This window comes from Onychomys torridus, chromosome 4 (assembly GCF_903995425.1).
Source record: "Onychomys torridus chromosome 4, mOncTor1.1, whole genome shotgun sequence".
Taxonomy (NCBI): Eukaryota; Metazoa; Chordata; class Mammalia; order Rodentia; family Cricetidae; genus Onychomys; species Onychomys torridus.
Window position 1 is genome coordinate 29,213,390 of NC_050446.1, and position 72,089 is coordinate 29,285,478.

The following is a 72,089-nucleotide window of genomic DNA, read 5'->3' on the forward strand; positions in this document are numbered from 1 at the left end:
GCATCAAAGTTCATTGTCTAACTCACGTCATCTTGTTGCTGTGAACTATGTACATGGATTAGGCTCCTTGAAGCAAAGCTCTTTCTTTTGCCCACATTACTATTCTTGTCATGAATCACAATGTGTTGACTTTGTAATTATTGAAAAATGAAGACATGAAGAAATGAAAGTATTTTCTCTTGTGCCTCTAGCATGGTGTTTGTTCTTTTCTTCTCTTCCTCAATGACCACTACAGCCATTAAACTTTGGAAAATACTGACTTCCTAAGTTGAGTTCTAGGTCCTAAGTGGTTTCATCGGCCCACCTGGACCCTGGAGGTGCTATTCAGAAGCCATTTGACATTTTTGATTCTTTATCTTTGCTTACTTAGTAAGGAGGCAGTAGTATTGTGATACAGAAGGGCACCAAATTCGAATTTAGAATTTGAATCTGGTCCTTCATGTAATGCCTGCATCCTATGAATAACTCCCTTTCTCACCCTAGTCTTCAGGTTTTTTCTTCATTTGTAAATAAAATGATTGAATTGTGCCCTTGAAAATAGATTTTTCTCTAGGGCAGGATCATTGGTTGGTTACACTTGACACACTAAGTGCAGGAGGTCTGTGAAGTTGCATCTAGGCTTTGTACCCACATGTACATAGCACTCCATCTGAATAGCATCTTCTGTGGAAGAGATAGGTGTGCATCACGAGTGTGCTGGCATATAAATGGGCAGTTCCTAATGTCTTCTCAACTTTCCAACTCTATGATCAGTATGCTTTCCTGTACAGATCACTTGCTTTTGTCGTGGTGATGGTGTTCATTAACTAAATTGTTTCCTAGTGTCATATGCAATCACTTAATTGAGATTAAAAAGTGGATAAAGTGATCTTGAAACACCCAGATCTACTCTGTGCTACTTACTATTATGTTAGTCAACTTCCATCATGGTGACCAAATACATGAGAAAATCAGCCTCAAAGGAGGAATGATTTGGCTCAGGGTCTTGGAGGTTGCAGTCCTCTCCTTGGCCCCATGGCTGTGGGTCTGTGCTAAAGCAGGGAGCACATGGTAGAGCCAAGTTGCTCCCTTCAGGGAAGCCAGTGTTGTGGGGTAGCCACCAGAGAAGAATGGTTGGACATGGACTTAAGCCAATAGAAAGACTTTATTAGCCAGTGACTACACTGAGTGTTTAGAATCCCAGTGTATCCCTGAGCCTTTCTCAGGGTGAACTTTTAAGCACAAAAACCATGTTCTGGATCGACATAGTTCAGATTACAAGAACAGTTGGCCAGAAGTAAAACTACAGAAGCCAAAAGCAAGGCTAGTACAGTTAGAGACCTTCCTAGAACTATGGACTTTGATGGACTGGGTCTCTGTTTCGCTTTGGCAGGTGGTGCTGTGTATGTGCTGACTTTTACAGTCTGAATGGCACTTCCATCACAGAGTCAGTTGTGCTAAGGTTGGGGCTCTGTTATACCAGGAAGAAAAGAGAATGAGAGAGGAAGGAGAGCGATCCTAGGATATATTTCAAGAGCATGCATCCCCTCCAGTGACCTCAATTCCTTCTACCCAAGGCCCACCTCATAAAGATCCTACCACTTCCCTATTGCACAAGGGCTGGCAAACATACTTTTAGCACACAGCTCTGGAGGACATGGACCAAAGTTCCCACCGAGATGCTGTACCTCCCACTGATCCTTCTGCAGTGCTGATGAGCTGACCAGAACTCAGGCGACTGTGGAGAGTTTCGTGTGTTAGAAGTCTAGACCCAAATTATCTTGGGCCATCTTTAGTCCTCCTAATAACCATTTATTATCTTCCTTTGTGTGTGAGCTTATGCCTTTGTGACCATTAGGTAAATCCTTTGGAATATATATCTATTGTATATTTATTGTATATCCAGGCAGGCAAAAGTTAAGGATGCTGTCAGACAGCATGTAAAACCTAAAGCTGAGGTTTTTCCCACTTTGATCTAAGCCCCTAATGTTTTCTTCAAGATATTTGAATGGTGACTTGATTTATGACTTTCTTTAGTCTGTTACTATAAAAATATCACTGAACTGTTACCATGCTGGAACATGGAATGTGGGTAACCTCGCTCCATATTCCCCAAGTTGTGGTCACTCATATTTAGCTCCAGAATAAACTATGTCTTAGCCCCTTTGAAATGGGAGCCATGTTTTTGCATCAACAGATCTGAATCATAAAACACACCACAATATTTATTTGTTAATTTAGAGCCAAAGTGCTGACCCGTGACACATGGGACAGATGATGATGATAATAATAATAAGGGATTCCCAGCTGCAAGGAAATCCAATAAAATAACTGAACAAAGGATACTGTGTTAGTTCTCAGAACTGCTGTTAATGATTTCTCACAAAGGATAGCTAAAACCACAGGAGTCTGTGTTCCCATCATCCTGGAGAACACCCATTCAGAATCTGGTGCCAGCCGCAATGATTCTGAGGAGTTCAGTCAATAGCCTCTATTTCTCTTTCTAGTGAGTAGAGTTGCCAGCGATCCTGGCCATTCCTCAGTTTATGCCATTCCAAATCTAGAGACCTTTCTATGGTTGCTTCACATTGCTTTGCTTTTGCAGACTGCAGCTCTAGCCCTGGACCTCATGTCTACGCAGTAAGGAGGGCCGCCACTGAGTGACACCGTCAGTCCTGCTATTCCAGTTTCTGTCTCCACAGTCACTCACTGTATGTCTCTGGCTCCTTACAAGAAAGACAAACCTATGTGTGCTGACTCAACCCAGCAATCCCAGCATTGAGGAGGCTAAGGCAGGGGGACTGCCATGAGTTCTACAGAATGGACTACAGAATGGCAACCAAGGCTAAGACTTAAACTTTCCTTTTGTGTGAACACAATACAATTCACAATATGTCATAGAATTTCTATACTTTCAAAAATAGTAAATTATTAAATCATGACAGATCATGTTTTATATTGTTTATCATGAAAATAAATATTAATTTACCTGAAGTGGTATCTGCAACCTGTTGATGAATACAATTATTAAGCTATCATATAATAGGAATTTGCTTATAGGATATTACATAAAATATCTTTATATGCATACATGCATTAAAAATATTTGGATAAATTATATTTTTTCTGCAAGGAAAGTAAAGCTTTATGATTATAAACTAGTCATAACATAATAATAACAGCACAAACAGCAAGATATTTTATGTTATTTATAACCTTTGTGTTTTTAAAATAAAAGAAAAAGTGAAAATAATATCATTTTAAAGGCATATTTTTAAATATCATTTAAAAAATAAAGGCAACTTTTGTTTCCATGTTTTGTCCTAATCCTTTTCAAATCTTTAGCTAGCCAAGGACCAAGGTCTGAAAGAGTTACTCTCTTTGGTGTAAGAGAAAATAATTCCTAAAAGAAGCCTGAAGTAGCTTCATCTACAGATTATTTTTTGTCTCCAATGTTACATAAGACTTGTCCCAATTCTGCTGTTTCTCACTAAATTATGGGAATAGCAAAGATGTCATCAGGTAAAAATCCAATAGAAAAATCAGAAAAATAATGTGAAGAAAGGCACCAAGCCAAACATGAGCCTGGGACTAAGAGAGACTTCCCACTCCACCCCACTCCCACACACACATGCTATGCTATGCTGTGCTGTTATGCTATGCTATGCATCACCATCCCTGACCCACCCCCCACACCCCACCCCACCACCCCACCACCACCACCACCCCACACACACGCTTTGCTATGCTGTGCTATGCTATGCTATACTATGCAATGCAATGCTATGCTATGCTCTACACCACCACCCCACCACCACCACCACTACCACACACATGCCCTGCTCTGTACCCCCCCACACACACATGCTTTGTTCTGCTATGCAACACACACACACACACACACACACACACACACACACACACACACACACTTCTCTGCAAAGCTGCAAGGACATCCTTGGCTGAGAACTGACTGAGCCCATGGTCAGTGGGGCAGGAAACCTCTATTCCACCTGTCTTTTAAGTTGTTATTGTTGCAAATTAAATAATTCAGTCAAACACTGAAATGCCAGCTAGACTGGCAGCAGGTCTCTGGACTCCAGCATGTAACTACTTAATTGAGTTCTCTTCCATCCAAAGTCAGAACATCACGGAGTTCAATGTCAAGCCTCCCAGAACCTACTTTGCCCTGTCTGAGAAGGGTGGGCATATAGAATCTGACCTTGCTGACTATATAACTGCACAGGTAGTTCCTTTAGAGCCTAAGAAAGCAAAGCCATCTGGTACTGCACAGCTGTGAAAATACAATCTAGTTATTTATGGTGAGCCTGTAATTTGCCCGTGGTATATATCCCAGAAGACTTTGGTAAAGCAGGGTTTTGTGGACAGTTCGGATCAATAGAGCACAAATTGTTATTGTGGTTAAAGATTTTTCTCATCAGGATGAAGAATGGAAAAATTCTGCTTCTGTCAGAAGCCAGAGAAGTGTCCCCTCACTCCTGTGGCAGTGTGGAGGAAGACAACCCAGGGAGCACTTTGGCCAAAGCCACTCCAACAACCATGCTACACCTTGGCCTTTTGACTCCATCTGTCAGAAGAAATGTCAAAAACAAAGAGTATCCAGGCAGCAGATCTGGTTTTCTGGTTTTTGCTTTTGCTGAAGAATTTTCCCTGTGTCAACAAACAGAACACTAAAATGGCTTTTTTAAGCTATAAAGGATGAAAGGCATTGGACAGACTGAAAAATTGGTGAGATTTTGAAAAATTAAACATTCCACAGGGAAAAAAACACAGAAAAGAACTTAACTCACCATGTTCCGTTCTGCCCCATGCCCCCTGCTAGCTCAGCAGCAGCAGGTTGGAGGCTGGGAAACCATCTAGAAGCTCTGGATGAGGATGTGAAAGCAGCAGAATTTCCAGCTCTCTTGAAAAGATTGAAGAAGTCATCAACTGTAGTTTGGGGTACACCAAGCTCTGTGGTTTGGATACATTCCCTCAGTGTATCCATGCATTAGAAATGTGTTCCAGTGTAACAGTATTGGAAGGCAGGGCCTAAAAGCACAAGGCAGTACAGCAGCATTTACGTCATAACAGCTCAATGCCAAGCACTTCCAGAAAACGGGTTTTATTAGGGTCGGTGAGATGGCTCAGTAAACAAAGGGGCTTGCTGCTAAGGCTGACAACCTGAGTTGAAGCCCCATGGTAGAAGCAGAGACCCCACTCCCTCAAGTTGTCCTCAGACTTCCATATGTACATGGTGGCATGTTGTAGCACGAATCTTAAAAGTTCTTATTAATAAAAACAAACCCGGAGCCAGGTATTGGGGTTAAAGCTGGAAGATCAGAGAAGTGGAACAGGCCACAGCTAACTTCACCTCACCAACTCCTCAGCTGATCTGTTTCCTCAAACTGTAAGCCTCTGTGTCCTCATCTGAATAGATCTCAGCTGAACTGTTGCTCAAAAAGCTCACAGGCTCTAGTTCCTGGTCCTCACGCCTTACACACCTTTCTGCTTCCTGCCATCACTTCCTGGGATTAAAGGTGTGTGTCACCATGCCTGGCTGTTTCCAGTGTGGCTTTGAACTCACAGACATCTGGATGGATCTCTGCCTCAGGAATGCTAGGATTAAAGGTGTGTGTGCCACCATTTTCTGGCCCCTATGTCTATCTAGCAGCTGTTCTGTCCTCTGACTGCAGATAAGTTGGATGCACAATATATTTGGGGACACAATGTATCACCACATCACACACACACACACACACACACACACACACACACGTACGTATCTGGGAAACAGAGTGAGAGGCACCTCTGCTGCTAACCTTGATTTTGGATTTGGCAGCCTCCAGAGAGGCTGAGAGAGAATACGTTTGTGGTCTCTGTAAATTATCTAGCCTGTGGTACTTCGTTTACCAAAGAGCAAAATATATTAGATCACCAAAGAAAAGGAGTCCTGATAACTAACCAGGACTTTCACTTAGGACTCCAAGAAGGCTACTGTGAGCCTTACAAATGAGGGGCAGAAATCAGAAATAGTGTTGAATCCACCCTCAAGAATACTGAGGCTAGCACTGATCGGGTCAGTTCAAAGGCTGGCTAGACTCTGGTAGCATTCTCCCACCACGTCCCTTTGAAACACAAGCAAATCCTCTCCCGAGAAGAATGGGGAGTGTTCAGAATCTTCGTATGTGGTATCTGGTATTAAATTCCTTCTTCTCCCACAACCCCACCATCACTAGGTCTTATGATGACTAATTCATACTTGCTCTCTTGGTTGTTTTCTTGCAGTGCGGAGAACCAAGCATGGAGCCTCACACACACTAAGCAGTGATCTGGTAATGAGCTACATACATCACAGCGCATGCTCATCCAGTAAGCACCTGAGGATACTGCTGAAGAAGAGGGAATACGCCCAGTCTTGACCAGGCTCATTAACATGTCTGAAGTCCAGATTTCACTCTTGCCCCTGTATAGAGCTCCTCCTTGAGAAAGTGTCCATCAAAAAAATCCCCTCAAAGAGCAGGCTTGCTGGCTTATTTTAAGTACTACATTCCTAGCGTTTGGGGCACCTTGTGGAGGGGAGGGGGTCATGGTAGCCTCTGGCCAGCTGCATACCTCTCTTTTTAGATCTCACATGGGATACACCTGCAGCTTTTTCAGCCTCTGTAGACCATTAGTTTCAAGAAAAACTTCGGAATATAGGAGAAAAAAAAAAAAAAAACTCCTTGAATGCTTAGGAACCTTCATTTGCCTGGGTCATCTGTTCCACACTCTGGCAGGGAAGATTTATAAATGCCATTTTTCTTAATGCCACATCAGAAAGTGTGCCCTTTCAACGTGCACATTTGTGCAATTTGGAACAATGGGGGGCCATCTTTAATGACTCTCCCTGACTACATTCAGGGGGACAAACGGCTCAGCATGATGGGTAAGTTCAGCAATGCATCTCCGTTTTTATAAAACACTGTTTCTGTTTTCTGTGCAGTTGTAATCTGGGGGTCAGAATAAATGACACAGAGACAGCTAGCTCACAGTTTCAGAACACAAAGGGACTTCCCATCACATTTACGGGCAGGAATCAAACCACAAAGCCTGAGAGGAATTAGACCTGAGAAAATGAGCACCTTTGGACGGCACAGAATTAATGGTGCCCTCTGAGTCAGGAAGCACTACAGAGAACTCAGCACCAAACAGAGGAACGGTTGTTCATTTTGCTACTACTAGATACAGAACCTTATCCTTCTAATGTTTTAAAATTAGTTGTTATCTAAAAATAGCCTCATTATTTGTGTTAGTGGTAACCTGGAGTTTGCCCTTTACCAAGACCCACGAGTGGGCAGAATCTATTTTTGTCTCCAAGTTCTGCACTCTATGGTGCCTCTCTTTTACCATCATCTTGCCATGCTAAATAGCTCACGAACCACCCGTGTGTGTGCCAGATGGAGGGGACCACGCTAGCTCTACGTGGTACCTGTCAGCAAGCCAGCACGCTAAAGGAGTCAAATTACCCCATCTGCTCTTCCAAATTGCCCCGAGACTTCCTCTCAAATGTTAATGTTTTTGTTTGTTAATAAATAATAAAAGGGCATTTTGTCAATGATACGAGTTGACTGATTCCAAATGTGTGTTTGCAAATGTCTGTCAATAATGAGTAACTCCACAGAGAAGCGTTGACTATGAACCCTGGTTCGTTTCCTCTACATTCCCAGCTGTAAGAGTCAGGAGAAAATATACCACTTAGGAGGAGATGACATACAGTCAGTAATTAATGGTTCAAGCAGAATTATTCATAATAGCTGCTGTAGGGTTATAAATTATGCAATAGTAACAAAGAAGACATTCAAGGACAATAAAAGAAAAGAAACTGGAAACTAGGAGATCAAAATAAAAAGTGAACAGAGTGTGTATTCAGTTGGGGGTACAGGTGGGGGAGGGTCACGTTTGTTTGGTTAACAAATGCTAAATAAATGCGGGTTCTGTGATGTAAAATGGAGAAAAAGAGAGTGGGATGGCATTCCCGCCTTCAGAGATGTGTCACTGTACCTAAGTAAGACAGAATTATAAATGCCTCCAATAAGACACAGTCAAAGTTTACCTCAGAGTTGTTCAGACTCACCTGAAATGGTAGAAGGTAAAGATGAAACTACAATAGTCAGCCTGGAGTTCCTTTGGCTAAATATGGAGTGATGCTTTAAGTCAAAATGATATGCAGGCCTTACTAACCTTCTCCTCCACCCTTTGACTTCAGGGCCCTCAGTCGCCCCTACAGGTCCTCACTTGCCATGTGTTAGGTGGGGATTAACTCTAAGATGGTCCAGAAGATGTTTTGTGAATGTTCCTTTGGCATAATGAGAAACATAAAAGCTTTTCTGTGCATTGTATCTACCAACCCAGTGATGATCACTAATGGCTTTACAGGATCTTAGTGCTAGGGAATTTGAGATGGAAGTGGGGCCACTTGAAGGCATCATGAGAAAAGTAAACACAGCTCGCTTGTCACTTAGAGCCTGTGGGTTCTTAGAATATGAATGCACTTAGTAACCCTCACCCAAGCTTTCACTCTCCTGGATTTCAGTCACCAGTGGTCAGCTGTGGTCTGTAAACACCAAATGGAAAATTCGTGAAATAGACAATTCACAAGTTTCAGTGATTTTCACTACAGTGTGTTGTTATGGTTGTTATATTTTAGCTAGTTATTTTCTACTAAATTATCAGTGAACCTTTATCTTAGGCATGAGCGCATGGGGGAAAGGCATACGTATCATGTGGTACTCATCATGGTTTCAAGCCTCCTCTGACACTGATGATCTTAGACTATATCCCTCCAACCAAAGGGCATCACCCTGTGACTAGTCAACCCATTGTTTTATTTCCTGTGAAAACATCAAGTCCCTCAGAATCCTCAGAGACGTTCCTAGTGGTTCTTTCCTTGGTTGTTACATCTGGTTTAGGCTTCTAAACTGTTGTGTGATTAGGAGACATTAACCATCCTGTCCAAGTGACCTATTTCCTTTTCTGCTGCATTAGCATTGACTATTTTTCTTAATGTCTCAATGTCAGCCCCTGGGTGTCTGTGCATGGAAAAGATTCAACTGAACATATAAAATACCCTAGAATTTGTGTGAACACACAAGCAAGCAAACAACAACAAAATGGCTGAGATATTTCTGCCAGAGAAGTCAATCAAACATTTGCAAGACCAGGGTTTCAGCCTCGTCCTGTGTTATCCCCAACTCTACCTAACTCCCTCTTCTACCTCTGCTACATCACCACGCTCTGTCAACACCCGCACTAAGAAGTTTCTCCTTCACTCAAAAATGGCTTATTAAAATACTTTCCTTAAAAATATTTGTAACCTAATTAAGAATAATTCTGGAATCAAAAGTTATAAATTACTTTGCCCTAACAGACAGTAATTCTCAAAGCAGCCCAGGTAGCAGAGAACGTGGTAAACACACATTATTCCCCAGTTGTGGAGTTGGCAACCACTGCCTCTAGCAATTTAGCAGCACAGGTTAGAAACAAAACTAATTTTCATATCTTTGGGCCCTATGATGGTGAATCATTGTCAACCTGATGAAATCTAGAAATATGTAGAAACACATCTGTAGGCTGTTTATAAAGATGTTTCTGAAAAGATTGAACTGAGGAAAAACCCTCTCTGAATGTGGATAGCACCTTTCCTGGGCTGGAATTCCAAACCAATAAAAATGAGAAGGTGAGCTAAGCACCAGCATCCATCTCTCTCTGCTTCCTGGCTGCAGATGCAATGTGACCCACCACCTTGCACCCCTGCCAGTCACCATAATGGACTGCACCTTCAAACAATGGCCTCAAATAAACCCTTCCCTGCTTTTAAGCTGCTCTTTTCCTGTGTCTTGACAGGCCCTGGAATTCCATTCTTTACAACAGTGTGTAATTCACAGTAAGTACTTGCTACATTCTAACTTTTTTCATGGGTATGTCTGTGTGTGTGTGTGTGTGTAGATGTATCTGCGTGTGTATAGCACATGTGTGCAGGTGCCTGCAGAGGCCAGAGAAGGACTTCAGATCCCCTGGAACTAGAGTTGCAGGTGGTTGTGAGCTATCCAATACAGATGCTGAGAACTAAACTGTAGTGGGTCCTATGGGAAAAAAAAAAAAAAAAATCAGCAAGCACTCTAACCATTGAACTACCTCCCCAGCACCTTATTATAACTATTATTGTTGATTATTCTAAGGAAACTAAATTTGTATTTGTCAGTTGAACAAAATGTTGTTTATATCACACATTGTGGAAAAATATAAGAACAGAGTAGCTAAAACTGGGGAAAAGTCAAATTAAATATTAATAGTTAGTTGAGAGGTTGCAGTGCAGTTATTAAATGTTCCAGAGTTGCTATTAGGCTATATATTCAGCATTTCATGGAATTTTGTGGTAAAAAAGGACCAGAGACAAGTATTCTTCATATAAAGATTGAAATTATGCAACAAATACATGCATGAACAAAAGATGGAACAAAAGACAGACAAATAAGTGCAGATGATAAAATAGCAATGTGCTCAGAAGCATCTCTAAGATTCCTTTTTATCCTTCTGCTTGTAGCAATGCAATAACAAAAATCCTAATAGAGCATTAATTATCAAGTATGTCCTGAAAGTCAAGGGAGATTTTTGGGAGATTTTGGTGAAGAGTCTGTAAACAGTCTTTCCCCATAGTGACTGGTCCAGACAGGAACCAACACCTCTGTCTTAACTATACAGCTACAGTATTAGGCACCTGATACCATTTGCTTATGGAATCAGGGGAGTCAGATCTAGTCCTCCATGTTGGCTTGGAGTAGAAGCACATCTCTTTCACTGCTCATGACAGTGCTTGGAAATTATCTGCTTAGTCATTTAGAGCCTAGAGATGCTCTCTGTCTGCTGTGTTTCCATGGCAATTATAATCTTTCTCCCATGGGTTAGGTAGCAAATTTGCTGAAGGCCTAGAACATGTGCATAGGAAACACAGTTCAAAATGTTTTATTGACAAGTATTTGAGCAAAAGAGGTAGGAGTATGCTAACTTCTCTGGAGTAAAATAGAGACCTCAACACTGACTATAGCATCATGAAAAAAGGGGTATGTTGTAATACTCCATAGTCTGTCCTAACTGCCATTTCAGCCCAGGCACCTGCACTTGCTCAGCTCTGGCTTCTCACATCATACAGATACATATGCAATATCCTCCCCACTGTCACCTTGTTAAGTGTCCAGGCCATCTGCCTACCAATCACAAGACTTGAACCTATGCATAGTCTTTAATATATTAATGATAATATTTAAATGATAATCCAATGACAAATAATAATAATTTAAATTATTATTTGTTTTGGTTTTAATTTTTTGAAACAGGGTCCCAGACTGGCCTCCAACTCCTGATATTCCTTCCCCAGCTTCCAGAGTACTGGGATTACAGATGTGCATCATCATGCCCAGCTGTACCCTGGAATCCTGTGAGATGTATTTACAGAGGACAACAGGAGAAGGTGTCACCACCCATGGTGTCACTCTTACCAAGCAAATGCTAAGTGATGGAACAAAGTCATTTCCAAGTATGATGACTGGCGCAGCTCCAAAAGTCAATGGGAGAATCTTATGACAGAGACCGCTCATTGAGGCCAGTGAGAACAGTGTGATGAGTGTGCCTGAAGTCAGCTTTCACTTAAAACATGTGTTTATGGATTATATAAATAGAACTTCAATTAAACACACAAAAATAAATCAACTGAAAATCACTTCCCATAGGCCAGCAAGATGGCTAAGGGGATAAGATGGTGGCCCTGCTCACCTAGTGACCTGGGTTAGATCTGCACACCCTATAAACGTAAGAGTAGGACTCACTCCACAGCTTTGTCTTCTGACTTCCACGGGCGCACCCATGCGCACTTCATACACAATCACAAAAAAAACTTTTAATTGCTTTCCTTTTTCATAACTGATTCACAAAAATGTTCATGTTTAAAAGGAATTATTGTAGAATATTATTTTAAGATGTGTTACATTAGTTTATGCCATAGAACATTTGTTTAATGATGCAAAGATGTGTTGCATTCTTTTATGTTGTATTTGTTTACCTCTGTGGAGCTGTGTCTAAAACACCTGACGGTCTAATAACGAGCTGAATGGCCAATAGGGAGGCAAGAGAAAGGCTATGTGGGGTTTGCAGGTGGAGAGAATAAATAGAAGGAGAAATCTGGAAGGAAAGGAAGAGAGAGAAGAAAGAATGAGGGAAGAAGGAGAGAAGCACTTCAGGAGCCAGCCACCCAGCCACCCAGCCACTCAGCCACCCAGCCACCCAGCTAAACACAGAGTAACAAGGAAAGAAAAGGTATACAGAAATAGAAAGGGAAAAGCCCAGAGGCAAAAGATAGATGGGGATAATTTAAAATTAAGAAATGCTGGATAGATACAAGCCAAGCTAAGGCCAAGCATTTATAATTAAGAATAAGCCTGAATGTGTGACTTATTTGGGATATGGGTGGTGGGTCCCCAAAAGAGCCCAAAGAGTAAAGAGCAAAAGCTACCAACAACAAAATGATGCTTTTATCAAATGCAATGGCCTTATATTTTAATGTATAGTTTGAAGCTGCTCAGTACTTTCTTTCAATGGTGCCAAATTTTTTTCAAAACCAGAGGTCTGGAATTATTTGAAGTATCCTAGTAATTCTGAGAAATGTTTCCACAATGGACATACTTATTTACCTGCTTGACAAAGTGTACTGCTGGTGAACCAGTAGTCTCCAGAGCATTGGTATCTATATATACAGATGTGTTTCAATGAGACAAGCATGATAGCCTTGGCAGTCATAGGGCCAGCAAGAGCTCCTGCCCCTGCTAGCCACCATGGAACACCTCAGGATTCTTGAGATATATGTCCCACTGCATAGACAGTGGACCACAATTAGCCAAAGAAAGAAATCTAGAAATCAAACTACCTATGAGTAATGTAATATCACCCAAAGTAAAGAAAACAAAAGTCAAAAATATTAAAAATGCAAAGATATAGCTGGGTATGGTAATGGAGACTTAGTATCCCAACACTAAGGAGGTGAAGAAAGGAAGAGTATGTGATCAAGGCCAGCCCAAGCTGGTCTACACACTGAGAGCCAATCTCAATAAATAAATATTCAGTATCTAGTGTTAAAGGAAACGTCACAAAACCTTACATCTTTTTAAAAAAATTATTAGGCAGGTAAAAAAGGAAGATGATGGAGCCTATAATAAGAAAGATAATATTAGAACTAGAGTGACACAAATATACAATTAGTAGATGTAGCACATTGAAAGACCCCTTGTGTATTTCTATATGTTGAGGATGCTGAAGAAAGAAATACATTGTACAGATCTTCTGTATGTTCAAAGTCCATCTGAACATCTAGTGATGAGTTACTTTCCTCATCACTGTGTCAAAAAAACAAAGCAACTTAGAGAAGAAAAAAATGCATTTTGACTTGTGGTTTCAGAAGATTCGGGATTCTGTGTTGGGGAACACACAACAGAGGGTCTGCATACATGCCAGTGGGAGCTTGTGTCTGCCACTTTGTACATCTTGGCTGAACAGGAATCAGAGAACCAAATCACAACTAAAAGTGGATATGGCTTTCAACACCCTGCCTGCCCTAGTGGCCTGCATTTGTCATCTAGGCCCTCTGTCCCAAAGGTTCTGAAATCCTCCCAAAACAATGCCACCAGCTGGGACCAAGCATTCAACCATGTAAGCCCATTTCACATTCAAACCATAGCAAGAGATGGACAATGAAATTGAGATTAAAAATAAACCAAGTAAGAATGAAAGCAAATTACATACCTCAAGAGAACAGACTGATCAATTTGAAGTCATTGAAATGGAAACTGACAAAGAAAAAAATCACAGAGGCTACGGAAAGAACAGAAAAGAAACAAAGCCTTGGTCAGCTGCAGAACAAATTCAGGCAGTTCAACACACAAGATGAGCACCCTTGAGGTCAGAAGTATTTCTAACTGCACAGTTTTTCAGAGTCTAGAATATTCACAAGTGTGAATATTCATGTACAGATACACGTTTGGGATGGTGTCTTAGTTTCTTTTCCTGTTGCTATGATAAGATCAATACCTTATCTAAGACAACTTAAGGGAAGAGGCATTTATTTCTGGCTCACATTTGGGGGATGCAGTCCATCAGAGTGGGATAGTCAGAGCAGCAAGAGCTTGAGACAACTCAAACTCATCTCATTGCATTCATAATGAAGAAGCAGAGAGTGGGGGCTGCAGAGATGGCTCTGTGGTTAAGAGCACTGGCTACTCTACCAGAGGTCCTGAGTTCAATTCCCAGCACCCACATAGTGGCTCATAACACCATTCCCTGCCAGAAGAGGGCATAAAGTCACACATGCAGATAAGGTACTCACATATATAAGATAAAAAGAGACAAAGAAGTAGAGAGTGTTAATGCTTGTGCTTGGTTGGACAGCCTCCTCCTTTTTATATAGTCCATGATCCTGCCCCCAGGGAATGGTGTTAACCAACATAGGCAGGTTTCCATACTTCAATTAACCTAATCAAGACAATCCCCCACAGGCATGTGCTGAAGCCCATCTCATGGGTGACCATCAAGTTGTCAATTGAGATAAATCATTTCAGGTAGTGGAGGTGTACATTTTCTCTGTGCTCTTATATAATAACTATCAATAGGGAAAGCAGAAGGACCAAGGACAGCCAGTAAAGTAGTGAGGAATTTATTAGCTAAAAGATGGAATAGAGAAGGCTTTCAGCAAACAAGGAAGGCTCCTGAATGGGTTGCTAGCCCGGGGGAATCAAGCTTTAGAAGTTATAAATGCTCTGAAGTAAGAGCATGTACCAGACTGTGTATGTTAATTATGTCAAACCTTAGAGGTCATTCATAGATAACACATGAGCCAATGTCCTGGCAGGCCATTTAGAAACCAGGATGGTTAATGCCTATTCTATACAGGAATAGGAAAGTTTGGTGTAAGAAAGGATATACAGACTTTAAGTGGGCCCAGATAGCAGTATTTACACTGAGGTAATCCTTCTGGGTGACCATATGGTGCCATTCTACCAGAAAAGCCTTTCTGTCCATTTCTGTGTGTTTATTGTTAGAATCTGCCTGTCTCCTGTCTCAGGCTCCTGGAGTCATATCTCTAACTTGCCAACCAATCAAAAAGACCAATATTTGGAAAATAAGAGGCAATCAGGCTTATTCGTGGGTTAGTGACCTGGACAAAGCAGAAGAGGAGATTATTTCCTAGGAGTCAGGGTTTGCTTTTGTGGGTTCTTACTCTTGAGGATAAAAGAATTTTAAAATGGACTCAGAAGAAGCTCAGGGACCATTTTAGTAGCGTCTGAGAGAAAAACCACAGAGCAGGCAAGCACTAAGCCTTGGCGGCTGACTGGAGAAGAGAGATGGAGAAAAGGGAGAGGGAAAGGCGTGCCTTTTGGAGTTAGGGTCAGCAATGGAGGTCTTTAGGCATCAGTACAAAGCTTTGGAGGAAATAATGGGAAAGCCTAACATGTCAGGGAAAGCTTAAGACTCTCACTGGAATTCAAAACTTAGAGAAGGAAAAGCTATGCTTCTTGAGTTAGAACACAAAAAAAGCAGTCAGCCTTAGCAGGGAAGATCTGTCACCAGCTATATAGAGGGAGGAGCTCTTGGGTATATACATTAGTTCATTAAGGGGATAATTATTCCTCTCATCTCCTTAGCTTGTCTTCAGAAGAATCAGCTTAGCTACAGGATGGTCTCATGGACAGGCGATTCACAAAACCAGTTAGATTAAATCTTTTTTTGTTTTGATTCTTTGGGAATTTTACATCATACATCCCAATCACATTCATTTTCCAGTATTCCTACATCTTCCCCTACACCCTTAAAACCTCCCCCCAAAAAAATTTTAAATTTAAATTTAAATTTAAAACAACAACAAAAAAAAAAATCCCAATTTGTGATATCTACATACTCAGTAAAGCATGGTCAAACTCCCAGTGGCCATCTCCTTAAATAAATAGATAAAGTTTCCCTCCAGCACCCCAGCCAGAAGCCATCAATTATGCAAAGCTAACTTCAGCATCCTTAGTACACTTTTTAAGAGTTCTCTTGAATGGCTTCCTGTTTAGGCTGTTACTTTTGAGGGGGTGGGGGGGAATAGGAACTGTCACAGAAGCCTTCCATGTCCCTCTTTCTCAACTGTACATCTGCAGTCACCAATTCCACTGCAAGAGCTTCCTTACTCTTTACAGTCAGCAGAAGCACAGATCATGGGCTTCTACATGGATTTTGGCAACAGCACAGAACACATGGGCCCCAGCTGCATAACACCACTGACCCAGACAAGGCCCTTGGAGGCATCCCAGATGGTGGACACAAACCTGGCCCCAGGTAGCAGCACAGGCCACTTTTATCAATATGGTCCCTGCTGGCAGCATGGCCTGTGGACAACCACGTGGCCTTTGGTGGTAACATGGGCCATGGACATCAACACTGACCCTAGCTGCAGTATGACTACAGCCCCAGACATAGCCCTTGGTGGCAACAGAGACCTAGACATCACCATGGCCTCTGGTGGCAGCAGCATGGATCTGGATATCACCATGGGCTCAGATGGCAGCATAGGCCACTTACATCACCCTTGTCCTCTCCAGTTCTGCCTCTCTCCACAGAATACACACTGTTCTACTTCTCTATCTCTCTTTTCTCACAACCACATACTTGCTTACTCACACCACCAGGTGATGAGTGGGCCATGAGTGTCTTCTACCTGCCCACACCACAAGTTAGGAGGCAGATACTCTAGATTAACTCTTAAGAAAAAGGACAATTGTACATAATGTCTGGGCAGCCCTGTCATATACCAAGGCCAGACATAGAACTCAGATTTTTCTTCTGACCAGAAAGAAGTAGTTTCTCCTTAATGGGCCTCCAAAAGATCTGATATTATCCTCTTTTCATATAGTATTTTAAATCTTAAGAAGGGGATTCTCGGTACCATTTCTAGTGTTACTAAGGAAACAGGTAGTAAGGTCTGCAGGTAATGTGGAAGAGGTCCACCATCAGTAGCTTCCATACATAATAATGCCTGTCTTTGTCCCTGTTACTACCCCAAAGACCTATCTTGTATTATTCAGGGGCACAGTAATCTGTTATTAAGGAGAGAGCAGGGCAGGAAGGATATGTATCATGTAGAATGTTTTTCATCCATGGATGTGTCTCCTATCTCTTTATCTGGACAGAACATGCAGTGAACTTGGATCTCATAAAGCTAGTCAACAAAGACCAAGAAAAGACATTACAAAGACCAATGTGTGTTCTGGGTTCTGTAGACCTAGAGATTTAGATCAGGTTCTTCAGTATCCTAGCATGGGTGAGAGGGGGACTTATGAGGTTCTGCCCCAGTTGAGGAGATATTAGCAACTTATGGCTGAAGAGAGAAGTAAAGCCATTTTTCTTCAGTGGTGTGGCCATTGGTAGGTTGCCCATGCTCTAGCAGATGACCCTACCATTGTTTGGATATGGATTCAGTGGTTTATGTGATCCAGATACATTGTGTACAGATATGAAATTGTAATGATAAATAAAAACTGTATGAATAAATAAAAACTATTCCAAAGGAAAGACAGACAGACAGAGTTAACAGCTAACATATTAACCATCAAGGTAGGACTTTTCTTCAGAGAAAGGATTAGAGAAGAATGAATGATAAAGGGGTGGGAATTGAAGAACATTTTCTAAGGACCACCCTCTTAAAATAGAACTCAAATTTCACATGAAATTCACTTATATTTTATACACATCTTGGCCCACAGGTAATTTGATCAAGTATCCTAATATCTGCTTTCTTACTCCAACTGATCACATGTGGTTGCATGTAGAAGACTCCACTTGCATATCAATGGGCGTTTGAAAAAGTTTTGCATTGAGAGCATTTAGGATTGGGGATGTTCAAATTAGGAAAGTGAAAATTACCTATGCCATTTGTCTTAGTTAAGGTTTCTATTGCTGTGAAGAGACACCATGACCATGGCAAAATATTTAATTGAGGGAGGCTTGCTTACAGTTTCAGAGGTTCAGTTTGTTATCATCACAGTGGAGATCATGGTGGCATGCAGGCAGATGTGGTGCTGGAGGAATAGCTGAGAATTCCACATCTTGCAAGCAACAGGAAGTTGACTGAGAGACTGGGTGGTATCCTGGGCATAGGAAACCTCAAAACCCACCCCCGCAGTGACTCTAACACCAAACAAATCCATACCCACTCCAACACCTCCTAAAAGTGCCACTCCCTATGAGATTATGAAAACGAATTACATTCAAATTACCACACCACTGAAGTCTTCAAAATAAGGAAAAGAAAGAGGAAGTAAAAAAGTTTTAATGAACAGTATAATGTTTTTTAATTTTGATCTTTAAAATCTTAAACTAAGTCAAAAGAAAAAAATAGATATTCATTCATGCTTTGGGGATTAGGCACACCACTCCTAAAATATCATTTAAGACATCAAAATGTGACACTCCAATATGAACCATCTATGTACATTAATTACTTTGAGCCAAAGTTGAGAACCAGCCACACAAGGGAAGGCTCTCTACTGCTGCCGGCACCCAAAATACAGTTAAAATACTCCTTTGTAAATGATATTTAGATACACAAAGGAAGGTTTCATTACTGAAGTTATCTGTACCAGAAGGTAAGCTTCCCAGACAGTTTCTAATGTCAAAATGACACCTATTCAAATAACAAGGCAACCTTTACTCACCGGGTAAATTCGGTCTGCATTCATCTCCACCATCCCACAGAAGCCCTCAAACCACATTCCCCTCTGTAGATTGGGTTGTTAGATGAGTTTCTATCATCTGGCCATTTTTTAAGTCTCATAAACCCAGGGGACCCCCACGTACATGTACAATTAAAATTATTTTCCCTGCTGTTGATCTGCTTTGTGACAATTTAATTTAGAAGCCAGCCAAAGAATCCAAAGGGTATAAAGAAGCCATTTTCTCTTTCTTACAATACTTGGGAGCAAATATAGTGACAGCATATTTCTCATCGACAAAAAATGTAAAATCAATGACAATGAAGCGCCATTGTTAGAGTAATTAAATGAACAGCCAAACTAGAACTCTATACATGATGAAAATATACTTCAAGAGTGGTGTCAAAACAGAGAGTTTCAGACACAGAAAAGCTAGGGAAATTCATTACCAGCCGAGTTGAATGGTAAGAAATGTTAAAGAAAGACCTTCATACACAAGGAAAATCATACCAAGATTATCTAGATATGTGAAGACAGAAGAGGCCAAGTGCCAGGTGGGTCAAGGGGATGCAGTCACCCCAAGGACACCCAAAAGTGACTGGGACCAGCATGACCAGGATAATCACTGTCCTTTTAGTGAGTCTCTCTTGATACGCCAGCTCTCATCCTTGGGAGTGTACTACTGTCCTGGGCTTCACAAATCCTCTCTTTAGTTACTAAACCCCAATCTTGCTCCTCCCTAGCTTGCTCTCCAGTCATTCTCTGGGGTAAGTCAAGACCCTGGCTTCACCAGAGTGCCACTATCTGGAAAATCCTCATGCCACATAGCTGGCAATGCCAAATCTCCCACAGCCACTGGCAAAGCCAAACAATGAAATAAAAAATATAGCAGAATTTGATACTTGAAATTATATTGATGTGGATTCTGTGAGTGCAACAAGGCCTTTCTCAGATCTTGGTGCCAGACAGTCACGATCATCAAAGCCACAGTTAGGGTTTGCAATATCATACTCCAGAAATTTAAAAAAAAAAAAAAATGCAGACAAGAAGTCAGCAGGGTGAATGTAGATTCATTAATGAATTATGAGAAAGAATTCCTGAGAGTGGGAGGGGCTCCAGAGAGGGAGAAGTATCAGGGAGTTGCTCTATCCAAGGAGCTTTTAAGGGTGTTATAGAGGGAAGTGGATGGAGGTCAAGGAATCTTTAGTAGGATTAATTGTTTCTGAGTGCATCAAGGGCTAGCCAGCAAAGAGCCCACATGCCCTGTGCATGCTCCCTCAGGCCAATGAGAGACTTACTCATCAATTCAAGAGAAGAATCATATGTGCTATTGACTAGCTCATGATCCACCATGGGATCCCTTCCCTGGAAGGGCCCCTACCCTTCCCAGCTATAGGGAGCTTAATATCCTGTCACTATTATACTTCCTTTGAAAAATGACGGATGGCCTCAGTGACGCTTAATAACAATGTACTGAGTGACCTGTACATGAAAAGGGAAAATGGAAAAAGGGTGTGGAACACAAAGGAGGTGTACTATTGAAGAATCTTTTACTGTACATGAAGTGGCACAATGTACTTCCAGTTAAGTATTTATTGTGTTAAATTCTAAAGGCCAATGCAACAGAATCACAAGAGCACATACATCCCCACATCCTTATGTAATACCTAGTAACAGGCAAGATATTAAAGGAAATCAGGAATGGAACAAAAAAAAAAGAAGACATTCAATCAAAAAGACCAAAACAGGGCCGGACAGTGGTGGCACATGCCTGTAATCCCAGTACACGGGAGGCAGAGGCAGGTGGATCTCTGTGAGTTCAAGGCCAGCCTGGACTACCAAGTGAGTTCCAGGAAAGGCACAAAGCTACAGAAGGAAACCCTGTCTCCAAAAACCAAAAAAAAAAAAAAAAAAAAAAAAAAAAAGACCAAAAAAGGCAAGGAGGAATAGAGAGATAAGTCAAAACAATAACAAAAGTGGATTTAAAACTAACCAACTCCATATCCACACTAAAAGTAAATGATCTAAGCAAGACCTAATTGTATGCTATACAGTCTACAAGGAATGCAGTTTATATATAAAGGTATTACTAACTTGAAAGGGAAGAAGAGGGTCACTTCTCAATCACAAAAATGTTTATCAAGAAAATAGCAGAAACTTATACAATGAAGTCTGACAAAATTCCCAGAAGAAATAGGCAACCACACAGACTTGGTTAAAGGCTTTATCAGCCTTTATTTTCCTCTCTAGGGAACACAGAACATGAACCAAGACAGACCATTTTCTGCATAATAAAAGAACCTCAACAAATTCAAAACATTCCAAATGGTATAAAGTACATTATCTCATCATGAAGTGAAATTCACTTAGAAATTAGTAACAGAGCATTTTAACACTTTTAAGAACATGCTACTAGATAGATCATTACTCAAAAGGAGCAACAGTAAGGAAATGTAGGAAGCATTGGGAGCCAAATGGAAACAAGGTACAACACATTACACTCTGGGAGATGGAACTAAAGCAGTTCTTTGAGAGGCAGCCATAGTTCATGCTTATGGTAAGAAAGAAAAATATTCTCAAATCAATGGCTTCCAACTCTGCTTCAGGAGAAAAACTGGATCCAAACTGAACAAAACTAAAGGGAATAATAAATACAAGGAAAAGTTGATGAAATTAAAACAGGAAATAATGGAAACTCCAAGAAAACAGAGCTTATTACTTTTAGAGATTAATAAACCTGTATCTATTAAAGTTGATCTGAAAGTGAGAGAAGACACAAATTGCCAATACCAGATTGAGAGTAGTAATATTAAATAAAAATCAGGTACTATTTTAGGTCAATTATTTTTAATATTTTTTTATTGTTCAAAAACTTCATACATTTATACATGTATCTTCATCATATCTATCCATGGCTACCTCCCTCCAATCACTTAGTGCTCACCATTTCATCTATCTCCATATTTCATGTTCTCTTTTATGTTTTTGTTTTTGCTATTAATAAATATATGAGTCCAATTAGTGCTGCTCACATGAACATAGGTGTGTGGCCATTCACTGGCATATGAGCAGCCAAAGGAGGGTGACTTAAGGTACTCTGGCTGGCTCAAGTATGGCGAGCATGGCTCTGGCAGACTTGCCCTTCTCCTCTATTCCCTCTGCCTTGCTAAAACCATTCGATTACATTCCTAGAGCTAGCCACCAAGGTCTATTCTGTTATTTGGCCACTTCCTCCCCCTGAGGCTGACTACCAAGGTCCAGCTATTGAAGTATTAAAATCCAACAATCAAAAGCCCCCTTTGATTCATCTAATTAACATACCCAACCAAAATATACCACTGCATCCTAGCCCATTCTAACACAGACCTTCCCTTTTCCTCTTCTTAAAATTACACCTGCAAAATCATTGGCTGCTGTTTTTATGCCTGAGTCAGAAAGCGGCCACTTTAGCTTTTCTCCCTGCTTAATAAAGAATCTCTCTGTGAAGACAGGTGTTTGGGTGTTCTTTGTGCCTAACTCAGGGTCCGAGAGGGAGCCAGCACGGTGCTGGAGTCATCTTCATTGACTCTCCCTGCAGCAGCCATCAACTGCCAACAGACATTCCAAGAGGGGTGGGGCCACAGGGGACCTGCCCCCATATTGTTAAAACCTTTACTGTCTTGACCTTGTGCAGGTCTTCAGGTAACTGCAGCTGCTGTGAGCTGATGCATGCAACTGCCATGTCACAGCAAGAAGTCAGCCTTTCACAACTTCTCCTCCCTATCTGCTGCCTCTTATATCCTCTACCCATGTTGTGTGAAAAGACTTTTTCTGGGGAGATGCAACACACACACACACACACACACACACACAAAACCTACTTACCCCAAATAGGGAGCCCACAACACATCAAACTACAGACACCACCAAAGTCCAGCTTGGTGAACCAATGAGTTTTACTGGGATTACTTACAGCAATATGGGTGATGGATTACTCTGAAGAGCAGAAATGGCTCAAAGACAGCCTCATCTCCAAAGCCTACCCAATCATGAGTGACAGCTCACAAAAGCTGAGACCCTGGAGCACACTGCATAGTCTGGAAGTAATCAGCAGGTTGGACAGTGTCATTTCCACATGGCTCAGTTTGGCTAAACCTCTTCCAGGCAGTTCTGCTGGTTTCTGCTTCTTCCAGGTAGCTGGTCTGCTCACAGCATCTTCCTTTGCAACTCAACTTATCTAAAAGTGACTCTTGGCAGTCTTTTTCAAAGCTTACTCTTGGAGCCGTCTGAATCTGGTCTGTTTCAGGGACTTCCTAAAGCTATTTTGAGTTGTTTTCTTACTTTCTAACTAATGGAGCTTCCCTGAGAGAGAGAATGTTTAAATTCTGGGAAGAAATTGCTCCATAGCACAACACCCTCTTTCAAAAGTTCCCTGAGCCTTGGGTGGTAGGAGGCTGCTATAGATGGCTCACTCACAGCTGAGCACTTGGAATTATTTCTGCTTGGCATATTGACACACTTCAAAAAGAAGCTTCTCTGCAAAGTTGAGAACAGCACTCATCTGTGGGAATAAAGGAAAATATTTAGAAGGCAGCTTGTAGGTCAGTAACTTTGACAACTGAGATCAAATAGGGAAATTTCATGAAAGTCTCAGACTACTATATCTCACTCAAGTAGAATAAGTTTTTTAAACTATGAGAGAAAATGTATCCTTAATTTAAATTGTTTTCTTTTCTTTCTCTTTTGTTTTTTCATCTTGTTGTGTTTTGGGTTTGGGTTTGGTTTTTGGTTTTGGTTTTGGTTTTGGTTTCTGAGACAGGGTTTCTCTGTGTAATGGTCCTGGATGTCCTGGAACTGGCTTTGTAGACCAGGCTGGACTTAAACTCATATAGATCTGCCTGCCTTTGTCTCATGACAGCCGGGGATGAAAGGCATGTGCCACCACTGCCTGGCAATTTAAATCCTTTTTTTAAAAAAAAAGGCATAGAAAATTAAATTAGGAATTAAGGATTTAGCAAATCGCTCAGCTGTTAGAGTGCTTGCCCAGTGTGCATGAAGCCCTGAGTTCAATACTCAGCACCAAATAAACCTTACATATATCTGTAATCCCAGCACTTGGGAGGTGGAAAAAAGGAGAATCAGAAGTTGAAAATCATCCTTCACCACAAAGTGAGTTCAAAGCCAGCCTAGGCCTTGTAAAACACTGTCTCACAAAAAATAAATAATAAAAATCACTCTCTCTCTCTTAGTTAGAGTTTCTATTGATGTGAAGAGACACCATGACCACAGCTCTTATGAAGGAAAAGATTTCATTAGGACTGGCTTACAGTTTCAGAGGCTGAGTCCATTATCATCATGGCGGGAAGCATGGCAGCATGCAGGCAGGCATGGTGCTGGAGAAGGAGCTGAGAGTTCTACATCTGGAATAGGTTAGCAGCAGAAAGAGAACTGGCTTGGGCTGCTGAGGCCTCAAAGCCCACCCCCACAGTGACATGCTTCCTCTAACAAGGCCACACCTACTATACCTCCTAACAGTGCCACTACCTGTGAGCCAAGCATTCAAACACATAAGTCTGTGGGACCATTCCTATTCAAACCACCGTACTCTCTAAAGGCTTTTATAAAAACATACAACATATAACATATAAGAAATAACACCAGAGCCAGATGGTGGTCCCACATGCCTTTAATCCCAGTTCTTGAGAGGCAGAGCCAGGTGGATCTCTGTGAGTTCAAGGCAAGCCTGGTCTACGGAGTGAGATCCAGGACAGACACCAAAACTACACAGGGAAACCCTGTCTCAAAAAAAACGAAAAAGAAGGAAGGAAAGAAAGAAAGAGAGAGAGAAAGAGAAGGAGGGAGGGAGGGGAGGGGAGGGAGTAAGGAAGGACACCAGTTCTATATAGAGAAGTTCTTCTAAGAGAACAGTTCTCTCTAGTTGATTCTATGAGAGCAGCTGCCTTCAGATACCAAATCCAGACAAAGAATAGAAGAAAGTTAAAAAAAAAAAAACTAATATCCAATAAACACACACACACACACAATTTAAAGAGATGTATAGAAAGAATAATAACATTTGTAAGTAGGGTTTACTAGAACAATAAAGTTGTTGTGACTTATCTAACCAGCATGAGACCATGGGCTCAGTTCTCAGCTCTGAAAAGTACCGAGTGAATAAGTGAATAAATGAATAAAGCTGGGCATGTTGAGGCACACTTTTAATCCCAGCACTTGAAAGGCAGAGATAGGAAGGCCTCTATGAGTTTTAGGCCAGTCTGATTCACACAAAGTATTTTGAGCCAGACAGAGGTTCATAGTGATAGCCTATCTTTTTAAAATTGATAGTAATAATAATAATAATAATAATAATAATATCAAACAGTTGAAAGGGAATGACAGGTGTTCCTCTTAATAGAGACACAAAAAGCTATTGATAGAGTATAATAGCCATTTCTGGTTTTTAAAGAATGGAACCTGGAATAGAATGGGCTTTGGTGAAGGAGGCCCTGTGTTCAGTTCCCAGCACTACATTAGCTGATGTGTTGGATACACACCTATGATCCTAGCATCTGAAGGTGGAAGTCCAGGGCTCAAGAGCTCAGGATCAACCTCCTCTCTTGAAAGTTCCTACCTGACTCGGGCTACATGAGACCTAATCTCAAAACAACAACAAAGTTAGATCTTCATTCTTTTTTTTTTAAGATTTATTTATTTATTTATTTATTTATTTATTTGTTTGTTTATTTATTATACAAAATATATGTGACTGCAGGCCAGAAGTGGGCACCAGATCTCATTACAGATGGTTGTGAGCCACCATGTGCTTGCTGGGAATCGAACTCAGGACCTCTGGAAGAGCAGTCAGTGCTCTTAACGTCTGAGCCATTTCTGCAGCCCCAATCTTCATTCTTTCTTCTAGGGTTGACAAGATGGCTCAGCAGGCAAAGGCACTTGCCACCAAGGCTGGAAACTTGAGTTTGATCCCAGGAGGTCACATGGAGGATGAAGAGAACAGGTTAAGTTGTCCTCTGACCTCCACACATGTGCCATAGCATGCATGCACCTATACACCCCACACACACACAGACACACACTAAATTAATTACTTAATTAATATAAAAATAAAAACCATTCCAGTAAAGGACTAGAGGAGGAAATTCCTCAGCCAGAATTCCTCAGAAAGAATAGCTAGGAAACCTCTTGTGTCCACATCCTAGTGAAGAATGGAGATTGCTGCCATCAAAGCACTTCCATTCAGCACTGTCGTGAGTTTCAAGTGAAAGATGCAACAATCTGTAAGGATTGAAAATATATAAATAGCATCCAGAATGGGAAAGAAAGTTCTATGAAGAGAGGCCACAAGGATTTACAAGAAGCTACTAGAACTAATGAATAGCTGAATGAGGTTTCAGGATACAAACTGGGTCAGCGTTAAAAGCAAATGCATCCCCACATATGAGCAGCCAACGATCAGAAACTGACATCTTAAAAGCATCTTTTACAATGGCAGAAAGAGAAATGGATAATACTTCAGGGTAATTTTGCAAAGAAATTTGTAAGACGTGTACACAAAAATCTACAAAATGATACTATCTTCCCCTTTTTGCTGGGCTTCATTAATGAACGCATCGTCTTTCCCATACTTTGCCAGTGGGACAATGAATGCATCGTCTTTCCCATACTTTGCCACTGTGCCTGCCAAAGTTGCTGACAGAGTCTGCGAGTTGCCAGTTGGGCCTGACCACATCATGCCACACAGAATTTCAATAGCATAAGGAGTGACACACTGGGACATGAGGGAGCCGTGCCTGTGTTGCAGCTTTTGAGAAAGTTTCCTCTCTGGATTTGTGGGTTACCCTTTTCCAAGAAAAATATATTTGCCAATTATCAAGTAAATTAGGACATTATTTCCTATCAGCTATGGTTTTAATGTGACCTGCAGCATCCAGAACTCTGCAATGGTTCCAGACTGTTGATGGAACTCTATGAGGAATGAGGTCAAGAACATCCAGTGACTCTCTCAGAACTGGGTTCATAGAAAGCAAGGCTCCTTACACTTCTCTTCTGTGCCTTGAGTTGAAGCAGTATCAGACTTTGAAGCCAAACAGATGCTGAGCATCTCCTCTCCCAGAACTACAAGTCCAGATAAAACTCCTCATAAATTTCTGGTCTCAGGAATTCTGATGCTGCATCAGTTGAACTAGGGCATGGCCCCAAGACATGCAAAGAAATGTTTGGATTTTAAAGTATGGAGCTAAAAGACACATATATGTAGCTCTACAGACATTTTCAAATTCTGTTTGGTTGTATAAATAAATGATCTAATGGGGAGGGATTTACACAGGTTTGGAATTACACACTCATAGGGCTTTCTTCCCTTCTAAATGATTCACATCAAAGCTTCCATCTAGGCTAGACTCGATGGAGTGTCCCTTAACTGTCTCTACACAATGGATTCCATACAAGGTCTCTCTCAGATAGACTCATCAGCCACACTTCCTTTAGCAGGCATAAGACAGAAAATATCTTAGGCTATATCTGTGGTAAATAATGGCCAGAAGTTTTTCCCTCTCAAAAATTAATTATTCTAAGATCTTCTGGGGCAGATTGAAAGGCCACATGTGGCAGTCTTCACCTGCTCCTCGCTATAGATCCTTTGTGATTGGCCATAATGACATTATATCCCTCATTTCAGTACAATATATTCAATTACATAGTTAACATTTTTTGCTAACCTTTTCAAACACAGGAAAGCATATTCCACCTACCTGATAGCTATGTTTTTCTGCTGCACATGTTGTTCACATTATCTTTAAATTTAAGTAGACGTTTGCTTTCTTTAGTTACATACCTGGGTAACCAGTTATTTACCTGATTTGTAGATGTGTTTAAACTCCTATGCCTCTGGGGATAGATTCGCACATATTGTTGTCATTATACATGTGCTTAACAATTTATCTCTCCCAACAGTCTCATGGAGTAAGCTGGTATAACATTACCCCTTTTATAGGAACCTGGAGACATTACCACTACATTGCTGGGTGTTTTGTGCCAACCAATCAGAAGCATTGTCTTAGTCTAAGTGATTTTAATCTATTGCATACACCAGACCTGCCCCATCTCCCAGGAGAGCCACAATTAGGGGTTATGTTCCAGCAAAGATATCACTATGAAAACATTTATAATACATTATTAATAAGTAGTGGTACTAAATAATTATAGTATGACTGAACACATGAGACCTTCAAGTGTATTTCCTCTCATAATTAAGATGTGTGCTCAGACAGATAGGAGAAATTCAGCAAACATGAATTCTGTGCATGGCTCACAGTTTTAGCAAAGGTCTGTTGATTTGAATAAGCAAAGTATTGGAAAGGAACACTGTAGCTTAAAGTGTCAAATGTGCCTCTGTGGTTCATTAAGAGCTGTTTGAAGATTGAGTATTAAGCAAAATGACTTTACAGATCAGTTGTCCTAAAATGACCAAAATGTGAATGGTTGGGCTTCTCTGTAGACTGACTTCTACTCGGTTGAATTTTGTCTGGCCATATTGGAAATGTTTCTTCTTATAGCCTAAGAAATAGGAACATTTCTAAAACTATCAGTATGATGCAATCCACTTCAGGGTATAAACACTATGAAAGCCAACCAAGTCTATGAAAAACTGAAAAGATTTCAAACAGTCAATTCTCTCTGTCTCCATTCATTTTTTAAGGAAAACAAATAATTCTCTTTATACAACCAGTTCACCATAGCCATGTCCTAATGCTTCCACAAGGAATGGGCAGAAGCCTGACACAGGACACTGAGTGCTTTGTGTCCTCTGTCACCCCCAGGCAATCATGCCACATAGTTACACCAGAAATCAACATGAGTTCTCCATTACCCCAATTTAACAGAATAATCATTATATTTTTTTCTGCAAAAGTGTCTTGAGATCTTAAATATTCATTGCAACAGGCATCACTGCAGCCAAGATAAAAGTTTAAGATATTGTCTAGCACATCTTGTAGAGAGAAGTACAGATAGGTTTCTATTTAATATGAAGTAAGGTTTAATTAACTATTTGAGCATTATCACTCTTGACCTAGATATCAAATCTGAATTTCCTCGGTTAGACTCCTCAATTCTTTCTTTTCAGATTATCTACTGATTATAATATGATCCTAACTTTCTAGAAAATCAGAGTGTGTATCAAGGCACACATAAAGCATACTGGGAGGCATTTCTGTTGGATTTACCATATTATCCAGGCACTTTGTAACCCAATCATGGAACACAATTTCTTCTGATTTCTACCTACTGTCATGACTGCATCAATAATAATACCTACCTGTGCCCTTAGAAGTGATCCAGCTTGAGTGACAAGTTACATGACCATGTACGTATCTCTAGCAGAGTTCTTCAACAATCTGACTTATGGCCAGAGGTTGTCTAAAGAGATGTGTTATTTAACCCTATCATGTTCACTAGACCTAGTGTGGGCCTCTTCTGAAGTTTCTCAAATAGTGCAGGCTACATGCCAACTTAAGAACACCTCATTCTGCTTTAGTATCCCTCCAACAGACTTCTCTAATAAAGAAAGAACTGCCCATTGAGAAATCTAAGAGACAATAGTATGTTGATATAGTTTTCTTCAATTGTAGAATTTTTAAGCCAGATGTTGTGGCTCATGCCTATATGTTGGAAGAGTGAGTCAGGAGAACCAGGAGTTCAAGGCCAGCCTGGGCTTCAGATCAAGTTCCAGGCTAGCCTGAGTTAAATGGTGAAACTCAGCCATACTTAGCCTCAGTTGTCAACTTGACACAAGGGAAGCTCATTTGTGGAAGTGCCTCCACTAGACTGGCAGAACAAATCTACAGATATCAATATAATCATTTCAAAGGTATTTGGCAGCATAATCAGTTAGCAAGAGTAGTAGGTTTTTCCAAGGGTCTGTGACCTCCCAAGCCATAGGCTTTGAACAGGTTTACAGTTCAAGGTATGAATTTCCTCCCATGGAACAAACAATAAAGCAATCAGAAAGCACCTCCTTACCTCTATAACCATATTGTACTAGTGGATACATCATGCCTAGCAGGGCCCTATTGTGAGAATTCTTGTCTCTTGGCTTACAGAGGCTTCAAGGGGACCTTAGGAGGAAAAGCTCCTTCCCCCTGGCCCCATAATTTTCCCTGTCTTTCTGCACCACTCCTGAGGTCTTCCTGGTCAGAGTCATGGGTAAAATGGAAACTTCTTCAATAGGATGTTGGCTGGTTTGTGCAGCTGACCACAGCCTCTGTGAGTTAATGAGTGTGACAGCCTCGGTGTTCATGTCCGGAAGACAACAATCTTCTTCCTCTTTCCTCTTTAATCCTCCCCGAGCCTTTGGGTGTGGAAGAGTTTGACATAAATTTCCTCCTTGGGGTAAGCACTCAAGAGTCACTTACTCTTAGCACTTGGACTAGTTAACCACTCCTCTTCTAAGACTCTGTAACTTCATCTTTTCCAGAATGTAAACTGGTAAAAATGATAACATACAGTGGTTTTAGGGCAGTTTCCTTCACTTGGCAATATGTATTGAAAGCTCTTCTATGTCTTTTCATGGCTTAACAGGTCATTTCTCTTTTATTGCTGGGTAATTTTCCACTGTCTGCATCTACTGCAGTTTATACAGTCACCAAAACTTGCCTACAATTATTGATGGTTATGACCAAAACTGCATGTTTTGCTATTAACACATTTTCCTGTCCATTTGGATAGACACCACCTTGTATATTTTCTGGATCATATGGTATGAATATTGGCTTAGTATTTTATTGCTGTGAAGAGATAACATGATCATGGCAACTTTTATAAAGGAAAACATTTAATTGGGGCTGGCTTATAGTTCAGAGGTTCAGTCCATTATTATCATGGCAGGAAGCATGGCAGAGTGCAGGCAGACATGGTGCTGGGGAGGTAGCTAAGAGTTCTACATCTGGATCCAGCAAGAAGAGTCTGAGACACAATAGGCCTGCCTTGAGCTTCTGAGACCTCAAAGTCCACTCCCTCTTCCTCCAATAGCACCACACCTACTCTAACAAGGTCATACCTCCCAATAGTGCCAGTCTCTACGAGCCTATGGGACCATTTTAATTTGAATTACCAGGAGTATATTTAGTTTATAAGAAACTATTGAAATATTTTTCCCACTATAGTGATATCTTCTTGCATTCACAGCAGCAGGGAATGAGGGTTTCTATCTCTCTGTGTCCTAACTAGCATACTTTAGATTTGAGCCATTCTGCTAAGTGCACAGTGATAGCTCATTGGTGTTTTAATTTGCAGTTCCCTGGTGGCCAGAGAAACTTTGCAGTAGCTGTGGTTAAAGCATAGACTTATAACTGATCAATGTGCTAAGAACAAGTGACTATGAGTGTCTGACCCTAAATACGATATCCATGTTAATGTTCCCTCAAGACTCAGGGAACATCACAGAAGCAGCAGTGGGTATAAATCCAGATGACAGGGAAGAGTTCTGTGATGTGCTATCTTCTGAATATGGCATGGCCCTTGCCCTCATGAATACACAGCAGCTGTGTTTATCTGCACAAAGGTGTACTACATCAGTCCAGTTCAGATTCCAGCAGCAGCTGGGGGTGAGCTCAAGAGTCCCCCTCCACCTGAGGAGCTATTGGCGGCTGATAATTCCTATGGGAGGGAGAATTGCTTTTCTTGGGTGAGTGGCCACTGTTAAGTTGCCCATGCTCCAGTGGATGGCCCCACACCCATGCTCATGTAGACAGCTCTAGTTGGACTAAGTGGGGTGGGGGGGGGGAGATGACTGTATGAAGTTGAGAGGAAGACATGCTGGGGGAGGTCTGAGAGGAGCCTGCGTGGCAAGAATAGAAAGGGTTTATGGTCAGAATACATTGTATATATGCTTTTTGTAAAAAAGACTGTGGAGGTCACCAACATAGAGCTAATACTCCTTTCATAGATAGATATTTTATTAAAGTACTAATGAATAAAACTGAAGATCTGGATGTATAGGCCTTGGATAGGTCCATATTACTTTCCACAGACATTTTCTGGGACTTCCAAACAAGACCATTAACTTTATTTTTGTTTTTAAAAGTGTGTGTGTGTGTGTGTGTGTGTGTGTGTGTGTGTGTGTGTGTGTGACTGAGAGAGAGAGAGAGAGAGAGAGAGAGAGAGAGAGAGAGAGAGAGAGAGAGAAAAGAAGAAGAAGAAGAAGAAGAAGAAGAAGAAGGAGAAGGAGAAGGAGAAGGAGAAGGAGAAGGAGAAGAGAGACGCACAGAGAGCAGGTCAGAAGAGAGCATTAGATTTCCTGGAGTGGGAGTTGCCATCTGACATAGGTTCTGGGAACCGAACTGGAACTTCACAAGAGTAACTGAGATTGTTCCAGCTGCAAGACATTAACTGTGTTTATAGTAAAGATACCTTACCTTCCTGCATCCCTGTGAGCTTGAGTTTTACCTTATCAACTCTAATCCTGCCGGATGCCTGTTGTGAACCACCTTGTGATTTTACTGATGAGTTTTTAAAAATCACCAGAATCCTGTATAAGTGTCTTGTAAGGACAATGGATCTCGAATATCTGAGAGCCCAAGCTCTCAGCTGTGTGCTTTCTTGGCTTGTCTTAATCTTCATGCTTAAAATTTGAATTTATAAGTAGGTCCAACTCTGCTTCATGTTGGCTTACCCTGAAATTCATTGGTGGACTAAAGCCAAGAATCTGGTTTTCCTTGAGTCGAAGTCCCTATAAGATGAAGGAGATGCCACAGGCTGACTGTGGCAGCTTGGAGCTACCTCCATCCCTGTTGCCATGGAAAACACTCAGAGGAAAAGATGGGAGAATGGCTGTGTATCTCTGTGTTGTGTCTAGAAATTTACTCTTCCTCAATGGGCTGTGTGTTGAATTGTCTAGGTAGTGATCTTGACCTTGACTCACTTCTCCACAGTGGACCTAAACTTTGGCTTTGCTACAGACATTACATGAGCTTTTATAGTGAGCTTTTAACCTATAGCTTGGATTGGTCTCTTTGATTATGTGTCTGATGCTTATCTTTCTACTAATTGTTGCATTTAGATATTACAAAGTGACTTGATGGCACATACAGTGAAAATGAGAGGAAAGAACTCAATACAGGTTACAATTAGAGGGACTATGAAAAAGTCTGATATCACAGGAATCCAGCTTCCGCAGCAAATGTTCTATGTGCAGAGAATTTCCACCTGCTTGGAATGCAATGTGAATATATTTGCAGGCTGATAGAAACATCTGGCCCAATGAAGAGCTGTGAGTGGAAATGATAGGCATGTCTAAATCTCTGTAGCTTAAGAACTAAACAAATGTCACATCTATAAAAGTTTTTGATCATACCAAAGGCAGCTTTGACCATATTTTTCTCAGATGCAGCACAGTATTTTGAAAAATAAAGCCACTGAAAATGCTACATGCTAACATCAACAGTGTGACCCACAACAGGGAGAGAGCAGGGGATCGACCGGAACCAACTGGGCTGAGGTCACCTCTCAACAGTCTTTCACCCGACTGCTGAATAGACCGGATCTGCTGCTTTGGTTGGAAACCATCCTTGACGATAACAGAACAGGTGATGACAGGCCTGAAGACCCCACAGGACCCACCCAAATGCCTGCTTGGAGCACAGGACCACCACAAACACGCTTTTGCCTTCACACAGCAGCTGAGGAATGATCTCCTAGAATTCAGATCCCGCCCCCATTGCCATGAACTTGGAGTTGCTTCTGCTGAGGGATGGGGGTCTCATTGGTTCCTCCTCCTCCTCCTCCTCCTCCTCCTCAGCTCCTTCCACAGGCTGTCTCAGCACCTCTCTGCCTCTCTCCTTGTCTACTCTGTCAGGTGGCCTCACTGGAAGAGGAGAGCAGCCCACCTCAGCTAAGCTGAAAACATCATCAGATTTTGTCATTGTCTTTTAGAGTGTGAGAAAAGTTCTGAATGCTTTCTAAATCCATGAAGAAGGGTTTAGTAGAATGGATCTGGGCAGCCCCCAGAATAATGCTGTGTTCTCACAAGTTCTGCTCTCACTGGGACTATATTGAATCCATCCAGAGAAGAAAGTGTACATGTTTGCAATAAGCCAAATGCAGAATGTTTTATTTTGACATTTTTCTGTTAACTCATTCAGTGGGGTCCTTTGGGGACGTTGGGGAAAGTAGGAAATGACAGATGATCTAAGAAGGGGTTTTTTTTAAAGAATAATTAGCATTATGATATTGTGATACACTAACACACACACATACACATACACACACTGAAAGGGGCTCTTTGCTGCTTTCCTTTTTAGATTTTTATTACATTTAGTGTGTGTGTGTGTGTGTGTATGTGTGTGTATGTGTGTGTGTATGTGTGTGTATGTGTGTGTATGTGTGTGTGTATGTGTGTGTGTGTGTATGTGTGTGTGTATGTGTGTGTGTGTGTGTGTGTGTGTGTGTGTGTGTTTTCTAGCACACATGTGGAGATCAGAGGACAGCTTTTATGTAGCAGTTCTCTACCGTGCTGCTCCTGGGAACAGAACTCGTGCTCACCAGGGTTAGCAGCATGTGCCTTTACTCCTGAGCCGTTTCACCAGCCCCTGTTGCTATTTTTTTTACTTTTAAGCTGGGCATACAAGTGCATGCCTGGAAGCTCAGCACTTGGAAGGCAGAGGCAGGAGGGATGTCATCAATTTGAAGCATACTTGGACTACATTGGTCAAGGGAGGGCTCCAGAGTGAGATTATGGCTCAAAATGTATTTTAAGTTGATGTATAACTGTTCATATGTATCTAAAGTCTACATTTCAGTACACGCCAGCAAATGTTGAGAACATCTCTGTGCTGAGAACTCTCAAAATGGCCTCTTGGCTAGTTTGAAATATACAGCTAACTCTGTGGACAACAGTGGTCTTGCTGTGCTATATAAAACAGCAGCAGGGTTGGGGATTTAAAGGTCCTGGGTTCAATCCTCAGCTCAAAAAAAAAAAAAAAAACACAGAAAACACAGATAGTTTCTTCCATTAATTGTCCTATCTTCCTAGTCTCCTTCCTCTACAACTTCTGACTTCTACTAACCTACTAGTGACTTCTTCTCTAAGATCAGTATTTTCAGCATCCACGTGTAAGCGAGAACTTGTTGTATTTTTTTTCTGTGTCCGACATATTTCACTCATAGAAGCTGTCAAGCTTATCTATGTTGCTCCACTACCAAACTTAGTTTGCGAGGCTGACTCTGTGTGTGTGTGTGTGTGTGTGTGTGTGTGTGTATGTGTGTGTGTTACTGATTTTGTTGGTTGTTGGTTGTTCATTTATTTGTTTGCTCATTTGTTTGAGATGGGGTCTCACTATGTACCTTTGGCTGGCTGGAGCTCATTATGTAGACCAGACTAGCCTGCCTCTGCCTCTTGAATCCTGGGGTAAGGGCATGTGCCACCACACCCATCTTCTTGTTGGTTTGTGGCTGGTTTTATGCCAGCATCAAGTTCTTTTTATTTACTTACTATAATTATGTATACAATTATATCTTTAATGCATGTGAGGGGGTACACACAGGCTATAGCATGTGTAATGATCAAAAGACAATTTTATGGGGTTGGGTCTCTCCTTTATGTGGATTCTAGGGACCAAATTCAGGTCATTGGTCTTGCATGGGAAGACCTAGAACCTGATAAGCCATCTTGCAGGCCTGTGATTTTGATTTCTATGACTCTAAATGTGTTTTGAAGTCAGGTATCATGATTGACAGCATCTTTGTAGTTTTCACTAGGATTATTTTGGCTATTTGGGATCTTTTGTAGTTCCATACAAATTTTGTCATTGAAAAACATTATGTCAAGAATGGCATGGGAGTTTTGCTAAAGATTGGAAGGCATTTATAGATTGTTTCGTGTAGTCTTTTTGCTGTTTTTAAATCAAGAACTGATGCTGGGCATGGCAGTTCATGCCTTTAATCCTAGCACTTGGGCAGGAGGACCTCTGTGAGTTCAGGGCCAGTCAGGTCTATAGAATGAGTTCCAGGACAACCACGGTTAGGTAGAGAGACCCTGTCTCAAAAAATAAATAAATAATAAAACTTAAAAAAAAAAAAAAAAGGAACTGGGATGTTATGTTGTTTCATCCTTCTTCCCCATCATCTGATAAGGCTTCAAATGGTGATAGTTCAGGGGAATTTGAAAAAAAAAAAAAAAAAACACTCCTACTTTCAAAGTCTTACAAAGTGAAAATTATGAACTCTAAGTAGTGCCCCAATTGGAATTAGAGGGAGAAGCTACTTACCTTTATGAAAAGTGTTGATTTAGATGAGACCCAGCAGTGAGAGACTGTACGAATGCTTCCTGTATCCTGTGGGGGATACATTCAAAAATCAAGGCGTTTTGCAGTCTGTGTTACTCTCTCTGCCCTAGGACTTGGCATTCCACAGCTGTAGGTCCTAACCTCTGTCAACTATGGGTCATTTCCAATGACACCTTCTAGCTTTTGAAATTGTTCCAGATGCTGAGTTCAGATCCAGACATAGCACAAATGTTCTTACAGTTTCACCTATCAAGAGAAATGCTAATCCTAAGGGGACACATGTGGCTGTAAAGGGAAAACACAAAATGTTCTCATTTCAATCAGCTGTTCTATTCACTGAAGCATCTCGGTGCCGGGTAATTGTGGGGTTACTTATTATAGCAGAGATTCTGTAATTACAGTTCCCTAAAGGAGCAGATAATGTATATTGTATTTGAGATATTACATGAAATTATTCTTGCTTATTCAAATGAAAGTCTAAGGACTGGAAAATTCAGCCATCATTCTACCACTGATGAAAATTTCGAAAATGCAAGTCAGTAACCACCGCAAGCATCACATTAGCCCAAACTAGATTGTTTCCTAAATGTTTCAATATTTATATTGTGCTGCTAACTGAATTCATGATGGAGTCGTGGGTTGTTTGCAAAGTGTATTGCAAATACAGGTGTTTTCCAGTGGGAAAGAAGATGATTTGGATGGCTAAATGAGGGTGGGAGAAAATATGTGCTCGAATGGAAGCACTGTGTACTCCCCCTCAAGGTAACGGCAGGCTTCATTTCCTACATAGATGAAGAGGGATGGTGACATAAATAGTTAAATGCACTTCATCTCAATATTTTTATTTTAAAAAGTGCTGTTTACTTTGGCTTTTTTTTTTTTTTGGTTGCAAATAGAGCCTCATAATGTGATTTTCATTATGTTAATTATTTTATTAATTAATGCATGTCTTTGCAACATGTGCATGCCTGGTGCCCAAGGAAGTCAGCAGAAGGCATGGGATCTCCTAGAACTAGAGTTCCAGATAGTTGTGAGCCACCCTGTGGATATTGGGAACTGAACCCAGATCCTCTGTTTTCCTTTCCCATTGGAAAACATTTGTATGTTCTTAATGGCTGAGTCATCTTTCCATCCCCATTGCAATGTGTTCTTTTAAAACCAATAATAAATTCAGTTTTAACTCAGAGAGCATTTAGCAGTTTGTAGGAGGTTTTAGTATTTCCCTAAGTGAAATTGGTTCAAGTCTGTCACTTTTTCATAGAGAGACAGAGAGAGGAAGCTAAGGAAGAGGAAGAGGAAGAAGAAGCCTTCACTTTTCTTCCTAGATACCTTTGTTCATGTTTTATCTTCTGTGCAGAAAAGAGCTTTTAAAACTTTATTTTACTGTTGTATGTGTAATGGTTTTCTCTCTTGCATGTCTGTGTACCATATGCATGATGCATTCCTGGTGCTTTCAGAGGCCAGAAGAGAGCATCAGATATCCTGGAGTTGTAGTTATGGGGAGTTGTGAGCTGCCACCTGGATGCTAGGTATCAAACACTGGACCTCTGGAAGAGCAGCCAGTACTCTTCACCTCTGAGCCATCTCTCTAGCCCTCACCCCAAAACTGCTCTCAGATCTGGTTGTAAATTGTGGCTTGACAGGTTATTAAGTTACTTACTGTGTGATTCTAAGCAAATTTTTAAAAACAAATTTTCCATTAAAATGACAACTAAAAAGCTGGCATTCTGTGCTAGTGCAGAATCAAGTAGAATATTGTGCTCAGCACAGATGCATGGAGGAGAGAAAGGGAAAGCCACGGCTACACAGAGAAAACTTGTCTTGAAAAACCAAAACAGGGCCTGGAGAGATGGCTCAGAGATTAAGAGCACTGGCTACTCTTCCAGAGGACCCAAGTTCAAGTCCCAGCACTGACATGGCAGCTCATAACTGTCTGTAATTCCAATTCCAGGAGATCTGATACCTTCATACCAATGCACATAAAATAAAGTTAAATAAAATTGTAAAAAAAAAAGAGAAACCAAAACAGAAAATATATATTTTATAAGTGATATGTATATTTAATAAACAAAAACTCTAGCAGTCTGTAACACACAACAGGAATGTTACCATCTTCTTCTGACATGCCCCACCCTCACCTCACCACAGACTGGACCACCCATGCACCAAGTCCAACATGAAAACAGTGATGAAACATAGAAGAACAAAGGAGGGCCTAGAGACTGGGGTAGAAGACTCCACTCTACTTTCTCTTAAAGGAAAGTCCTGGAAGGTTTCACAGGTTAGCTCTGTATCTCCTAGCCAGAGTTTAGTCATGTGTCCATCCAGCTTCAAGAAGGCTTGGAATGTCACTTTGTGAAAGGCCACAGGCTCTGCTGAAAGATTAACTATGATAGAAGGAGAAACCTTCCATATTTAGACAGGATTCATGCCTTTGAAGACATCTCAGGATGCTTTCTTTCCAGGTGCCTACATCTTTCCCCCTCTAATGTCTTCTGACACTTTTGCTAGCTCCTGCTTTCCTATAGAACACAGTCCTATATAAGCGAATCCCAATCCTCCTGTGAGTCCTCATTGCCTGTCCTAGTTAGGATTTTTATTGCTATGATAAAAACACCATGAACAAAAGCAATTTGGAGGAGAATGGGTTTATTTGGCCCACAGGTCACATTCCATCACTGAGGGAATTTTGGGAAGGAACTCAAGGCCAAGAGCCTAGAGACAGACAGAGGTCATGGAGGAATGCTGCCTACTGGCTTACTCCCATTGGCTTGCTCAGCCTGATTTCTTATGCAATAGTTCTTTCAGAACTACCCAGAGACACCATAGCCCACAAAGGGATGAACTCTCCCACAGGAATCATTAATCAAGTTAATGGCACACAGGCTTGCTTACAGGTGAATCCAATGGGTGCCTTTTCTCTATTGAGGTTTCCTCTTCCAAATGATTCTGGCTTGTGTAAATTTGACAAATAAACCCAGGCAACTGACACCTTATCAAGTTGGCACAACAATATATTACTATTAAACTATAACCTCTTCTTCCTTCTTTACCCCCAGTATCTCCTATTAATATCAATATCTCAATATAAAATACATTCCAGCTTGTAAAAGTTCAGTCTTTTTTAAAACATCCATAGTCTCTTTTGTGAGCTCTGGTTTAAAAAAAAAAAAAAGTTACATACTTCTTATTTTAAAGAAGAAGAGCAAGAGCACAATCTCAATCAGATCAAAGTAAAAAGCGAAGTCTGAGAGTACAAAGTTCAGAGTAAGACTTCTGGACTCCTAAAGACCTTGGCAGCTCTGCTCCTCCAGTTCTGCCACCCACAGCACACATAGCTTGTCTCATAGGCTACAGCTGGCTCTACCCCACACCTACTGTCCTTGGTAATCATTCCATGCACTTCCAAAATGCTGGGGCCTCAACTGCAACTGGCCTCCCCTGGGAGCTCTTCAGGAACTCTGACTCCTCCACCATAGGATTCCAAGCTTGGACTTCTTGCCATGGCCCCTGCGACCCTGGGGCTTCTATCGAAACTAAGCTTTATGTTCACCAATGACCTCTCCCAGTGCCAAGCCCCATCTGCTCTCCATAATTTCCTCATGCTTTCAAAACCAGTACCACCTTAGAAACTCTTACACATTACCAAGTATAGATGGTGGCATGAGACACAGCATTGGCCTACCCTGGAACACAGCTTCTGTGTACTGGCCCTGAGGAAACACTTTCCAGGATATTTTATTTTAATGATGCTGGTTTTTTCTTACTTGCTGATTCTTCAGCTCCAGCTGACCAGTATCAATTGTCCCAGCAAAGCAAAGATTTCACTTTAATGGCTCTGGTCTCTTGTTAACTACAGTCATTTCTTCTGCCTCAGCTGACCAGAGCCACAGATTCTTAATTCAAAACCGCTAACAGCCCTGATAAAACTCTTTAAGAGACCCACAAACTTCTCTATGGAACTTCAAAAACCAGGCCTCCATCATCTGCACAGCTCTCAGCATTATTATCTATGTTCCCACAGTACCTCATTAAGCTCTGAACACTCAGTGGCTTGTCTAGCTCAAAGTTCCAAACTCATTCTACAATCTCCCAAAAACAGCCTGGTCAGGTCTGTCATGGAAATAACGCCAAGTTCCTGCTACCAATTTCAGTCTTTATGTCTTATTGCTGTGATGAAACACCATGTCCAAAAGCAACTCAGAGAGGAAAGGGTTCATTTCATATTTCAACTCTCAGGTCACAATCCAGCACTGAAGGAAGTTATGGCTAGAACTCAAGACAGGAGCCTGGAGACAGGACGGGGAAGAGAAGCAATGAAAACAGATGCTTACTGGCCCATCCTCAAGGCTTGCCCAACCTGCTTTCTTATAGCACCCAGAACCACCTCCCCAGAGGCAACACAGCACAAGGTGGACTGAATTGTTAGTCAGAAAAGTGTCTCCAAGTCTTGCTTGCAGACCAATCTGGTGATGGTTTCTCAGTTAAGTTTCCTTCTTCCCATACAACTCTAGATTGTGTCAAGTTGACAAAAAGAAAATAAATTACCCAGGACATTGCAGCAGGTCCTTGTGGATCATTACAGTGTACCTTCCAGAGAGCAGCAAAACTTTAGGTAGTAAACTGCAAAAGAAATGTTGATGTATTAGTGTGGGTCATAACTAACTTTAACTCATATGAGCATCTTGTAAGGAGGAATTACCTTCTTCCATACCAATGATCTTCATGTGACTCACTTCTTCTAACATGATCCGAGTCATTAAAATGTGTCCCAGGTAAAGCTTTAAGACCTAGTTTGTGCATCCATTGCTTTCCTCTTTGATTAGCTTCATTGTCACCAGGGACACAGAAGGGAATAAAACATGGAGCCTCATCTGGGTGATGGGATGCACACTCTCTGCAAGGAAGAAACTCATGGAGCAGTGAGCCGTGCAGCTCTCAAGGACATTTACCACCGTGGCTCCATCTGTCTCTCCCGATGGACACAGTCATTCTCCCAACCTCTCATCTAATTTCCTGTTGACCCAAGTCACCTTTAGTCTTACCCCAGAAAGAATATGGTGAGGAGACAAGAAGGGGATGAAAGGCACATGTGCACTCATACACACACACACACACACACACACACACACACACACACACAGTCCATTCTGCCAAATTAAGAATATAATGTCACCAGCTGCCTATTTTACATTCTAATTTCCAAAATACACTTGACATTTTACTTAGCATTTTTAATCATATAAAACAAAATGTTAAGTGAGTAATTATGGCAGAAAAAAAGTATTCTTTGAGTTAATCTATTTATTTATAGTTTATTATTGGAAATACCTACCTGTTAAGAAGCAAGGGAAAGACATTTTTAGTTGTGTTGTTTTCTTTTCTTTACACTGATTTATTTTATTGTGGGAAAAGAATGCATATGTGCCATAGTGAACACTTGGAGGGTGGACTTCATGAAGTCATCAGCTCTTGCCCATCATCATTTGGGCCCCAGGGATCAAATCCAGACTGTCAGCTTAGCAGTAAGTACCTTTACCCACTGAGGCATCTTGTGGGCCTAATAGTGTTTGTTTGTTTGCTATATGTTTAATTCTTAACTAATGAATTATTTAACTGACAGGGAACTTGTCTTTAGTTAAGCCTTCAGCACTATTAACTATTTGGTCATCAGTAAGGTAGGCTTCATTACACACATGAATCAGAACTTTCTAAGCTGTACATTGCATAACAGGAATCAAATCCACCAGCACTTGTTTATCCAGCCTCTGAGTTCTGGCCTTATGGATCTTGGTTACATGTGAGATGATTTTAGTTAACTGCCAACTTGACAGAATCTTGAATCATCTGGAAGATGATTATGCCTTAACTGAGGTGGAAAAAATCCACCCACTGTGGGTGGCCTCATCCCCTAGTTAGGATTCTGGACTTTATAAATAGAGAAAGGGAACTGAGCAACAGCATGTATCCATCCCTCTCTGATTCTTGACTGTGGATGTGTTATGAGATAAGCACACTAGAAACCACCACACGGACACACTTTAAGCAGAAAAGAAAGCCTTTATTGACAGCTGGTGGCTTCATGGGGAACTTGTTCAAATCATGCAGCCCCAAACCTTAAAGCCCTTTGTCTTTTACACACACACACACACACACACACACACAGAAAAAAAAAAAACTCCTATGTTGTTTCCAGATTCTAGCTATTACAAATAATGCTGCTATGAATATAGTTTAGCACGTGTCCTTGTGGTATGATTGAGCATTTCTTGGGTATATGTCCAAGAGTGGCATAGCTGGATCTTGAGGGAGATTGATTCCCAATTTTCTAAGAAAGTACCATATTTATTTCCAAGATTGGATAAATAAAATGTGGTACATATACACAATGGAGTACTATTCAGCAGAGAAAAACAATGACATCATGAGGTTTGCAGGCAAATGGATGGAACTAGAAAATATCATCCTGAGTGAAGTAACCCAGACTCAGAAAGACAAACATGGTATGTACTCACTCATAAGTAGATACTAGACGTAAAGCAAAGGATAACCAGACTGCAACTCACAACTCCAGGGAGGCTACCTAGTAAAGGGGGCCCTAGGAAAGACACAGGGATCACCCAGTGACAGAGAAATGGATAAGATCTACATGAGTAAACTTGGGGTGAGGGAGGTAATGGATGGCAAGGGTGGGGGAAAGAGAGCTTAGGAGAGTGGGAGATCCCAGCTAGATCAGGAACAGAGTGAGAGAACAAGGAAAGAGATGTCATGATAAATGAAGACTGTATGGGAATAGGAAGAAGCAGAGTGCTAGAGAGGTCCCCAGAAATCCACAAAGATACCTCCACTATAGACTAGTAGCAATGGTCAAAAGAAAGCCTGAGCTGACCTGCTCTGGTGATTGGATGGCCGAACATCCAGTGACTGATGGAAGCAGATGCAGAGGTCCATGGCCAAGCCCCAGGTGGAGCTCCAGGAGTCCAATCAATGAGAGAGAGAGATTCTATGAGCAAAAGATATCAAGACCATGACTGGAAAAAGCACAGGGACAAATAGCCAAACAAGTGGAAACACATGAACTGTGAACCAATAGCTGAGGGGCCCCAATGGAACTGGACTAGGCCCTCAGGATAGGTGAGACAGTTGATTAGCTTGAACTGTTTAGGGGGCCCCCAGGCAGCGGGACCAGGACCTATCCTTAGTGCATGAGCTGGCTTTCTGGAACCTAGGGCCTATGCTGAGACACTTTGCTCAGCCTTGGTGCAGGGAGGAGGGGACTGGACTTGCCTCAAGTGAATCTACCAGGCTGGGCTGAATTTCCAAGGGAGACCTTGCCTTGGAGGAGATGGGAATAAGGGGTGGATTGAGGGGGGGGAGCTGGGGATGGGAGGAGGGAGGACAGAGGAATCTGTAGCTGATATATAAAGCGACTAGAAAATCTCTTATATAAAATTTAAAAAAAAAATCCTGGTTGTCATACTTCCATTAGCAAGAAGCAGAACCACAGAAGCCAAAAGGCAAGGTTAGTGTATCCAGGAACTTTCTCCTGAGGGACCTTCCTGAAACTATAGGCTAGTCTTTGCTCCCATTTTGGCAGGTGTGAGGACCTACCTGCTGACTTGTAAAGCCAGAATGGTGCCTCTAGCGTGGTGTCAATCATTTTAAGATTTGGTGACCTGTTACAGATGCAATGCAACCAGTTGCTTCAATGACCTGCCTGCTTGACTCGTCCTCTGTGGTAAACTGTACTTTGAACCAGATCTAAAACAAACACTTTCTGCTTTGTCTTTTGTCACAGTATCAGTCACAACCACAGGACAGGAAACCAGGACAGCGCATCTATGTTAAAGGTCTCTCACAGTTTGGCAACCACCAGCTTCTTTTAAAACTAGGAATCCTTAGAGCAGGCTCTAGAGTCTTCCATCTTAGAACCCTGAGTAGGGGTGGGAAGGGAATGAAGAAATAATGAGCATACATACAGAGAGGCTGGGTTCAGGTGAGTTGCACCCACTCTGATAGAGAGGCCCTGTCTACTACAAGCAACCTGGAACCTCAGCATATTTATTAAGTATATATAGCATGGGTGCAATAGTGGGGGCGGGGGGAGACGGGCAACTGTATGAGGTCTCTGTAGTGAGCAGTCTTAGGCTGCAAAGATCTAGAAGGAAGCCCCATTGCTTTGTACACACTGATCAACTCTCCATAAACACTCAGACTTGGGCCAGAGGAACAGGTTTGCCAGTGTCAAGCAAGGGAACAACTTGGCCAGTTTCCCATGAGTTTGAGGTCTTGGTCTTTGTCACGGCTTGGCCGCATCAGCAAAACGCACTCACTCAGGGCTTCCTCTGCTCCCTACAGAAAGTTGTGGTTTTATCATTTATGGTTCCATCTATATGGACCCATAATGTTACCCATGGTTAGGGCTGGGGTCAGGCATTCCCAGGTTAGTGTCCTCGTACCTAAATAACTGAAAATATGGGCTTACACAGATTGGCAAAAGTATCAAGATATCTTCACTCAGAGTAAATTGATAGCACAGATTAGAGAAGAATACACAGTGGGTCTCATGAGTGAGAGTATTTATGAACCCCAGCTTATAATATAGCCTAGGGTCTCTTTGTAGGGGGTCTAAGGAAAGAGGGGCTCATTTCTAATAAGCACTGTTTGGGTGTTTTTTATTTTGACTGATAGACTTGGTCATATAATCATTTTTCCACATGTCTCTTCCCATAGTGTGCCTGCTTTTAATCATATGCAGCCCTATTATGCACAGGCATAAGTGATCAGTAGGGGAATCTCCCTAAACATTCACTTGCCAGGCATAGTTTGTCTGACTGAACATGCTTCCAAAACCAGGCTGGATACATTGGGAATATATTTGAATTGAACTGTCTAAATCTGATTACTGTTAGGGATGGGGAAATAAGTACTATTGTTCAGAAAGGGCCATAAGTGTAGCCTGATGAAGATGAGGCTCCAAAGGGGTTCTGAGGTTGATAGGTGCATTGTTTGGAGAGAGGTGTGTGTGCAAGCAGGTAAAGGAGCTAGGCGACCAAGGGCATTATTAAGAAGGAGGAGTGTGCAAAACCCAAACCAAGTAGAGCCCCAGGTTAGGAAACTCTTCCCTGTGCTTGGCTTTCTCAACAGAATTACAAGATGAAGTGGGAAATATTGAGGCTTACTTTTTAAATAATCAAATCACATCAGTACATTCTAAAGAGTTTTGACCTTCAGATTCCTGACCCTGGGGAATTCAGCCTGGTGGCCACTGCCCAAAACACTTTCAGATCCCAATTCTCCCCTGAAGGCAGTACCTTTCAGGGCTGTGTGTTTATTCCAAGTACTAGCCACCCTGACTGGATGACAGAATCTGCTGTCAGTGGTCCTCTCTGCTTCCTACCCGCAGGCAGTAAGAGTTGATAAACACAGTAATTATTAATGAGGCTAATTCCCCCCAGTGCCTAGTTGGCTTTCCGGTGGTTAAAAAGGAAAAGGAACATACTGAGCCTTTCAAGTTGAGGGGTTACCAGTGCTATAAACTGTGACTTCCTGATGGGGGATTATTTGGTTTTGGTTTTTTTGGCTTGTGTGACATTGTCACTAGAGAAGCAATTCTTTGTGAAAATGTCTAAGACTGTTAAAGATATTGCTAGATTAATGAAGTGTCTTACTGTTGCAGGACACAGGGAGTCCCAGCGCACTGACAGAGTTAATGTTCCATTATTTCCTTTGTTAGCCTGAGGCCACTTTGGCCCTGGGAGAAATGGTTGCCTTTTAACAAACATTTCTGTGGTAGGGCTGTCTGTTTGCTTGCTTGGTGGGTTTGGTTTTCCCTTTAGCTTTAGATTTTGTATCAGTTTTCAATGAGCATACACACTGGGAAACAAGTGAACAAGGCATGGGCTTAGATTCAAATGTTTTAAATTTTTTAATTTATTCGTTTTTATTTCATACCTACGAGTGTTTTGCATGCATCTGTGTACATGAACCATGTATGTACCTGGTACATGTGAGGACCAGGTGGGATCCCTTGGAACTTCAGTTATGGATGTTTGGTGAACTGCCATATGAATGCTGGGAATGGAACCCAGGTCCTCTGGGAAAGAAGCAGTAAGAGCTCTCATCTGCTGAGCTATCTCTGCAGCTCCTGAACGCAAGCCTTAACTAAGCAGATCTTGAGCAAGTGACATTTTCTCTCCATCTCAGTTTCCTTATCTATAAAATAGGGGGTGGCAGTATCTGTCTAATGCAACTTTTAAAAATCAATAGAAATGGATTTTAAGTTTACAGAGAAAAAAATTGAGCAAAAGTACACCTCCCTAATCCAGTACTAACATCTCTAATTTGTATGCAACCTTAATCATCAGTAAGTCAATAATGATCCATTTACTTGACTTTAGTCTGCAGTTTACATTGAGGCTCATTCTTTGTCCCAAACTTTCTATACATTTTGAGAAATATATAATAACATGTACCTATTATTAAAGAACCAGGTAGAAGAATTTCCCTGTCTTAAATACCTTGTATTTTCTTAATTTGTCTTCTTCACATATCCAAAGCTCTGACAATTCACCTTATTGTTGTTACTATTTTTATCTATCCTTTGAAATTTTTACACATGTGTACAATGAATTTTGATCATATCCACTCCCAATCCTCCCTCATAGTCTCTCAGATGTCTCCAACACATCCCTTTCCCTAAATTCATTGACATCTTCTTTATTATAACCCAACAAGTCCAGTGAAAGCTGTTCTGATGAGCATGTGTGTGAGATCACCCACTGGGCCATGAGCAACCTGCCAGAAGCCACACTCTCCCCAAAAAAATAATTCTCCTTCTTTAAGCACCTATCAATTTCCAATAGCTCCTCATCATACTGGAATTTTGACTAGACTGATCTTGTGCAGGTAGGCAGAGCTGCTATAGGGTCATGAGCACCATAACCATGTTGTGGACAAAATACAGCATTTCACAGCACTCCTCCCCATCCTCTGGCTCTTACATTCTTCCAGCCACATCTTCTGAAATGTTCCTTGAACTTTGGGTGGGAAGAAGTCGATTCAGCTTTTACCCATCTATGACTGAGCATTCACCACCACTTTTGTTCAGCACTTTGACCAATTATGAGTCTGTGTTAACTGCTGCTACTGCAGAAAGAAGCTCCTCTGGCCAACACTGTGAACAGCACAGATCTACAGCTATAAATATAAATATTTATATGGCAGTTTGACAATATGACCATTTAGCAAAACAATAACAGTGGGTGCCCCTCCTAAGCTAAATTGATAGCACCAGTACCAGATCTTCTATGCAGAAGAGCTCAAATCCAGAAAGCAATTGGTTATCCCCATAACTGCCATGCCACTGTTGCATTAGTGAGCACAGCCTGCTTGACAGGACCCTGTAGCAAGAATTCTTACTTCTCAGCCACAGGAAGTATTCACATAGACTCTGGAGTGAAAGAATCCTTTCCCTTCCCGTCCTGCTCTAATTTTCCCTTTCTATCCTGCCATACATATATTTAAAAGAAAAAAAAAAGAAACACTTAACCAATAAGCAGATTGAAAACTTCAGTGTCAATGTCAGACTTCCAATGCCCACTATGGTGTTTTGAATGAGAATGTCTCCCATATGCTCACATATTTAAATGCTTGGTCCCAAGTAGATGGAACTACCTTTTTAGAAGAATTAGGAGGTGTGGGCTTGCAAGAGGAGGTATGCTTAGAGGGGTGAGGTTTCAAAAACTCACACCATTCCCAATTAGGTATCTCTCTGCCCTCTGCTTGTGGATCAGGAAATAAGCTCTCAGAAGCTGCTCCAGCACCATGCCTGCCTGCCTGCCACCATGCTCTCTGCCATGATAGTCACAGACTTATCTCTGAACTGTAAAGCCCACAAACTCTTTCTTAGATAAGTTGCCCTGGTCATGGTGTCTCTTAGCAGCAATAGAAAGGTAACTAAGACAGACACTCTCACGTTTAGGAATGTAAATCAAGACAATACTGTGAAAACTGACCATAATCAAGAATTCTAGAATGAGAGAAACAATATTGGGTATAAAAATGCTGTTTCAGCAGTTGTTCACAATAAACAAATGGAGAGAGTAACCCAACAATAGACGGAGTAAATAAACTTACCTTTCCAGAGGGATATGGCTGCTTGAAGTGAGACTCCCATCAGTGTGAATGAACTGGGGTCAAGTACACTAAGTTCAAGCTCTACTTGTAACTGAGAAGCATGTGTGGTCACTTTGCTCTCACAGGTGCAAAAGTATTTCTACCTCTCTGTATTTGTCTATAAAGAATACAGGGTTGGAGGGGTGGCTCGGTGGTTAAAATCACTTGAGCCGGGCGGTGGCAGCACACGCCTTTAATCCCAGCACTCGGGAGGCAGAGCCAGGTGGATCTCTGTGAGTTCGAGGCCAGCCTGGGCTACCAAGTGAGTTCCAGGAAAGGCTCAAAGCTACACAGAGAAACCCTGTCTCAAAAAAACCAAAAAAACAAACAAACAAAAACCAAACACAAACAAACAACCAAAAAAAAAAAAAAAAACACTGGCTGTTCTTCTAGAAGACCACATTCAATGACCATCATCCACACAGCAGCTTACAAACATCTTTAACTTCAGTTCCAGGAAATCCAATTCCTCCTTGGGCACCAGGCATGCACATAATTCAAAGACATACATGCAGGCAAAACACACACATAAAAAATTAAAATAAAATAAATATTTTAAAAAGAAAAATTATTATTTTTGAAACAAGTATATGTATTACTTTTGTCATTAAAAAAAAAAAGTGGCAACTTTTATCTTTAAATAAATCAACCAGAAAGCCCTCTGTAAAAAGTTGTTGGTAAAATTCCTTCCCAGGGGAAGATATAAGCAGCATCTAAACTTCTCCTAAGGTCCCAACAGCAAATCAAGGCCTTTTTCCACCTGGAGAACGGTGGTGGAAATATTAAAGGTCACTCCAGAGAATCAAAGAGTTTATTGGGTTTCTTTGTAGAGCATAGATAAGAGATTACTTACAGGGATGTGGATGTTCACCCCCAACAAACCACAGCTGAAAATCCTTCACCAAACAGGGATGAGGATCCCCATAGCTGCATAGATGGAGTACCCCCACCCTCACCCCCAGTCATCTAGGTACTCTAGCCCTTCCCCAAGCTTTCGTCCAATTAAAGCAAAGTTGCATACAATAGGATGAGGGTCTCCTGACATGCACCCCCTCCATGACAGGGTGTAAGTAGCTAACAAGCTCATCTGGGATAATCAGTTTTCAAGGGTCCACAGCTGAACTCCCCCAAGATGGCAGTTGCTTGGCTAGGCTCAGAGGATAGTCACAATAAAAGTTAAATGAGGACAAGTCTGAAGAAGGAAGGAGGGTGGGAAGTGATTGTTTTCTCTCTCATCAGCTAAATATAGCACTGAATTGTTTGACCCAGCGCTGGGTTTTCCACTTCTAATGAGCGGCCTGCAACCAGCTCTGTAAGCACCATTATTATTCTGTACAGGCTGCCGTCCAAAGGCTGCGTTGGCAGAGTAGATTAAACAAGGAAGCCGCACACAGTCTTCAATTTATCAGCAAATCTGCAGCAACATCCATCCTCCCCAACACACACACACACACACACACACACACACACACACACACACACACACACACACGAGAGAGAGAGAGAGAGAGAGAGAGAGAGAGAGAGAGAGAGAGAGACACGAATACTAACACCTTCAGCTATGCCAGCCTCTCCAATGCATCTGTGCTGCAAGCTACAGCCATCTTTCCTCCTGGTCTGATGATGGACACACAGAAGGCTTCACAGCACTTCACAGGGCACTGGGGAAAAGGGGCACCACTGGGTCAGCCAAGAGTCACTGGATCCACGATTTATTTAAATAATAAATAAATAAGGCTGTGGGTGGGGATATTAAAAAGAGAAACTAAAAACTAGATGTTAGGGCCTGAAGAAATGTCTTAGAGATGGTTCCACCTGTGAGAGCACTGGCTGCTCCTCCAGGGGGCCCAGTCATAGTTCTTGGCACCCAGGTGGCCTCTTACAACCCTCCGTTACTCCTGTTCCAAGGAATCCAACATCCTCTTCTGGGATCCATGGGCTTTTAAAATCTCTATCCCTTTGAAAAACTAAATGTAATCTAGGAGACCACTTTAGCTACATGTAAACATCAAAGCCACTGACTTTGTCAGTTTGTGTGGGTTTTGTTACTATTGTTTTGGTTTGGTTTTTAACATAATTTTTTGATTCTTTGGGAATTTCATATCATGTACCCCAATCTCACCCATCTCCCAGTCCCTCCATGTCCACCCTCCACCCTTAGAGCCTCCCCTCTGAAAGAGGAAAAACATTTTGTTCCTCCACCTTTCCCACCTCTCCGTCACATATTCTTTGGTCACAGTGGCCTTTGGAACTGTGGTGTGTCACGAAGACTACCCTTTAGTCAAAACAGCTTTACTTGCCAATGTTCTTTATAATGTGTTGTTGGTCTGGTTCAAGGCCTCTGGCTTCTGGTACACCATCCGTACTAGTGGTGGTTTGAAAGAAAATGGCCCTCAAAGGGAATGGCAGGTGTTAGGAGATGTGGCTTTGTTGAAGTAGGTGTGGCCTTGTTGGAGGAAGTGTGTCATATCTCTATCCACAAACTGGAAACAGAGAGGGCTAGCATCTTTTGAAACTTTAATGCCTCCAATGATATGTTTCTTCCAGCAAGACCACACCTCACAATCCTCCCAAAGCCACCAACTGAGGACTGAGTGTTCAGATACTTGACACTTACAGAGGACAACTTCCATGGGTGTTCTTTCCTTCCATCTTGTTGAGGTCTCTCTTGCTGTCTCCTCTTCAGAAGCCAGGCTAGCTGGCCCTCCAGCTTTGGGGCAATTTCCAGGTCTCTGCTTCTCTTGTTCTAAGATTGCAGATGCAAGCCACTACATCTAGCTTTTGTTGTTGGTGGTGATGATTCTGGGAAGTGAACTCAAGCCATCAGGCTTCCTCAGCAAGCACATTTACCTGCTGAACCATCTTACTGGCCCCAAAAAAAACATAACTATAAAACCAGGAAAAAGATATCTGATTGGTTTTCTTTTTCTTTTTTGCAAATAACCCCCAAAAGACATTATTGCTAAAATAAATAAAGGAAATAAAAGAAAGAAAACAAAACCATCATCCTACAATTTGCCTAGGACTCTCTGAGCAGAGACAATTGCTAAGGAGGAAAAAGCAGGTATTTCTTATAAAGGAATGTTTAATCCCTCTTCACACAGTTCCTGACCACACCACTGATCAAAAGTGCCTGGGAAGCACAGGTACTTCTGTGTCTCCCATTACTCAAAACTGCACAGGCAAGGACTGTATCTTATCTATAAATTCCTTTGTCTCTTCCAGAACATAGTGTGGAAGAGACTTCATGATGCACACCTAACCAAGATTTTTATACACATAAACAATCTTTAATAAAAAAAAAAAGCCTATAAAGCCTGAAAATGTTTCGCACAAGCTGTCTACAAATAATCTCTTTGCTGTCAGATGTTCCACACCGTTCTTTGTGAGGTTTCGTGTAATGGCCCCCCAAAAGTGAAGGTATTAGCTGCAAGACAATACTGAACCACCACACACACAGCCATAGCAATCAATAGTCTTTTCACACCAGAATTTGACCAGAAGCAAGATAACTAGTTTTTCAAATATGTTTTTATTTGTTTGTTTGTTTGTTTATTTGTTTTTTCACCCAGAAAGGAAATGATAAAATAAAGGCAATTATACAGATGTCTTAAGTAGGCCAAAGCCATGCAACGGACATGGCACCATAGAAACAAACAATGTTATTCACTCCCATGTGTCTATCAGGCACTCATTTGCAGAAGCAGATAGCTTCTCGGCGCTCTCTGAGAGAACTGACACGCTAAATAACCAGTTATGAATGCAAATACGATCCATTAGTAAGAAGCAGGATTGGGAATTAGGTTTGTACCAGGAAATCTGAAGGTTCACAGGAAGTTCAGTCTAGCAGATCTTGAAAAGAATATTAAAAACAGTACAGTTAGGGAGCTAGACAAATGGTTAAGAGCACTGGCTGCTCTTACAAAGTACCTAGGTTCAATTCCCAGAACCCACATGGTGACCACAGCCATTTGTAACTCCAGTCTCTGGGGATCTAACACCCTCTTCTGGCTTTCACAGTCTCTGCACAAACATGGTATACAGACATACATGCAGGCAAAACACCTGTACATATAAAATACAATGAAAAAATTTGAGAAATGCACAGCTGCTGTGGGATGTTCTGTATGTCAAATGTGTTGATCTGATTGGTTAAAATAAATAAAGTACTGATTGGCCAGTAGCCAGGCAGGAAGGATAGGGTACATGGGACAAGAAGGAGAATTCTGGAAAGTGAAGGCTGGGACAGAGAGATACTGCCAGCCACCGCCATGACAAGAAAGAGATGAGGTAATGGTAAGCCACGAGCCATGTGGCAAAGTATAGATTAATAGAAATGGGCTAAATATAAGAGTAAGAGCTAGACAATGGTAGGCTGGAGCTAATGGCCAAACAGTTTAAATAATATGAATGTCTGTGTGTTTATTTTATAAGTGGGTTATCGGACTAACAGGGCTTGGCGGGGGCTGGAGAGAAGCTCTCCAACTACACACACAGCTAGACAAGAAGATTTGAATGAACCAATGTGGAAAGGTAAGTGTGCCCGGTACATCTTGAGGTTTGGGTACCAAAAATGTTGTTTTTTCCATTTACTTCAGAAAATTCAGTTTGTAGGAGAATGCCCACATTCAGCGTCATTTTTCAGTCACATTTGACCTGCTTTGTTCCTGTATTACTCCACTGGCCAACTACACGTCTCTGCTAAGCCTTGGCTTCTCAGTCAAAATATAGGTCCCAAAAGTCCATAGACAATCCATCAGCACTCCTCTTAATGTCTCCTACCTCTTTGCCTTTGCATCTTCTCTCCCCACCTGCCTGGCTTTCTAGGGGTCCTTAGGGTGGGTAAGCAAAGCCCATCTCATCTCTGGCTTTTGAGCTTACTGTTCCCTCTGACCAGAAAACTTGACCATCTTCATGTTCCCAGTTGGCTCCCAGCCTCCACTCCTGCTGAGTTACTTCTACCCACCGTCCCCCCAATAGCCCCCCGTGTCCCAGGATACACACTCCATTAAGGCAAGCATTTCTGTTGGGTTTGCTCACTGCTGCTTTCCTGGTGCCTAGAGAACTGCTTGGAATAGCTGAGGCTTCACCTGGAGGCTCCCTGAGTGAATGAGGGAGAACTGGATGCTACTTTGACGTTAACGGATTTATTTTTAAACCTCAGCTGATAAGATGTATTAACAGTTTGTTTCCACATGGTTTTAGATAAGCATCAAGATAAAATACGGATCAAACTTTATCTTGCCCACCAGAGCACCAACCATCAATGCTTTATTGAACTAGCGCCCCCCACTCCCGTCCCCCGTCCCCCGCGCCCACCAGCCCGCAACCTGTGTCCATTTTCTCTACTTATCATTGAGTTGGGGCAGGGTATGGGAGAGGTCTGGTTGAACCAGCAATGGCAGCTGTTGGGATGGAAAGCATGGTGGTTGGTACACAGGTGTTCACGTAGTCTCCTGCTTGTGTTGTATGACTTTGGAATATTCTACCATACCTCTAAGTCTCTCTCCAAATTGAACTGAAAAATAAGGGAAAAGAAACTTTTTGAATCTGGTGTGTTCCTCGGCATTCATATTTTAAAATTCTGAGAACACTTTGGTAAGTTTTCCTCGAAAGTGCAGACACAGGGAGTTAAAATTCTGCCATCCCTCCCTAGAAGGATCAAGGTGAGGAAGCCACAGAGGTATCAGGTGAGCCCAAAAGAACCCCATGTTGGAGGTACAGCTGTGTGTCATTGACTCCTGGGGACAGAAGAGGTGATCACTCCCCACAGAGGTGACGGTGAGGTCACGTACTGTGACTGTGTGGGCTGGCACAGCCTCCTCCTGCCACCTTGCCAGGGACAATAGGCCTGATTGCAGAACCAGCTGCGGCAATCCCGTCCTCTCCTGACTCATCTTTCCAAAATACAGCCCATCTACAACTCCAGGAATAGCTCCAGTCCTTTTTCAGAGAATGATAGATTTTTGCATTTAAAAAAAAAATCTTTGGGTTCCTGAAATAGCCCCAAAACGAATTAAAGTCAGTGCTGGGATTTTTTGGATCCCCCTTTAGATACACTCCTCAAAACTCAAGTCACATTATTTCCCACAAGACATCTTGTCTGCCTGGCAACCTGATAATTACCAGCCTTGGTGTTACGCTGCTGCATAAATTATGCAGAATATGGACTGCACTTGGGAGCTGGGAAAAGTTTTAGCCTCATAGTAACTGGAAGATGCCTATCTTGTGAAACAGGCTGGATATGTATACTCCAGCACTGTCCCCTCATTAAATACAGCCCACTGAATGATGGTGCTCACTGCTTTTACTCTATTCTCCAATCCATCAGCAGCCAGAGTTTGCCAACTCATTGAGTAAAACCAGAAATAATCATCTCAAGCCTCATTTAAGGTCCAGTCCCTTGGCCAGTTATCACACACCAGATGAGGCTTTCAGAAGTAAACTGTTGCAGCTGAGTTTTAAAGGATTGGTGTCTGGTGGTAACGGTGGAATGGATCAGACTATACTCAAGTTTTAAAGGACTGGTGTCCAATGGTAAATGTGGGATGGATTTGATTGTACTTAAGTTTTAAAGGACTGGTGTCCAGTGGTAAAGATGGGATGGATCCTACTGTACCTGATAGCTACCTCACATGTCTTCTATAAATAATTGTAGCAAAGTAACTTCTCATTGGCTAAGTAATTGTTGCTGGATCCTAACAGCTCCCTTGGGGGAGGGTGTGAGAAGTCACAATGTCAACAGCACAGACACTGGGAGTCAGTTGAAGGCAAACAACAAACTCATTTATTTAATAATGGGGAAGGCTTTATATACTCTCCTCCCAGCACCCAGTCTGTGTTGCAATCTGGTGGCATTGTGTGTTCATCCCTCATTGACTGGACACAATCAGGAACTCTGACAATGACCAAGACCTCTAACAGTGACAAGGAACTCTGACAGCTCCTATTGCTAGGCCCTCAGATAGAGTCTTCATGATCAGGAACTCTGACAGTGACCAGGCACTGTGACAGTGACCAGGAACTCTAACAGCTCCTGTTGCTGTATAGGAGAGCACAGACAGCTAGTCTGATAAAACTGAAGCTGCCCTGTTCTGGGTAGTGTGTGTAGGCATGTGTGCTAGTTACTTCCCAATGAGCCAACTTGGAGTTTGCTGCTGTACCCGGTGATTGGTGACACATACTATCAGAATGTTATGAGCCAATGAGAAAGAGATAACACAGTTAAAAGAGTCTCTGGCTGCCAATGAAAATCAGGAGGCGGGTATACAGGTTTGCCCCATAGCCACAATAAACAAATCTGATGCTTGCTTCTCACCTGACTCCCAGTGTCTGTGTTTTTGACACCATGCCTTCTCATCCCCTCCCCCAAGGGGTGTCCAGATAGAGAGACCCACAACAAAAAAGAATTGAACAAAATTTCTCTGTGTTGTTCTGAGTCAGGGGCTCACTTTGGAGCCCAAGCTGCTCTTTGCCTCCCTATGATGTTCCTGCTTCCACCTCCCTATAGCTGCGATTACAGATCTGTGCCACCACATTCAGCATGAAATGAGCAAGACATACTCATATGGTCAAGTTTGAAACAGCACTGTTCAAAATAGCCTAAAGGTTGAAGTAACACAAATATCCATCATAGATGGACAGATAAATGAAACATGGTACTGTGCATGCATGGGATAGAATATTATGCAGCCTTAAACAGGAAGGAAATCCTGATGTGTGCTATAACATGGACATTATCTAAATGAAGGAAGCCAGTTACCAAAATACAAGTACTATATGGTTCAGCTTATACAAGGAACTTAGAGCAATCAAACTCAGTAACAAAGCTATCCAAGGCCTAGTGAGTGGAGAAAACAGGAATGATTCTGTAATACATAAGCTTTAATTTTGCATGATGGAAAGGGTTCAGAGACTGGCTTACAACCACATGAGCATAGGAAACAATGTAGAGCTGTTGTTCCACCCTAAAACCCAGAGACCACTCAGCATGACCAACGCTGGGATTCAGAGTCTGAGAGAAACACTTCTCACAGAGCAGCTCCCATGCATATTATAGGGAGTTTCTAAAGACAAAGAACACAGAAAAACTACATCTTGGTTGGCAGTCTCAGGGGGAAGCAAGCAAGCAGTTTAACAAGAGCAGTTAGCTGGGGCATTTTGACCCTGAGTTTCTAGAATGGGGTTGGGAGTTTTCCCACAGGACTTTTCAGGGCTGGGGGTAGAAACCAAAGATGGCTTTGGCTGAGACAAGATGGAGAAACCTTTACCCTGTTACACTGACAGCTTAGACATGATGCCCTACTTTACTTCTCTGTTGCTGCAACAAACACCATAACCAAAAGGCAAGTTGGGGAGGAAAGGGTTTATTCAGGGAAGTCAGGATAGAAACTCAAGGCAAAAACTGAAGCAGAACCAAGAAGGGATGCTGCTCAGTGGCTTACTTCCCCTGACTTGCTCAGGTATCTTTCCTACCCAGTTCAGAACCACCTGCCCAGGGATGGCACCACATGCACTGGGCTGGGCCCTCCTAGGTCAATTAGCAATTAAGAAAATGCCCCCTCCAGACATGCCCACAGGCCAATCTGGTGGAGGCAACTCCCCAACTGAGAGTCTTCTTCCCAGGTGATTCTAGTTATCGAAAACTTGACAAAAACCTAACCAGCACAAAAGGCTAGGAGAGTAAATGTTATGCTCTATCTCCTTTACCAACTGTTTAAGGCAAACTGAGCCTTCCTCTGCCATTCCCTGGAGTGTTTGAAAGTGGTCCAGATTCCGGAGTCCAACAGGCCATGTGCTGATGCAGAGCTCAGAGGAGCAGCTCCAGGGCTACAGGGTAAGTCCCCTGGTCTTACAGAGCAGTCTGGAGCAGCAGAGGAGAAGCCACAGCTGGAACAGTTTGAGGGGTGGGAGGTTGGATTTGACTGTGTCCAGAAGGCACTAGACTCAAAGGACCTGGCAGCAGACTCACGTCAGAGCTGTGCCTTCTTCTCAGATGACAGTTTGTAGTAGAAAAGTGGGAAGGTGCAGCCAAAATTTTAAGTGACTTGGTCGCATCAAGACCGGTAACCAGCTCATGCTTGCTACTGCCCACAAATCTTCATGCTCACTACTGATCAATGTACCAAAAACCAACTATCGCCTAAGAATTCTCCAGCCAAAAGCCTTCAGAGATAATCCAGGCCAGAAGGTACTTTTTTCTTTCTTTCTTTTTTTTTTTTTTTTTTTTTTTTTTACAGAACAGTCTCAATCAATTATTTGGCAATAGTGACCTTGAATATGATATTGAGGGAGATTCTAAGGCAACATCTGAACTCAGAGGGAAACTGGACCTTGATGGGTCAGTCATCTCAATCTGAGATTGTTCATTGACACTGAATCAGATGGAAATAAAACCCTCATCCCAGAGTCAGTGCTGGTGTAGAGCATGTGACCTCCCATAGATGAAGACGCTCGTGGGAAGCTGTGGAGTGGAATTCTTTGTGCATATACCTGCCACATTCCAGCCCATACCCAGGAGAGGGGCTGGGCCTGAGAGCATCGTCGTCATCGTCAACACAGCAGGTCTCTCCCAAATAAGGTGGATACGTTCCACAGGAAGGCACTGGAAAAGCAAGGATGCCACCACAAAGCAAAAGAACAAAAGGCAAGTACGATAGGGTGCTTCAGAAGAGTCAGGGGACCATGGAAACTTCTAGTCTAAACTGGGGTTTGCTTCTCACAGGATTCTTTTTATGCACATTTTCTGTCTTATCGGCTGTCCTATGTGTCTTAATCATCACCTTTGAGAATCTGTGTCTAACGGCTCCCAAACCTGGATGGATCCAAAAATGGATCCAAAACAACGGATATTTTTAATTTTGATTTTTTTTTATTCGTGAGGTTCTATGTCCTGACATACCAATTAGCCCTTAATTGCTGTATTTAAAAATGAAAAATTATAGCAAGATATGCCTGCTTATTCCTAAGAGTAGTTTTCATTCCCAAAGCAGTCAGATCAAAGGCAAATCTAAGTAGGACCTGAGGCTTGGGAGCCAAGTACTAGCCAAGTATGTCTCCAGGAACGGGGTTGCAGTGTTGGATAGGAAGGGTCTGTATCTGGTTGATCTTTTTATTCCTAGGAAATGTAGCAGCTCAGAGTCTGGACAGATGGATCAGTTGGCAGCCCCTGCTGTGAAGACAGGATCTCTAGTACCCATGTAAAAACTGAGCACAGAGGCTCATGTCTAAACTGAGGAATTAGAAAATGGCTCCCTTAAGTATTCTGGCCAGCCAGACTAGCCACATTGATTAACTCTGGTTCAGTGATATGCCATGTCTCAAAAAAATAAGGTGGGGTGCAAGAGGGGAAAACACCTAACTTCAGTCTCTGACCTCCATACGTGAGCACGTGTACCCCCAAACACAAAAACAGCCTCAACTTGGGCTTGGGTATATACCATGGCTGTTGTTCTTGATAAGGTGTGAACTTCTCTGTGCATGAGGAGGGGTGTCTCTGTGTAAGAATGTGAGTGGTGTGTGTGTGTGTGTGTGTGTGTGTGTGTGTGTGTGTGTGTAAAGGTTGTGTATATTCCCTGAATTCATGAGAAAGCTGAAAACACACAGCCACCACCTTTTAAGTTTGATAAGCATTCAAAATAGTGGATGTCTTTACCACATTTTCACATATGGATGCCAGCCACCATACTTGGCTCATATTGGTCCATTGGCACCCTCTGTTGTCCCCCTTTTTCAGCTCTCCTATGGGTCCTTTCCTCCTCTGAAATAATCCCACTTTCAATTTTGTGTCACATCCATGCATATATTTAAATTTACATATATTAGATTTAAATCTAATATTCCACGGGAGAAAACGTGAGATGTTTTCTTCCCCCATTCTCCTTTGGGTGTGGATGTAGGTCACAGGTGGTTGTAAGCTGCTCGAAGTAGCTGTGGGGAACTGAATCCAGGTCTTCTGGAAGATTTGCACTCACTGCTACCTGCTCAGGCACCTCCAGCACCAGTGCCAAGATTTTTAATCTATATTCTGCATCTGAGAAGAAACAACACTTGTCTCAGAGTCTTTTTTCTATAACATAATGTTCTCTAGTCCCATCTGTTTCCCTGCAAATGGCACAGTTTCACTGTCCTTTACAGCAGCCTCCACATTGTGTCCAGTTTCCCATGCCTGCTTAACCAGCGGCAGCAAACCTAGAGCAGGGATGCAGCTGTTGTTCTTGGTAAGGTCTGGACTTCTACATGAGGAGGGGGGGTCTCTGTGCATGTATGTGATCAGGAATGACGGGTGAGTCTCAATTCCCATCGCCAGCTTTAAGTCTGGCCCCAAGTGAGGCGTAGAGTAGACGGTGACGCGGACTTTCTGCGATGGTCAGTTGCAGAATTACGTTATCCTGACATAATAGTTTTCCCACTAAATGGCTAAAAATTATAACACAATAATTCAACATCTTGGTATTTTAGATTCTTTTCTCCAATACATTTATACTGGCCTTTTACTTCATTGTGAGATTGGTATGAATACCACTTTATGTTCTCACTCTCTCTCCCTCTTTTTCCAAAACAGAGTTTCTCTGTGTAGCCCTTGCTGTCCTGGAACTAACTCTGCGGTCCAGTCTAACCTCAAACTCAGAGATCTGCCTGCTTCTGCCTCCTGAGTGCTAGGATGAAAGGCATGTGCCACCACCGTCCAGCACTTTATATTCTAGTGAGATTTCAAGCATAGGTACACAATCGCTAAAGACAAATTTCTTCTAAAATCTTCAGTAAGTGGTGTAATGATTCGAGAATGTATAATTTGAGAAGACAAGAGAGAGAGCTGGAGAGATAGCTCAGTGGTTAGAGATTGCACTGCCCTTCCAGAGGACTCCTGTCTGGTTCCCATTGTTGGGTAGTATAAAGCATTAGAGACGCTCCGAGCTCACTGTGTCTTGCTTCCCCCAGTGACTGCACTCATACGCACATTCCTACACTTGGTTTAGCAGCAAATAGTGACATTAAATTTTCAATTTTTCATAATTAAATAACCCAGGGGAATTGTAAACTCCCATCAAAGATAAATATCCATCACAGAACAAACAAGCAAACAAAAGTCCCACGGGTTTCCTACGACTGTTGCTTAAGCTTCTTCGTTTTCGTGAAAGATCTATAAAAATTGATTTCTCTGCCCTCCATTTATGGTCTCCTCCCAGTCATAAATACTCTGCATGCTTGTGTGCCAGTAAACTTTTGACTGACCTATTTATCAAGTTAATAGAAGATCAAGCCACCAAGGTTTTGTTAAGCTGACCACAGTCCCCTACTCCTGATAAGCTGTCACCCTGTGAAGTCAACACAACTTCACAGTAGGAATTTTCCAAATCTCTGTTGTGGCAGCAACTATTTGTGAGTGCATGGATTTTTTGCTAAATCCACTGAGTCAGCACTACTTAATATTGATATTTAATCCCTCTTCCCTCTTAGGTTTTAGGTCCACACTAGTTCCCCAATCAAGGCAAGCCAGCATGATGCTCTACAAGTCACTCTGTAAGCCAGAGGACACTGGGGAGAGCTCATGACATCTCTAATGCTTTACTGCCAGGCCCAATGAACAACTGTCTTCAGAGGGCTCTTCTCTCCACACAGCTCTGTTGTTCAGCCAGCAAATCTGTGATAAACATCATATGCATGGTAATATAGCTGGGATGTATGAACCAGCAGACTTCTCAAAGGCGAAGTGTGTAATAAAGAAAACTTTTGAAGCTAATTCTTTCTTCTGAGTGAAGTAACAGAAATTCCTATTGCGTGCACAAACCGGCATTTCTTTGTAAATAATGCATGGTATGGCACACCCTGGGCAAAGAAAGAAAAGGTTTGCAGTATCTATTACCACCAATGTACGCCAGTGAACAGGTTTATCAAGACAGATGAGTAATTCGACATGGAGCTGAGAGAGAATGCATTCAAGTCCTGGAGATCTCTCCAGGAAAATGACACATTTTTTACTCTTGCACAACTTCTGGACTTTTTCAAAATGCATCTCAGAGTAGCTCTTTGTATTTGTAGGTAAACGCTCCCAGACCTTTATAAATCCCCAAAGTTTTGGCAGAGGTCCTAGTTCCCTCTCAGATCATATTTCATCAAAAGCTGCATTTTCTAGAAAGATCCCCCTCACCGAAGTCACACCTTCCCATTCTGTGGTTGCTTTCACAGTACACAAACTTGTAGCGCGAGTGTGGACGGAAACTGGCCAAGAAGAGAAGAGTAAAGGTCTCGATGCATATTGACATGCGGGAGCTGTGTAGCTGTCTAGGCTCACTGGAAAACATGTGTTGAGCTTCTCCCCCCACTCCCCGCCCATCCTTTAACTCCCATTCACACCTTCCAAAATCACAGTAAAATACATAATTGTGGATCTGGAGCTCCAGGAGAAATTACTGCAAACTTTGAATCCCAAATCTTTAAAGGACAAAGGTCAACTGTTGTTGTCTATCTGATGATGCAAAGCTCCCAGTGTGGTGCATAAAATGTTTTTAGAGAGGCTTAAAAAAGACATCAATGGATCTTTGATGGCTTAAAGTGGAATGATTTATCATTCTGAAAACAGTAACACTGAGTAATTATCAAAGGTTCACGTTCAAGAGAACTAAGGAAATCAGCCACCGAGGCTCTAAATCCGATGTTCAGGTTGCGTTCTTGAGGCCTTGCTGCAGGTGGGTGGTCCTAGTACAGTTCTGACTGTGAGAAGAAGCATCCCTTTGTTCTGACTGTGAGAAGAAGCATCCCTTTACTCTGTCCACATTTTTGGTAGACGTATCTGCATAAGTAAACAGTTTGGTAACTACGATGCTGTAAGTGCTTCTAAGATTCCAATTGCTCCAGCACCCAAGGAAAAAACACTTCAATTATTTTTTAAATGACCATAAGAAATCCAAGCTTAAAAGCACACCAAGTGTCACAATAATCATTATTTATTATACAAATAGATAAACTCGGGTTTCCGCAACTGAAAGCGGTCTAAGCTAAGAAAACCCTTGAGCTATGACCATGAAAACTACCTTGGGGGAGGAGGGCTGCGGGGTATGTGGGTGTGCAGAGTCTAGTGGACTATGCAGAACGTCGCTCTCATTCACTCTCCATGGGTTTTTGGGTTTGGTTTTGTTTTGGGCAAGGTCTCTTATTGAAGCTGGGATCTGGACTCAGGTCTGTGGGCTTTTGCAACAAATATCACACTCACTGAGCCATCTGACTAGCTTTAATAATTTGGGGTTGGGGACAGCTAGAATTTAAATTGCTTTTGATTTATGTATGCATGTATGTATCTATGTGTCTATATGAGGGGGCTTCTGTACATTTGAAATGTAAGAGAAGGGACACTCTCCTCTGCCCTGGAAAGGGCTAGAATCTGTTAAAGGACTAACCAAGTATGTTTAGCCTTAAAGAGAGAGGATGTCTTTTGCACTCACCTTGCATTTGACATCTGTCAGGAATTAAGGAATGAAGAACAAAAAGAAAAGATCAACCCACAATTCTTTCCACTCTGACTCTGCCCCACACTAGTCGGAATCTCTAAGGGGACCACCGCCAATCTCCAGCGGCAGAGGCCAGAATGAATAAAGAAGGAAGGAAAACTGGGCATGTAGGCAGGGAGCAGGGTGCTTAGACAGACTCAGGGCTTCTATGGGATACTTAGCCGGGATAATAAAGCAATGAGTCTAATGATGAATTTCACGGTGTTTGTGCCACGATGCCGAGCAACCCACTTTAGCTCACCAGGCCTCCTTCTCAAATCTCTGTAACAAAAAGGTAAATCATAATCCCTACCTTCAATCCCCTGGTTTGAACAAAGAAAGAAAAAAAAAGCACTTCTGTACATATATATGAAGCTAGTTTTTACCGTTGCTGTTCCTTCTAAATCAAAGGCATGGCTTGGACTCGCGTCCTCCGCAGCCTAATGGAAGTAGCATGCAGTTCATTTGTGAGTCTTGGGGTGATGTGCGCTCAGTGGGAAATTATGCGCTTGGATTACATGGGCTATTAACCAGCTTTGTCGATTGAGGTAGTGACAGCTGCTAATCATGCCTTTTAATTCTCTCCTATTTTAAATTTGTTATTATTACTCTTGCAGCAATTTTCTGATCTCTTTCCTTTCTCTCGGTTTCATTTTGTTTTTCCTTCAGAAAATTCTAACTGAACTCCTGACCTTCTGTGCTGGAAAACTGCCTCCTTTAAAGTACAGACTTCATTTCCGCCTTCCAGTTTCCTGATTGGAGCGCCCTCTGCCGGCGGAACAGACAGTGTCAAGGCACTATCCAGAGGCTGCGTATTCCATCCTCGGACAAGTTGTCTTAGGTTGCTTTCTATTGCTGTGATAAACACCAAGACAAAAGCAATCATAGCATGACTTAGGGAGGAGAGGCACCTTACAGACTAGAGTACATCATGAAGAGGAAACAGGACAGGAACTGAAGCAGAAGCCATGAAGGAATGCCGCTTATGGGCTTGCTTTCCGTGGCTTGCTCAGCTTGCTCTTCATACAGCAGAAGACCGCAAGCCCAGGGGTGGCACCATCCACAGTGGGATGAGCCCTCCCATATCAATCATAAATTTTTTAAAAAATGCCCCCACCAACTTGCCTACAAGCCAATCTGATGGAGGCATTTTCTCAGGTGAGGTTCCCTCTTCCCAGATGACTCTAGCCTATATCAAGTTGGCAAAAAACTAACGGGGGTGGGGGGTGGGGTTGTGGGGACGACACTTTATTACATACACACCACTGAAAATAACTGTATCACATGGTTTGAATGTTCCTTCTGTAACTAGCCATTGACACATGGAGGACCCGAATGATTCCAAGTACACAGGTCTGAAAGAACACCTCATCACTCCCTGAAAGTTATACACAGGATCTGTGCTGTGATGATTTCTAGAATAACTTCAAGGCCTGGTGAGGGGACCCAGCATGAAGCTACCCCATTCATAGCGTGTGTGTGCCCCCAGGTGGCTTGGTAGGGGTCCCCCTTTTTCATTCTTATGCCACATCTCCCAGACCAAAGCACTTCAGATGGAGATGCAGCAAATACCCTTTTGAAGGCAAACCCATCACCTGAAGCACATCAATTTAAACGAAGCTACTTTTTTTGAAACCTCCCTAAAAAAATAATTCCCCACTGCAAAGAAGGATCAGCTGGCTTGCTTCTGGGGCTCGTCCATCCCTGACGTCTGTGATCTTGTGATATGATTCCAATTTGCCTTCATGGAGGGCTGTCTGCTGAGTTAATTGTATGCGCTTCTTTGTGCTCATCGCTTATGTTTATTTCATTGCAATATTTACAAAGGGACTTTCGAAATAAGTCACTATGCAAATGGGAACATGCATACAAGATGCAGAGGAATATTAAAATTCATTAACCTTATTTACATTTAAAGTATTATCATGTATATTTGAGCATAATGCACCTGCCAGGAAGGATGCTAGGCCACATCAGCAGTCCATTGAATAATCTATCCACTGTCTTTCTTTCCTTGTCAAGTCAAGTAAAAACTTCCTTATTTTGGACACTTTCAAAGTCACCACCAAGCTGCTTTACTCATCGGCAGCTCTTATTTCTAGAGGAATCTAATACAAATTTCAAGTTGTTCTTTGACATTTGAAGGATGAATTTCCTTGAAGAAAAGTCCCATCTCTATTAATTTTGAAGTACAATGTTTCTCTCATCGCTCACTTGGAAATTAAGGAGACCAAACTCATCCTTTTGGAGGCTAATAAATAAAGGTTTTGCCTGCCTGGAACCCTCCCCCATCCCAAGCAACTCCTCTATCTATGAAGGGAAATGTGGAAGAGGAGCCGTCCAATTGGTGGCTTGGAGATTTATGAAGGCAAAGCAAAAAGTCAGAATTATTATTATTATTTGTAGGGATATATTGTGGACCCTAATAAACTTATCTGGGGATCAGAGGACAGAGTCAGCCACTAGATTAGACATAGAGGCCAGACACAGTGGTCGCACACACCCTTAATGCAATCACTTGGGTGTGGATCTCTGTGAGTACAAGGCCACAATGGGGACAGAGTCAGGCAATGGTGGCACACTCCTTTAATCCCAGCACTTGAGATCTCATGCCTTTGCTTAGAAAGCACACAGGCCTTTAATGCCAGGAAGTGACATAGCTGGGTGGAGACCGGTATATGAGGCTGAGGAGACAGGAACTAAGAGCAGTTCAGCTGAGACCTGTAGTGGGTAGCTGTTCCAGCTTAGACCTGGAAGTACCATCCCCATTGAGGCTTCCTGTAACTGTCACGCCTACGGGGCAGGGCCGAGATAGGAGCCCTTAAGACCTGGTTTCTGGATCCTGGAAGCTGGAGGTAGAATGAGCAGAGTTCTCCAGAAAACACTGCTGGACTGCACTTTACCTCTGCTGGACCCTGTAACCTATCCCTTTACTTGAAAGTTACCCCACAAAACAGACCTCCCTTTTAACTACACTGAGTTGCCTTAATACTTCCACAAATAGACTCTCTCCTTTCAGGTGTCGACTCAAAGGCTTTCAGACTGAGGAAACAAGATCGGCTGAGTTGGTGAGGTGAGGCTGGCTGTGGCTTATTCTGCCTCTCTGATCTTTCAGCTTTCACCCCAATATCCGGCTCGAGGTTTTTTTTATTAATAAGACCATTTAGCAATTCATGTTTCAATTATTGTTATTGTTGTTGTTACTTATTATTATTATTTGTCATTCATTTGGCAAGTTGAAACAAGATCATCACAATAACATTTAACTCTCTCTAGCTATGAGAATGGAATATGTCATAACCTACTTGGCTTTGGGTTATATAGTGGGAAGGAAAAAGAAAAACGGTGTGGTCAATAAGTAATTTCTGACAAGGGAAACCAAGTAAAGGGTGGGTTTTGTTTAACTAATGCCTTCTTGAGTTTGTGAATGCAAGTTAACAAATGGGAGAAGAGGGGAGACTAACCTGGGAAGGCAGAATTCTGATGGTCCAAAGGAGATAATAACGAGACAAGAAGAAGCCAAGTGCTGAGAGGTACCAGTGTAAAACAGCCCCAGAAATGGCAGGGCAGCCAAGAGATGAGGAGTTTCTAATAAACGACCGTGAACTTGTTCTCCGGCATGTGTGTTAGTTATATAAATACCTCCTTCCACCCCTCCATGCATCCCCAGTAAAGTCTACGCATCAGTCATGGATTTTATGAGAGTGGATGACTCCAAGAACAGTGAGATTTCCATCGAGGTCCAGGTGCTGTGGTAGAGTCAGCTGCAAGGACTTGGCATCTAGATGTAGACGGCTCTGTGAGAACAATGGACCAGAGAGTGTGTGGAAGTCTAGGAGGCTCCTGGAATGTCATCCAGCCATGGGAATGGTGAGATGGATGGTGGGGTTCTTAAGCCTCAGCCTGCATTAGAGTCATGCAGGGAGGCATTCGTTAAAACTGACCCCTGGGTCCCACCCTACTTTTTTACTCAGGTCTAGGATAGGCTGGGGCATCTGTATTTCTAGCAAGTTCCTAGATACTGCAGAAATGGGAGGCAGCTCTGACAACGCATTGAGATATGGAGATGTGGGGAGACTTCACTGCTATTACTTAGGTACTTATCATTTAAAGCACTTACCTAAGGTAGGAGTTCTCAGTACTAAACACCACTGTAATTAACCGAGGAACAATCATCCATATTAGTTACCCTTTTAATTGCTGTGACGAATACCTGAGAGAAGCAACATATGGGAAGAAATACTTATTTTTGACCCACGATTTTAGAGGGTACATCCCATTGTGGTGGGGGAGACCCGGCAGCAGGAACATGAGGAAGACGGTCACATCATACCCACACTCAAGAAGCAAACAGAGAGGGGTGTGGGGGTTCTGCAGACTTCCTTACTCTCCCCCTTTTATTCTGAGTGGGTCATCTGTCTTCCATCACATCTCTCTGGAAATGCCCTCACACACTTGCCCAGAGGGATGTGTTCTAGATGGTGCTAAATCTAGTCCAGCTGATGATGAAGACGACAATCACTACACTGTGGATTACTCCAGTCCTTCTAGAGGCGGGAAACTAGGCCTTGACATTTTCCTAGAGCTCTGCAGCTATTTGAGTGTAACACCAGGATCAGGAAGCCCTGACAGAAGGTAATAATCAAGATAAAGTCTGGGGGAGCCGAAGTTGTGTTTCCTGGTTCAGGAAATTCAGGTGTGGAAACAGATAAGCCCAGGTTATAGAAACAGAGTTAGCACTTGAGGAATCACAAGCATTACTGTCCCTGCCAGGGCCCTCAGCAGCAAGTGATAAAAAGTGAAGTGGCCCCCATGCCATGCAGAGTTTAAGAGCTACAAAGAGATAAACACAATAGAGGAAAATGCTTCAAAGACCTAGAAAAATTAAAGGTTGACTGCATACATGCACCTGACAGTTTGTGAGAGCGAATGAGCATAGATGGCTGGGGGGGGGGGGGGAGTGGGAGTTAAGACTTAGGATGCATAACTTAAGGAATGAGATGAACTTCCACACCCTCTTGGATGTTCATGGAGCCCCAGACCTCCTATCAGGATTGTGGGATGCAGCTTCACAGACCTACCTTGGAGGAAGGATCCAGGTTAGCAAGAACTGTGTGGGTCTCTCTGGAGTAAAGCCACTAGAGAAAAACTTACTTGGGCGGAATGATGAGATGCCTGGCTACCAAAGACAGACTCTATAAGAGCATTTGTGTAGTTGGAAATGTAGAGGTTCCCACAGTTCACATTTAAAGAAAAAAAACCATTTATCAAGATAACAACATTTTAAGTTTAAATACTAGAACAGGAAACTGTGATCAAACAAAACTACTAAAAACCAAATTATAAGGCAGATTATGGACAGAGATTCTAGAAAAGGTGGTGTCAGAACCCAACCTTTAGGTCCCAAATCATGACTCATCTACCTCAGTCCCTGAGGGGGCACTGTAGGTTATAGCTTGAACACCACTAGATAACTTTAAATCTATCATCAACTTCCATTGTGTATTCAGAAACTGATCTTGCTCTGTACAAGAGATAAATATAGAACTATGGTATATTGACTGAACCCAAGGAAGATAAGAGGTTAGTCTTTATTTTGATCCTCAAATTATAGGAGATCATGGAGTAAGAACTATCAGCATTATTCATGACAGTTCAAAGAACAACATGGGTTAATAATACACGGCACTCCCTTGGTCAGTCAACCAATTAGTGTATCTTCATATTTGGCTTTCATTCTATGTACAAGTCTACAGAGCTCAAGTTTATCACTGTTCCTGGCTTTTCTTCTCTATATATTTATTTCCTTAATGTGAAAGGAAGGTAGACCAGAAGTACCTTTTTGTCTTGACTTCAAAGTCAAACTCTCTGGAACTGGGCCCTGTAGCATAAATGCTCTTACAGCTACTGTATTTGATAGTGAGATTTAAATCCTTATCTTACCAACCAACAGAAGGTCTCTATAAAAAGAAAGCACATCAATGAATAAAGGCAATTCACATAGAAATATATGTAGGTAACACATCTGGCCCAACAGATGGGTAAAATGAACTGGAGCTGCCTATATGGGATTGATTACTCCAAACACCCCTGCTTCCCTATGTCTGCCTGGTGTCTTTAAAGATACATCTTTAATTTACTGCTACTCATTTTCTCCACTTAATATATTTCTTACCTCAAATATCATCTTTCATTATCAGGTCTTCAGCATAAAACCAAAATGAGTCATATCTGAAAGTGTCCAACAGGAAAAGCTAGAACAATCATCCTCACTCACTTCTTAGCCTTGTTTTCCCAGCTATACAAGATCCAGGCTAGATTCCTACAGGGTTACCAGTTAAAGCATTTAAAGATGGGAATAGAGTCAGAACCCATGGTCCTACTGGTACCTCCCACCTGAACGTCAGTCTGTTACATACATTACTACAATCTTTGACATAAACTCTTTAAATTTAATAATACAACAGCATTCCAGAATCTGATCAGAGGTAAAAGTGGAAGTGTTTAAACTTTTGTTATATATGCCATGTGTTTTTCTTAAACTCTGCTTTGATTTTTATTGATTAGTTGACAATTTATAATGAATATAATATATTCTGATTAGTCTCTCCCACACATCCTCTCTTATCTTCTTCCCAACTCTATCAAGACCATCTCCTATCCCTGTAGTCCTTTTACTAGATTCATTTCTTTTGATTTAATTTTATGACACATTTAGTTTCACTAAGGCCATCTGTGTGACCATCAGATTGGAACTATTCTTTGTAGCCAGGTAGCATCATCAGTGGGTATACAACTGAAGACAATGGCTTCCCCTTGCCCTGAATCTATCCATAGCAAATAGTTCAGCAGTGAGGGATAAGGCTCCTTGGCTCCTCCTCTGTCCATACTTGATTGTTGATGGACTACAAACCAGCGTAGGAGCTGTGAGTGCAGATCCACAGCTGCTGTGAGTTTGTGACTGCAATGACTGTGTCTTGCCCAGAAGATGACATTTTGCAACTCTCCTCTCTATCTTCAGCCTTACATCTTTCTGCCCCCTCTTCCATAATATTACTTGAGCCTTAGAGAGGTGCATACCACATATTTTGGTGTGCACATATATTAAGAAAGTTTATTATAGTAAAGAAAATATGTCTAACATCTAACATCTATATATGTATATATGTACTGCATATGCATGTGCGCACACACGTGAAGAACTCCAAAAACCTATTTGTAGCAAAATTCCCCAGCACAATACAATGGTAAGTTCAGCTCTGGTGTTGTGCACTGGATCTATGAGTTAGATTAGCCTACATATCCACCACATAGGCTCCTGTAACCTACCTACATCTTCCTCTTCCTCACACCATCATAGTTACCATTGCTAAACTCTCTGTGTAATTACCCTTTTCTATGTGTGTGAGTACATATGTGTGTTGTGTATGTGTGTGATGTGCTGTGTGCATGCGTATGAAAGTCTCCTGACACTTGGATCATTCTCTACTCCATTCCTTCACTGAGCCAGAAATAGACTGGCAGCCAGCAAGTCCCAACAAAGCTCCCATCCTCCCTCCCCCGACTCCATCCCTACCCCTCTACTGGATTGTAGGCATCTGTGCACCACCTCTGGCTTTTTACATGGGATGCTTGGGTCTGAAGTCAGTTCCTCATGGGTACAACAAACACCCATGCCCACTGACCTCATCTCTTCAACCCTCCTTTTTAAAGTTTAATGATATGCTTATGCTTATACCACATGGGAGGGATCCAGGTAGACTTAAATGCATTGCTAAAACAGATTACAGGCTGGTGAGCTGGTTCAGTGGGTCAAGCCTAGCTACCTGTGTTTGAGCCCGGGCCTGGGATCCATATGGTGGAAGAAGAGAACCAAATCCTGAAGGTTGTCTCTATCTTCCATATGTGTGCCATGGTGCACATACAAACATATAAATAAATAAACAAACAAATAAATAATAAATAAATAAATGATAGATGGTAGATAGTTAGACAGATAAACAGATAGACAGATAAATAGAAATTATAAAATACCATAAAAGCTCCATATAAATTTAATTAGGGCTTACCACCCTGGTTTTTTTAGCTAAGCCACATTATCCCTACACCAGTGTATAGCTATAACATACCCCAGAAAAAAATCCATATGATAAAAAAGGAAATTAATTTTGTTGAAGTCAAGCATTTTAAACAAAAGGTTAAACAAATCCTGCTGCACATGCTGTCACCTGAGTAGTAATTATCTTCTAATGGAAGCTGCACACCATCCAATTCTCCTGTGGTGGGGACCTGCTCCCACCCTCTGGGACAGAATTTTAAAGTAGTCATGAAGCAGAGAAGATTGAAGATATTCCCTGAAAGGAAAAAAATCAAATCAGACTTAATTTAAAGGTAGGTACATTTCATCTTAAAGTCCTTTTTATGAGGGGGAAAAGCAGGTCATTAATTTTGATAGCTTTAGCATAAATAGATAAACAAAGCTCCTGTATATTTTACCTTTTTGAATGTGTGGTAGGTTTAGTTGTGGAACTCATCGCCTATAAAATGGTTAAGCTAGAAAATCGACTTGCCGGAAAGATCTATTTTCTGTGGTTTTTTTTCTTCTTACCTACTTATCTGATGCTAGTTATTTACATTCTGGATTGCTGGTGGCAAATCCTCGCTTTTAACTTTGAAAATTCCTTTTAAATTAACATATATTATGTATGTGGATCTATATAATATATGATATAGTAGATATAATTATGACTATATCGTATATTATATATATGAATGATTTGGTGAGCTCTTTGTGTAGTGAAATGAATAAAGAGAGGTTGGTTGCTGCAGACTGAGGCTCCTCTCCATAAAACAGATTAACTCAGATTTAGAAATGTAATATTAGTGGTTCACCTCGGGCTCCTGGGAGGAAGGGACTACATCTTGGATGACAGATTGATTTGAAAAGCAGAATGTGAACTTCTTAATTTACCACTGCAGGACGGTCTCTCTGGAAATGATCACCAGGAGACGAGTCACAAATCAGGAAGATGTTGATGGCCTCAGACTTGGGGGAGGGGGAAGCTTTCTGTTTGCCTAACAGACAGAAATTAGTCTACAGTGGCGATTCTCCATCATTAGGCTACCTCGGACTTACCTAGGGACTTGTTAAGACAGATAGCTAAAGCCACCCCTAGCACTTCCTAATCGGTGGGTCTGTAATTATATCCAAGAGGTGATATTTTTACAAATCCCCAAGGGAGGTGGAAGCTTTGGGTCTCAGTTCTACAGTCTAGGCATCTGTATGAATCACACCCGTCCTGAAATGGGCATTTTTCTCCACATAAATTAGTATTGGTATTTGGAACTGAATCCATCCTCTCCTGAACAACTGTGGATTCACAAACCTTTTGCTTTCCAAG